The 72089-nt window shown below is 39.2% G+C and overlaps 1 protein-coding gene and 1 long non-coding RNA gene across 2 annotated transcripts; one reads left to right on the top strand and one right to left on the bottom strand.

The window, feature by feature from the left end:
* Positions 1–32388: 32388 nt before the first annotated feature.
* XRCC2 (X-ray repair cross complementing 2) lies at positions 32389–58805 on the bottom strand. Its single transcript, XM_077849568.1, has 3 exons — positions 58648–58805; positions 43275–43356; positions 32389–33650 (listed from the first exon to the last, which is right to left on the bottom strand). Exons 1-3 carry the CDS (start codon positions 58684–58686, stop codon positions 32932–32934), a joined length of 840 nt encoding a protein of 279 aa, XP_077705694.1. The 5' UTR covers positions 58687–58805; the 3' UTR covers positions 32389–32931.
* A 41-nt stretch (positions 58806–58846) lies between these two features.
* On the top strand, positions 58847–71756 carry LOC144284701 (uncharacterized). Its single transcript, XR_013353148.1, has 4 exons — positions 58847–59093; positions 63195–63295; positions 65205–65316; positions 71530–71756. It is a non-coding gene; the product is annotated as an uncharacterized LOC144284701 (long non-coding RNA).
* Positions 71757–72089: the final 333 nt, after the last annotated feature.

Raw genomic sequence — 72089 nt, 5'->3', positions numbered from 1 at the left:
GTTCTCGACACCTGCCCACGGTTCACCATGGCTTGCTTGTTCTGCATTGCAATTCCTCTGCTATTCCTAAATAAACCCACTTTGCTGGTAAAATAACCAGAAGCTTTATTTTCAAGGTCGACAGATCTAAAGCTGAACTCTTTTTTTTTTTTTTTTTTAAAGCTGAACTCTTAAGAGTCTATATGATAAACCACAAACTTAGCCCTGAGTATGGGTACCTCCTTTTACTGATCAATTCTCAGGAAGTTTTCTTTCTTTCTTTTCTTTTCTTTTCTTTTCTTTTCTTTTCTTTTCTTTCTTTCTTTCTTTCTTTCTTTCTTTCTTTCTTTCTTTCTTCCTTCCTTCCTTCCTTCCTTCCTTCCTTCCTTCCTTCCTTCCTTCCTTCCTTCCTTTCTTTCTTTCTTTCTTTCTTTCTTTCTTTCTTTCTTTCTTTTCTCTCAGGAAGTATTAAGAGTTGGCTCGGGCAGGTTCTTCTTTCTTTTCCACAGGTACCTGGCTTAAGCCTGCTTTTACAAGTTGTGTACCTAACGGAAATGCATGATGCTTCTTGCTTCCTTTCCTGGTTATTCTTTTCATCATCCTCCTTGGGCAGATGCATACCATAATCATAACTTGGTTTTCACACAGCTTTTTCTTACCACTTTTTTTCTGAAATAAACACCATCATCATTTTGCTCAGGTAAAAAAAAAAATTGGAGTCATCTCTGACTTTTTCTCCCTCATTCTATATCCAAATGTTGTGGGCATGTGCTCTATATCTGCCGGATGATAATACTTCTCATTTTCTCCCCTGCAACCACCTATCTAAGCCACCGCCACTACTCCCCTTTTCTATTGAATATGCTTCCCAACTGTTCCTATGTCCACTCATGCCTCTGGCAGTCAATTATATACTCAGAAGCTGGACTTGACCTTCTAAAAAGTGAATCAGATCATGTCATTGCCCGGAACAAAACTCTCCCGTGACTTCTGATCATAGTTAACATAAAATCCAACATCTAGGGGCGCCTAGGTGGCTCAGTCAGCTAAGCATCTGCCTTCTGCTCAGGTCATGATCCCGGGGTCCTGGGATGGAGCCCCACATCAGGGTCCCTGCTCGTGGGGAGTCTGCTTCTCCTTCTCTTGCTCTCTTGCTCACTCTCTCTAATAAATAAAATCTTAAAAAAAAAATCCAATGTCCATACGATGGCCTGCAAGACCTTCCATGCCCTAACCTTGACTCCTCCTGCTGTTTTTCACGTGCCAGCTCATGGCCTAATGAAGGGCCTCTGCACTTGCTACTTCCCCTCCTTAGAATGTTCTTTCCTCAGATATTTGCAAGACTCTCCTCCACTGCAGTTTGAACTCTGCAAAAATGTCACCTCCACAGAGATGCCTTCCTCCCTCATTCCTATCTCTTCTCCTTTTTCTTCATAGCACTTTTCACCATCTGACTTCATATTATATATTTATGTATTTGTTATTATCTGTGTACTGCCCCCCTCCCCAACTTGTTCACTGTTGTACATACACTCCTACAATAGCATCTGGCCATATCATATGCTCACTAAGTTCACTATTAGTTGAATGAATGCATTTTTGAAGCTACTTATGCTTTGCACTTTTAAGTCTGCATGAATAGAGACTGTATCAGCAGTGGAGTGACTAGATGATAAGGTAGATGAGAGAGTTTCATTTCAAAAGTGCAGGACCCAAATGTGCAGCATCATGGGCCATGAATGGAAAGAGGCATCAAGCGAGGCTGTGGAGTTCAAGTGCGTGGGCAGAGAGAGAACCAGGAGAAAGTCCATTTGAAGAACTTTAAAGTTAGGAGCTCAGTTTTTAATTCTACATTTAGAAGATGCCGGAGAAGTGAAGTGGATTTAGATTTATATCATTTTGTTATTGCTTTTGTAGTCATCATTTCACTCAAGAGAATTTGTTAAGCATGTATTGGTATATAGTGTTCTTCTGTTTCACTACAAAACACAAGCCAAAGCAGTATTAGTCAGGAGGATAGCAAAATGAAATGGAATTACTGAATTGAGGAAGCAAGAGAATGATGAAGATTAGATCGATACAGCAACGCAGAAGGGAAAAAAGCAAAACTATAAAAAGCAAGATAAATAGAAAACACGAAGATATTAAAAATCAGACCAGCCATATCAAGGATCATTAAAAATTTTAATAGATTAAATTCTATTAAAATACAAAGAATCTCAGATTTCACTTAAAATGTTACAAGCTTTTTATAAGATGTACATCTAAACAGAAAACATGAAGATATTAAAAATCAGACCAGCCATATTAAGGATCATTAAAAATTTAAATAAGCTAAATAAAAAAATTAAATGGACTAAATCCTATTAAGATACAAAGAATCTTAGATTGCATTTAAAAAAGTTATACGCTTTTTACAAGAAGTATATCCGAAACAAAATTCCATAGGAGAGCTGAAAACACAGGGATGGATATAGATGACGAAAAATAAAAAAGCAAGACTTGCAAGCCAAAAAAAAAAAAAAAAAAGCAAGCCAAAAAAGCATTAATGGAATTGAAAGATATTTATATGAATATAAGACAGTCATTAAGAGGATATAATAATGATGATTCTTTGTGAACTGAGCAACATAGATTTAAAATTGTAAAGCAAATATTGTTAGAAATATTAAAATTTGAGGGGCCCCTGGTTGGCTCAGTCAGTAGAGCATGTGACTCTTGATCTCAGGGTTATGAGGTTAAGCCCCATGTTGAGTTTAGAGATTAGTTTAAAATAAAATCTTTTAAAAAAAAGAAGAAATACTAAAATTTGATAATGCAATTGACAAAGACTTTAAATATTTAAAGAAATTAAAAGATCAAGTATATAAGGAAAAGGAATTTACTGCAACTTCATACCAACAAATTTGGAAACATAAGCATGATTGAAAATGTCTTTTTAGAAAATCTGAATAAACTAGTAAGTATAGGGAGAAAAGAAAGAAAGAAAATGTAGTCACAGATTTATCTCTCCCAAATACTCCAAGCCAGTTTCAGGTCATAATAGGTAGATTTTATCAAATCTTCCCAAAAGTTACGGATACTATAATTTTTTTTTTGTTATTCATCTGTTCCAGATAGTATAGGGGGAAAAAAAGAAAGAATTTCAATTCATTCTAGAAGGCTAGAATAACCTTGATCACCAAATTGGGCAAAGACATAGAAAGGAAACTGTAAACATAGATGCAAAAATGCCAAACAATGCATGAACAAATCAAATCCAGCAAGCAATTAAAAAGTTTAGTATACAGGGAGACATAAAATGATGAAATCTATTATGAGTGAAATATATGTAAAATATTTATTTATTCTTAAAGATTTTATTTATTTGAGATACAAAGAAAGCATGAGCATGGGAAAGGTTAAGGGAGAGAGGGAAAAGTAGGCTTCCTAGGCAGGAAGCCTGACACGGGGTTTGATCCCAGGACCCTAAGATAATGACCTGAGCAGAAGGCAGATACTTAGCCTACTGAGCCACCCAGACGCCCTTATATATAATTTCTTTAAAAAGATTTATTTATTTGGGGGAGAGAGAGAGAACATGTGTGCATGGGGAGAGGGTAAAAGGAGGGAGAAAGAATCTCAAGCAGACCCTCTATTAAGCATGGAACCCCACGGGGGCTCCATCCCAGGGCGCTGAGATCATGACTGGAGCCCACATCAAGGGTCAGTCAGCCACTTAACCAACTAAGCCACACTGGTGCCCCTAATATTTTGCTTTTGTTTTTTTAAAGTAGGCTCCCAAAATGGGGTTTGAACTCACAACCTTGAGATCAAGACCTGTGTTGAGATCAAGAGCTGGATGCCTAACCAACTGAGCCGTATACATTTCCTAATAGAAGAATGATGGCAGGGGAAACCTGCCCTCTGAAATATCAACATTTACTATAATAAGAGTACAATAATTAAATATGGCATAGGAAGAAATAAAGAATCAAACAGAATAAATCAGAAACAAGTCGGTTCATAGTGCATTTGATAAAGATTAAATTTCAAATTAGTGGGGAAATGAAGGCAAAATAAAGATTTTTTCTCTGCTCTTTTTTTAGTTGAGGTATAATTGACCTATTAGTATCATGAAGGAAAGGTTTAAACACTAAATAAATTAATTAAACTGCAAAAACACCAGAAGGAAGTCTAAGAGGATATTTTTATAATTTTTATAATTTACTTCTATGAGGAAGGCTTCTCTCTTGCAAGACACCACCCAGAACGCATAAAAGGTTTTTGATTTAGCTATGGACAAAAATGTAAGCTTCTGTTCAATGGGAGATACCATAAATAAAATTTAAAAATGACCATCTAGAAAACACATATAAGAATAAAAATAATAAGAGCTGACATTAATATAGGTGTTATAATCTGTCAGGAATTATGCTAAGCATTTTACATAAATTATTTAATTACAAGTGATAAGTGTTATTATTACTACTATTATTCTGTTTTAGAGATGGGAAAACCGAGGCTTTGAAAGGTCAAATATATACTACCTGGGTTAATATTTGTCGTTGGCATTTGTTGCTTTGCATTGTTCAAGACATCCATTCTCTGGCCCCATCACTCCTTGGACGTGTGAACAAAGTCAGCTAGAATCTTTTTGGCTTTGGTGCTAGAGGAGAATGGACCTTTGGGTCTAGAAAGCTTGAAGGATGTGATTTAAAGTTTCCGGTGGAAAAATAAAATAAAGTTTCCGGTGGCCGTCAATGTTTCTGTCTACATAAAGTAAACTTAACTGATGGAATCATAGAATAGATTAGCAGAGGCGAAAGATAAATGGAGAAAGGTCTTGACCTAATGGTTTGGGTCCCTCAATCCACTTGTGCCTGAATTATGGCAGTCAGTAAATTCCATCTCAAGCTAATGTGGATGGGTTATCCGACCTGTAGAATACAATATCCACAGTATATAAAGACCCCATCTATTACTTAAGGCGAAAAAAAGACAAATCAGTAGTACAATGGACAAAGCATGTCATTAGAAACTCTATGAAGAAGTAATAGTGGGGGTTAATTCTAGGACTCTTGTCTGGGGAGGCCAAGCCTCTCTGGTGGAGGACCACACACAATTTTTATCAGTTCCTCCTGAGGACTCCCCAGTGCTAAGAGCTACATAGTTAAGGACATCCCATCCATAGTTAATGTCCAGCTAGAAGTACAGACAGTTTATTGTGGGATCATTTCTGCCTTATTATATGGACTTGTTTGGCTCTATGAATTTAAGAGGTAATATTCCTTAAATGTGTACTTAGAAAAGATGAGAAATCATTAATGGTTTATTGTTTCTGAAATACTGAAGAACTGAGAAAAGATTCCCCCCCTTTTTGGCTTCTGTGACAATCATGGAGGTGTGGGGCTGTAAGTGTGTTACAGATGGGGCATGGGTCATTAACTGGCTCTTTACTGCAAGGTCTCTGCCTGCCCTCCCAGGTGGCTGACTGCACAGTCTGTAATGAAGCTGACAGCAATTGGAGGCACGATTTTTCTTCCTTAATGCATGGCTTCTTTGGAATACAATCAATTAAAGAGTTTTATTTTATTCCATCTCTACAAATTGGCTGTGGGATGATGCCTCTTTGTTGTTGAAAAAAAAGTCCCTGGATGGATATAGAGCAGCAAAAAGAATGTCACCACTGAGTATGTGACATAAATTGGGCAAGTGTCACATACTGTGACAATTTAGGGTAAGAGTTTACTGAAAACCTCCTCTGTGCTCAGTGTGGAGGGCTCAAAGCGAGTAGAAAACATTCTTTCCCTCAAAAAGCTTTCAATCTAGCTTGAGAGAGAAGGAAGGGTACAGGGAAGGGACAAAGATGGACGAGTATGATCAGGGAAGTGACAGAGCTTGTTCTGGAAGTGGGGATTTCAAAAGCCAATTTTGGATACGTGTTCCTTCAGGACAGGAAGGAAGAAGTTTAAGATAAGTACAGGTGTATATATACCTGCACGATACCGACATCAAGTTCATGAACCAATACAGGTTCATTTTGTCTCTTTAAACATGATGTGTTGACCTCAAAGCCATGATAATCTGTTAGCAAGGTATGCCTGGTTCTACTAAAAGGAACTAGAGCTCCTTGAAAACTCTTATTCCATGGGCATGACGCAGAAAAATTTCAGACTAATGAAGACTAGTCAAAATGGCACAGAACAAGTCTGAAAAAGCACTGCTGATTAAATTTGGGAAAAATTTTCACACCAAAAAAACTAGAACTGCAATGCATTAAAACACAGCAAACATACAAAAATCCACGAATTCATACTGATACTGAAAACATTTTTTTCACAGTCACATTAGAGGTGGCTTTAGGGAATCAATTCATTACTCTAGTAAAGGGAAGGAATCCAGGATTTATCCTGCCTTTCCAAACATGAGAGGAAATTCTCCTCTAAGAATTGTGGCTAATACATGTCGAAAGAATGAAAACATTAGAATACCACCATTTAGGAACCCCTAATGAGAAAATCATCCTAGGCAATGGTTGTTAATGTCTGTTAAAATTGTAAGGTGAGGGATCCCTGGGTGGCGCAGCGGTTTGGCGCCTGCCTTTGGCCCAGGGCGCGATCCTGGAGACCCGGGATCGAGTCCCACGTCGGGCTCCCGGTGCATGGAGCCTGCTTCTCCCTCTGCCTGTGTCTCTGCCTCTCTCTCTCTCTCTGTGACTATCATAAATAAATAAAAAAAAATTATTTCTAAAAAAAAAAAAAAAAATAAAATTGTAAGGTGAAATGACGTCTGAGAGTTGTTGCCCACTAAAAAAAAGAAATGGAGGTATGAGATAGATCAAAAAGGACAGCAGAATGGAGAGAACAAGATGATGGATGTAATGGCAGTTTATGATACTATTCTCCTACCTTTGTGAATTTTTGAGAATTTCCATGATAGAACTTAAAAAAAAAAAAATCCTGCTTCCGTTTTTCCTCTATGAAGTCTTTCCTGCTACAGAGTTAGGCAGAGTTGACCCAAGCCTCTCAGCAGTTTTCCAAAATAAAGACAAACCATCTATCTAGAGGAGGGGGCAGGAATTTTGCTAGGTCAAGTGTCTTTGTGGAGCCGGGGACACCATGGGTTAACAGCCTGTCCCTGGCAGCTGAGCAGGGGGCCCCACAGCTGCCAGCAATTAGGCTAGCTGGCAGTCCCCTTAGGAAACTCCTGCTGCCTGATTAGGACTAATTGCTAGCCGGCATCTAAGTCCCCAATCGATAGAAAAGGAAATCCATTAGGGAAAGGCCGGGCAGGGAGAGGCTGCCTTCTGGTCAGTCTGCCTGTGCATGGATATGCAGACATGTTCACCGCTCCTACCTGAGTGCCCCAGATGCACCCCACCTTGCCAGTGTTACTGGAAAAATTACACCGTGAAACTCTCTTACGGTTTCCTCTTGACCCTGATTTTGGCCTACAACTGAAAGATGCCTGTTTCTGCCAAGAATGGCGTGATGACAATGGTTTCTCTGAGCTATAAACAAGGTTCATGAGAGTGTGGCCAGGACACGTGTGCCTGGGAAGCCCAGGATGGGCTTTGTGTAGGTGTGGGATTTCAGCTGTGCTTCTGACTTTGGGCAGTTTGTTCTGTATTAAGTAGACTCAGTTCAGAGACTCTCTGGCAGCCACTGAAAAAAATGTCAGATCCTTGAAATCAGTTTGAAATTTGTGACTGGACAGCAGACGGGAGGGCAGTTTTCACGGGAGCCATATCAACCAACCATGCTAGGTTCTGAGTGTACAAACATGCGGAGGACCCGGTCCCTACCTCAGGAAGTCCTATGGCCCACTGCAAATTCAAAACCAGAAAGAGAATACAGAAAGACCTCTGGAAGTGCTTACACAGCAGAAGGGGCAGTATTTCTACTCCCATCACCAAATTAACGTTTCTCATTTTGTTGAATTTCTCATTAGACTGAAACACAGACACACACACACACACACACACACACACACAGAGTTTTCACTTTTAACCTATTTTGGAATTCAACGGTCTGATAATCAAGTATAGATTGTATTATTTGAGAGAATACATTGTGAGCTTACTTATTTATTTTTTTTAGATTTTGTTTATACTAATCTCTCCATCCAGTGTGGGTCTTGAACTCACAACGCTGAGATCAAGAGTTGCAAACTCTGCCAACTGAACTGGCCAAGCATCCCTGTGAGCTCTCTTGAGGTAAATTTCACAAGTAAGACATGGGTCACATCAAGTAAAAGTACCTCCATAGATTATACAACGGCTAGATTAAATTCAACCTGTGAACTTGTTTCTCCCAGAAATAACATGCATCTGAAAACAAGAGAAGAACCAAACCATTATCTGTAACTCTGTACAGGGGCATATTCTGGTCCCTCTTGCACTAAAGTGTAAGAAGTTTGAAAGATATCAAAGTAAAACTACTGTAAATAGAAAAATAAAATCCACAATAATGTGTTCCAAACTAGGTATTTTCCTCAAACGTGATCTAGAGCAACTTTTTAAAGTGCTTAAGAGCATTCATTTGCTTTAAAATCAAGTTTCATGACAAATAATCCATTTATTAAAGAAAGTCAGGTATCAGTAGCTCATTAAAGTCACTGCATTTTATGTATGAAAGTAATCATTAAACTGTGTTTCTGTCAAAATATTCTAAGATTCAGTTTTTCCCAAAGTACTACCATAGTGCTGTTTAGACTTAGGATGACTTTGAACTGTGATCACGTTGCAGAGAGATCCTCGCTCTCAGGTGAGAGCTACAGAAGAGACTAGAAGAGACCTTGGTGGGGATGATTGGGATTGTGCTGCACAGCTTCGTCCCCTTGTGACTGGTAAATTCTTACTATTCTTCTTCTTCTTTTTTTTTTAAACATTTAAAAAAAATTTTTTATTTATTTATGATAGTCACACAGAGAGAGACGGAGAGAGAGAGAGAGGCAGAGGGAGAAGCAGACTCCATGCACCGGGAGCTCGACGTGGGATTCGATCCCGGGTCTCCAGGATCGCGCCCTGGGCCAAAGGCAGGTGCCAAACCGCTGCGCCACCCAGGGATCCCTTACTATTCTTCTGTGTTGCTGAACTGGGATGAGGTCACCCTGAAAGTGACAGATGAATTTGAGTGACCTGACTCAAAAAGTCATCATGAGACAAGAACTTGTCACTGGCAAACTCACTTCTTTTAAGGTATTTGTCTTTTTTTTTTTTTTTTTTTCAGGGTGTTTCAGGGTGTAAGAAGCCCAATGATAGAGTCAAGAGACAGGCTTTCCAAACTAAAAGGAAAACAAATCTCATTGTTTTAAGCTCAGAAGTCATACTTTGTCCTTTGTCCCAGAAGAAGGCCAGGGAAGTAGGAACAGGGAAAGAATGTGACCTGTCCGATGTTTGTGATTTACAGAGCAGAGCTGGTCCTGGAACTGGATTCCCCAATTTCTAATCCGATGTTCACCCTCCACCATTCCTTTGATTTTGCTATTTTTTCCCCCAAAGTAGTCTCTTTATTCTTCATTTTCTTTTATTTCCTACTTATTCCTTTTCTTGGTTAGATGCTTTTCGTTTCTTCCCTCTACTTGAGTTCTACCCTTTTCAATTGCATGCTTTTCCTGTTCTCAGGAGTTGCTGGACTGCCTAGAAACTGGGGTGTGAGGAGGCCTTGGAGAAACATTAGAAACTTTACCCCACCTCTACCCCTCCCCAGGCTTATGTACTCCTCTCTCAAATAAGTACATAAATAAATCTTTTTTTAAAAAATGCATACACATTTTATTTATTTCCATTTTAACAGCTTTGTAGAGTGGTCACGGTCCTGATCTTGGAGGAAAAGCTTTCAACTATTCACCACTGAGGAGGCTACCTGTGGGCTTATCCCGTGGCCTTGATTATGTTGACGCACGTTCCCTCTATACCTGCTTTGTCAGAGTGTTTATTATAAATGGATGTTGAATATTGTCAAATGCTTTGCATGTATCTGTTGAGATAACTGCATGATTTTCATCTTTCATTTTGTTAATGGGGCATAGATATCACAGTGATTGATTTGCAGATGGCCACCCTTACATCTCTGGATCAAACCCCACTGGATCATGCTGTGTGATCCTTTTTTTGTGTGTGTGTGTGTGATTCTTTTAACATACAGCAAATTCAGTTTGCTAATATTTTGTTGAAGACTTTTGCATGTATTTCCATCAGGGATACCGACCTATACTTTTTTTTTTTTACGAAGATTTTATTATTTGAAAAAGACAGATACTTTGGCCCAGGGTGTGATCCTAGAGACCTGAGATCAAGTCCCACGTTGGGCTCCCTGCATGGAGCCTGCTTCTCCCTGTGCCTGTGTCTGCCTCTCTCTCTGTGTGTCTCTCATGAATAAATACATAAAAAAAAAAAAAAAAAAAAAGAAAAGCAATTTTCCGGGCAGCCCCAGGGGCCCAGTGGTTTAGCGCTGCCTTCGGCCCGGGGTGTGATCCTGGAGACCTGGGATCGGGTCCCAAGTCGGGCTCCCGGCATGGAGCCTGCTTCTCCCTCTACCTCTCTCTCTGTCATGAATAAATAAAATCTTTAAAAAAAAAAAAAAAGACAGATAGTGACAGAGATGGCAAGAGCGAGCATGAGTGGGGAGGAGAGGGAGAAGCAGACTCCCCATTGAGCAGCAAGCCCAGGGCGGGGCTCCATCCCAGGACCCTGGATCATGGCCTGAGCTGAAAGCAGATGCTTAACTGACTGAGCCACCCAGGCGCCCCATCTAATTTTCTTTTCTTGTGGTTTTCTGGTTTCAACATCCAGGTAATGCTGGACTTCTGAAGTGAGTTTGGAAGTGTTCCATCCTCTTCTGTTATCTGGAAGAAGGACTGGTATGAATTCTTCTTTAGAACCACTTGGTTGGGCAGCCCTGGTGGTGCAGTGGTTTGGCGCCGCCTGCAGCCTAGGGTGTGATCCTGGAGACCCGGGATCAAGTCCCACATCGGGCTCCCTGCATGGAGCCTGCTTCTCCCTCTGTCTGTGTCTCTGCCTCTCTCTCTCTCTCTCTGTCTATGAATAAATAAATAAAATCTTAAAAAAAAAAGAACCACTTGGTTATTTTTTAAAAATCTGGCTACTTTCTTATGATTTCTATTTCCTTATTGATAGTCTCTATTTGATTAGACAGTGTCACTAAAACTTCCTTAATTCTTCAAGCATTTTCTCAGTTCTTTGAATATATTTGTAATTGACTTTTGCCTACTCATCCAACATCTGGCTCCTTTCAGAGGCAGTTTCTGCTGCCTGTTCTTTTTCATGTGTATGGGTCACATTTTCCAGTTTCTTTGCATAACTGGTAAATTTTCTTTGCATAGTGATATTCTCAATAACAGTAACTCTAGTGCTGGCTTCCCCTCCCCCACCCCTCAAGGCCTGTTGTTTCTGCTTATTTTCTTGGTGGTTTGGCTGTATTGTGTTACTAAAATCCATTACCCTCTGCAGCATGCAGACTCTGAAAGTGCTCACCAGAAGGCACAGCCCTAGGCACACAGTCACCTCTCCTGATCTCCACCCTCTTCCTAATAGCTTACCATCAAACTTTCCATTATTTTGGGGAGCACCTTTAAGCCTGAACTTTCTCCTATTCTGCTCCAAATAATGTCGGATCTCTTTGGAGCTCTCTATTCTTATAGCTTGCCTCTCTCCTATTGCTCTGGAGTTTCTCTCAGTGTGGCAGTGCCAGCTTCTCCTGGAGGGACACCCTGTTTTTTAAAGCATGGTGCTGTGTGGGGACAGTAACCTCTGCTTTCCTCTCCTGGCATAAATCCTCTGCACTACAAATGAGCTGGGTTGAGGGCTTTTGAGGCCTGTGTTCTTGGCTGGTTGTGTTTGTTGAATTTCCATCCTGAGTGGGTACTGGGTAGTGATGAAGACCCAGATCTCTCAAGCTTCCTCAATGTCTATTTGGGAGGAAATGAGAAATGCCGGTAGTTTGTTCTTCCTGGAAAGATACTATATCCCACAATGGGAAGCTGGAGAGAGAAAGCCCTATGTTCTTTTCTGGGTCGGCCCCGGGCAGAGCTTCATCATTCTGAGCTGGGCTGAGGAGGAGGGAAAGAAAGCAGCTCATGCCTCAAATGCCACAGACACTCCCTAGTCTCTCAAAGAGATTTAGAAGATTTTCCTGAATCAATGTTTCTTCATTTGCTGTATGCCTTGAACACACTTCCAGACTTTAGACAGTTTTTTTTTTTTTTTTTTTTTTTAAAGCCATGTTTACCAGTTACAGTGAATTCACAAAGGGGAAAATCTGCAGAATTCCCTACACCACTATTCCAGAAGTCACCTCAATGGATTAGATTTTTATTTTTATTTATTTTATTTTATTTATTTATTTTTAGATTAAAAAAATTTCATATTCTATTTAAGACAAATTCTATCTTAAAACTTGGAAGGGACTCTTAATATTACTAAGGTCAACTTCCAATTAACGAAGACATATCTAGGCATCCCTGATTCACAGTCCTTTCTTTTTCTACCTTTTTACCTTTCTTTCTTTCTTTCTTTCTTTCTTTCTTTCTTTCTTTCTTTCTTTCTTTCATTCATTTATTCATGAGAGACACACAGAGAGAGGCAGAGACACAGGCAGAGGGAGAAGCAGGCTCCATGCAGGGTGCCCAACATGGGACTCGATCCCGGATCTCCAGGATCAGGCCCTGGGCTGAAGGCGGTGCTAAACCACTGAGCCACCAGGGCTGCTCAATTCACAGTCCTTTAATCTTTGCTTGGTGACAACCTATTCATGACTTCCTACATAGGCAACTGGTTTGCTGCTGGACCTAAAATATGCCTGTAATTGGTAATATTTTGAAAGCATCTAAATTGTCTAATCCTTCTTGTATTACACAGTTCTTCAAATATTTGAGGCCAAGCATCAAATCTTCCCTAACTTTTTTCTTTTTAAGTAGTTAACCTTCAAGCTTTCTTTAAATGAGGAAGTTTCTGAACTTGTAAACAACTTAGTCACTTTTCTTTCCCCCAATATCTCTCTTAAAACTGGCCTAAATAAAATGCAAACATCTAAATGAGATCTGAGGGATTCAGTGTATGAAACTATTATTTTCAGTACAGATGGGTAGATGTAAATAGATAAATGGATCAGTTGACGTAGATAAATGATTACTTGAATACCTTCCAAAAGACCCGCAAAGCTGAAAGATTTCCTTTTACCAACTAGCATTTTTGGGGCACTTTGTTTAGTATGGCAGTATCATGTCTAGTAGTTCCACAGTAATAGTGGAAACCAAAGAAGTCAGAGGCCAAGTAAGGGGCTTTCTAGGGGAGATTTCCAACCCTTATTCAGATGCATTATTCCTCATGTCAGTACAAGTATACTCTTATTAGCCTTTTATTTGTTCCCTGCATAAAGACAAAGGAAGGATCACAGTGCAAACTACTCACCAAGCTTTCTACATCTTAGGTAACCAGAGCAGCTCATAAGGAGGCATTAAATTCAACCTGTAACTGTGCTAGAGAGTATTTAGCTGAAAACTCCTTTTGTTTTTCTTCACTATGTCACATTAAAGCATATTTGAAATTTGCATTTGGAGCCAGAATTTTAAAGGGCAACAAGGAGGTTTTCCATTTGTATGTTTTTGTAGTATCGTTGGGAATTATTTTTGAAATGAAAATCAGCAGATATATCGTCCTCTGGTTACCATCCTCCAAGGATTCCTTTTTTCCATATGAATTCAACCTTATTATGGGATAGAATTTTGCCTTGGTGTTTCATCTCTCTCTAACTGCTATTAAATTCCACTATGGGTTATAGGTAAATCCTTGCCTCTAATGTAAAAGATCCAACATTTTCTGGTTTGAATAATCTCAAATGCAGTGAATTCATGTCTGAGAACATCTGATACTTCACTTGCTAGTCTTGTCCATTTTTTGCACCACAAATAGCTTATTACTGGGAGGCAAGGGGGCTGAGTCTTATTTTGTGTTGAAGTAGCAGGGATACCTGGTAGAGAAAAGGCCCAATGGCTCAATGGACAGAACATGAAGAAGAAAAGTTTCAGGAATAGGGCAGATTTTAGGGCAGCACAAAATAGTCTGAAAACCCCAAATTCTCTAAGGTAACAATTATCAAAGTGTAATCCCAGACCAACATTGAAAGCACTACCTGGGAACTTGTTAGAAATACAAGCACAAATACACATCTAAGACCTTACCCCAGATTCATAGAATCCAAACATACATTAAAAAAAAAATCTCCTGGGGCGCCTGCGTGGCTCAGTCGGTTGAGCATCCAACTCTTGGTTCAGCTCAGGTGGTGATCTCAGGGTCTTAGGATTGGCCCCATCTGCATTGGGTGCCACACTCCATGGGAAGTCTGCTTGAGATTCTCTCTCCCTCTGACCGACCCACCCGCAAGCTTGTGCTCTTGCTCTTTCTAATAAATATATAAAATCTTTAAAAAAACCCCACACACCTCCTGGTCATTTGTATGCACATAAATGTTTGAGAAGCACTGGGAAACACACAGAGAGTTTTATTCTTCTATGCCACAATAGTCCTGCTTTATTTAGGAGTCTTATATTAGGGTCACCCTAAAGTGTATTTGTACTTAGAAGTACTCGGAATAGGGCTCATGATCACACAGGATAAGGTGGTCATTTATGCTGGTCCTTTTTTAGTTCACAGCTTACCCTAATGATTCAGTCAAGGAATATTTAATAAACTCCTATGAGCAAGGTACCAAGACTTGTATTACGGAAGATATATATATATATATTTTTTTACAAAACCTTAATTTTGTGATTGGGAGATAGGAATAGGAAACAATCCCAATGGCATCCTGTTAGACTCAAATACTCTACAGACTTTTTTAGACTCCAACTAGCTGTCATGAAACATAGGCATATTGCTTTAATAAATGTTTCATTCAACCAAATGTAAAACACATGTGATTATATGGAATTAGATTTGTTCTTTCCTTGTGCACATCTTGCTCTTCATTAGATGAATCAAATTTAAATGCCACATTGAAAATTCAAGAGTAGTTTCAGAAGCTTTCTGCTACATAAATACAACTTCAAATTTTAGGCATAGGGTTGTATGAGGAAAACAATAATGGGTGTAGATAGCTGAAAAAATGCCACACAGAAGCTGTAGTCACTGCTGCAGATCATACAGAGAAGTAAATTCTATCAAGTGCCAATGAGCTTGATCATCTTTAAAAAGAGTCAGGCTGTAGTACCTCTTCTACCTCTATAGGCCAAGAGTAATCTGCTCTCCTGTGAACCAACCAACAGTTACTGATTACTGAATGGCCACTATGTAACCAACACTGAGACATAAAAGTAGAGGCTACGAAATTTTTTCTCTAGGACTTACAATCCAGACCCATAGAAAAAGAGATGCAGGTAAGAGTAATGGCCAAGATAGTGCAGACGTCTCAAACAGGGGCTCACACAAGCATGCAGAAATTAACTCTGGCCGTAAAGGATCAGGGGAGCTTCAGGGCAGGTAAGATTTGAGCTGGGTGTTGAAGCCCAAAATAAGTTTAACAAAATGACAGAAACAATTACTGTGATGAGTAGAAGATTCTCCTTCACCCACAGTTCGCAGGGTGCTTCTCCCAAAAGACACATTTTCTTGGGCCTTTTTCGTATCAGGTATCTGATTCTAAGGTCCAAATCTGTTAGTCTCGCTAGGTTAGCCTTACTCACCATCCAATAAGGAAAATGATCATTTCTGGATGATTACTTGGCTAAGCTACATGGGGCTTTGTCTGTTTATCTGGCAAGATGCTAATGTATTATAGCTTCATTTCGTTATCGTCGCAAATTTTTCCCTCCTGCTTCAGACTAGCAGAATTGCAGCTGCAAACAGTAACATGAAACCATGCAGCAACATCCCCCCTTTTACTGTCTGTTCACTGTGCCCTCCAGAGACACACTCTTAACAAACGGGGCTTTAAAAATGTTGTTGGCAGATGGATTAGCTAACAGAACAATTCTCTCTAGCTCATCTTTTCTAGGTTACAGACAGAGAAAGTACTTGACAGTGAACGAAGAAGGAAGGAAGGAGGGGATTTGAGTACCAGTTGGGTTATTTTTATTAGCAGTAATATACGTTTTTGTTTATCAATCAACCTAACCTACTTGGAGGCCAGAGTAAAAAAGGGGAGGCCTAAAAAAAAAAAAAAAGCAGAGGCCTCTAAAACTATGCCAAAAAATAATTTTCAAAAGGTTAAAAATACAATCTCATACAAATGTGAAAGGAACACATGCCCAAAGATTTTATTCAACTCATTAGTTAACGCGGAAAATGGCAAGACTGGGTTCAAATGAGAATGTGAGGAGCTACGTATTGATAACAATTTAATGCAGGAATGTTAGGATAAGATTACTAGGTTATATTTAAAACTAATTAATGTCCCACAGGGCCATAAGCCACAACCTCGAAGTTATCTTTCCCACTGGACAAAAATTATTTGCATCTTTAAGCAGGACAGGAATCTACAAGTTAACCTCTGACTCTACAGAGTTGTCTGTCCAGTAACCTAGTTAATAGACAGTCAAAGGTGGGAAGCCCAGCAGTGCACTGGTAGACACCTCTTGCGTCTGTTGCACATTCTGAATAATGCTTCTGACACTCAGGAGAGGCTCTCAAAAGGTAATGGCAAAGGTCCAACATCATAATAGAAGAGTACGCAGATCTTTACAATGCAGATGACATTGGACCAATTATAAAAGAACACTGGTAAGAGTAGGTATTCATTCTGCACAGTTTGAGGAAATAAGAGTTAAGTAACAATAAAACTCTGGGAAGTTAGGCACACAAAAAAAGTTCCAGTGAACAGCCATGAGCACAGAGATCATCTACATGGTAGCTTCAATGATCTGGAGCCCAGATGAGTGCCATCTGGGTACAAGTTTAAAGGGTACTTAAGTCTAATATTAAATTAAATTCTAACACACTCTTGCTCATCTGGAAAATGCTGGGTGCCGTCATACATCGGCAGAGACACACCATCAGAGAGGAATACATAATCTATAAGCACATAGGGCCATTCAGTTGTAGAATACAGAACTAGGAACCTCTGAAGGCATTAGTGTCTCATAGCAAAGTCCAATAAATCATATTTATATAAATGTCAATCATGAAAAATCTTAAACTGTTCTTTAATAAACTCTGCTCAAGAAAGTATGCAAATATACTATTCAAAAATACTTCTATGAAAAATATTCCTAAATGTAAAAGCATTGCTATTTAAAGAGAAGAAATCAATTCAACCTCTTGTATTGAATATACACAAAGTGTAGGATATGTTATTTGGCTGAGGTGAGTTAACAGAATAAGATATTGTTCCAGCTTTCAAAAAACTTATAATGGGCAAGGTATCTCTGCAAACATGTGGGAGCACCCAGGAAAGGACCTAAGTCACTGCAAGTCAGGGAGGGGTTCATGGAGAAGGCAACATCTGAGCTGGTCCTTGAGGGATTCAACATTCATTTGATTGGAAAATCCCCTAAAGGAATGACTATGAATAGATGAAAGGTTGCTCTAATGTTTTTTTCTTAAAATTACTCCAAATATGTAGAAAAATACATGTGATACTATAAACAAAGGCAAGTGACAAATTGAAATAAAAAATATTAAGAAAATCAAAACCATGTTGTGAACAATTCACAAAACAAACAAATGGCCAATGAACATCCGAAACTTTATTTTATCCTGTTAATAACAGGAATGCAAAGTAAATGAGATGCCATTTTGTACACAGCAGCATAGCAAAGATTAGAGAGAGGATAATACTCTGCATCAGCAAGTGCATGAAGAACGAGTGCTCTCATATACTGTTACTAGTCAAATGAACATTTCCTTTAGAAATGAATTTCCATTCTGAAGAACCTATCATCTGAAAATAAAAATAGATAGCAGAGAGAGGATTGCATTTATATGAATGTCCTCAACACACTGAAATCATCTTTAAAAGGACAAAGCAAAGGAAGAAACGTCCAACAATTGAAAATTGGTCAAATTACGGACTTATGAAATATCATGTGGCATTAAAAATTATAATCACATAAAACTAGATTGTGTGAGCAAGGGGTGGTGATCAATTATAAATCCTAGTGTCTGTGAGGATTTCTTTAATCAAAGAACCCTAAAGCTCCATGTTTACCCCTCTCTTATTTGTTAAGGGTGGGATATCTCACAAAGTGGGTCAGTGGAGAAAAGACTGTTCTCTTAGGAACCTAACACCTCTGATTATTTGGAAGAATGCATCACTTCTGAAGGAGAGTATCATGTGAGTTAAGAAGTATCAGTTCAAAACACGGAAGGCAGGGCACCCCTGATGGCGCAGCGGTTTAGCGCCGCCTGCAGCCTGGGGTCTGATCCTGGAGACCCAGGATCAAGTCCTGCGTCAGGCTCCCTGCATGGAGCCCGCTTCTCCCTCTGCCTGTGTCTCTGCCTCTCAGTCTCTCTCTCTCTCTCTGAATAAATAAATTAAAAAAAAAAACTTATTAAAAAAAAACAAACACGGAAGGCAGTGGAAGTTTACTTCATTTGGGCAATAAAATGGCACAGATTAGTGAATTTATCTACCTGTCTATCCATCCAATAATTAAAATATTCAAGATTTGTAAATATTTTGGGAAATGCCAATCTGTTACAAAATGCATTTTCTCTGCATTTTCAGATAACGGGGAAAAACATAGTTAATATGGCCACACAATGTGTCTCAGTTGCATTTTGCATGATTTCCAAGGAAGAGGAATGGAAATTTTCATGTTTACTTCTGACCCGATGAACCTTACCACTTCAAATGAAAGAAACTATATTCAAGGTAAGTGACAGTTTTATATTACTGGTATAGTTTCACTCATTTTTAACTTGTTGCGTTTGAAAATCCATACTTATTTTTCAACACGGACAAGTTTCCTTCCTGATATTATTGATCAACTAATTCTGTTCATTTATTCAGTCCCAGTATGTACTTATTTTGACTTTACTAACAGATTTTACTAAGAAATCGTTCTCCAACACATTTTACTTTGGGTTATTTACCAATATTTGAAATACTTAGGTTGTTTTGACCAATCATATTCTAATAACTTTGTAATAATTACTCAATTACTTAATATGTAGAGTTTCAAAGTTACAGGAGAAAATTCTTTCTAACTTAAATTTACACTCATATTTTTGTTGCAGATGCATGTGAGCAGGCCAACAATGTCAGTAAAGGACTTTCAAATATAAAGCAGATGAGATGAGATTAAAATTCAGTAAGGGAAGGGAATGAAAATACAAATTCAGGAAACTATTAACAATGTAAAGATTCTGACTATTCAATAGAAGTTTTACCTTTTAAAATCTATTTTTAATTTTAAGAAATTATGGCAAAATACATATAAGACAACAGTTACATTTGAAGTGTGCAGCTTAGTAGTGTTGTGCATTCACACTACTGTGCAACTAACCTACAAAAATCTTCATCTTCTAAAAGTGAAACTGTACCCACTCAGCAGCTCCCCATCCTTCCCTCCCTCCAGCCCAGGCAATTCCTACTTTCCGTCTTTGCAAATTTGACTATGATACACAGCCCCCCATAAGTGGAATCCTACAGTATTGATATCAACTTTACTTTTGCATTCTAAAATATAGGTAATATCAAATTGCTATGATACAGATTTCACTGGATAGAATTCATGTTTTATTTTAAAATATTAACGTCAAAAATCAAATCTTTTGCCGATATCTAAACTTATGAATTAAAGTTCTGAATGTCAATTCGAAAGGTGCAAGGTGATACAAAAATCCCCAAATTACATGTAGGGAGTACATGAGTAGCAAAGAAGCCCAGTGATCCTAATTTGGTCTTTCTGTTTTATATATAAGAGATTAAATGATTTGCACACAGTCACAGATCTACATGACTGTGGGGCATCAGAAAGATTCTAAGACTCCTGACACCTAAGGGCTACTTCCAATCACAGATTCTACTGTCTAAACACACTATTCACATGTAATCCTAGGTATGAATATTCTTGTATAGTCAGGAATCCTCTCTAAGAAAAAATACCTGTATCTCTGGGATGTTAGATTTTTTTGTTTTTTAAAGATTTATTTATTTATTTATTCGTGATAGACGTAGAGAGAGAGAGATGCAGAGACACAGGAGGAGGAAGAAGCAGGCTCCATGCTGGGAGCCCGACGCAGGACTTGATCCCGGGACTCCAGGATTGTGCCATGGGCCAAAGGCAGGCGCCAAACCGCTGAGCCACCCAGGGATCCCCTGGGATGTTAGATTTTTTATACAATGAACTTGAACAAACTTGTATTTGGTAATGTAGTTAGAATTTTAAGTGAGATGAGTCATATCATCCTATAATTAATTAGTACACTAATATGGACTCACAGAAGTAGGAGAGACCTCAGAGGTCAAGTGGTCAGAAAAAGACAAAAGAATACACTAAATCACAGTGAAAACTGCCCCCAAACAGACTTCAGGAAATTCTGGGCCATATTTGAAATGTAAAGACATGAATTATGTGACTATTCATAAATATTTCTTAATCTTTAAAAAGAGATCCTTTAAGAAACTTCAAAATAAATTAATGGAATCTAATAATTTAAAACTCAAGTGCTGTTATTTCTACAAGATCTTGGATTATACGTTCATTTGTTCATTGGAAGAAAAATCACATTTTCATTTCTTATATTTTATTTATATTAGTGAGCACTTCAATATTAATTCAAATATCTATCCATTAAATGCAAAAATGTTAATGCAATATTAAAAATGAAATTTAAAGGGAAGCAAGGGGCTATCACATTAAGGTTCCCATGGTAACTCTCACTACACTTTCCAGCTTCTGAACTGTACTATGGTCATTTATTACAGGCTCATATCAAATATAATTTTGCAAATATTTAAAGATGTGTAGGTTAATTCATATCAATTCAAGACTTTAGATGCAATGTAATACAATGTATTAGGCTAAGGATACTCTAAATATTAACCCATACTCTTAATTTAGACATATCTATACAAAACAGATGCAAACTTTTTAATTTTGAGTCATTTGTTAGCACTCACAAGAAGCACAGCATTTTGCTATCCTCATCGGAGTTGAGATCTGAACTGCGTTACTTAAATACTAATATAGGTATGGTTGAGTGCCTTCCTCTTTAGCTTAGCAAGAGTTTGAAATGTCATAACAAATCTTGCCATACTAGGCAAAATGTAAATTCATTAGTTCACACAAGTTAGAAGTCCAAGAACTGAATAATGCAAGAAGCCAGATGACACTGTCAAAGCGTCACCTTTATTATTGGCTTTAGTGTTTTCCACAACCTTCAGCAGTACATGTTAATATACTAAGAACTCAAAAAAGTAAACATCCTTTAACCAAGCAGTATCTCTTTATTTATGTGAAGGAAAGAATTGGACCACTACTTTCACAAAACGTGCAGGACAGAGTGCCCACTCCAAATGCATTTTTGAGTACATGTTATGATTACTATAATGTATGATAACGAGCTAAGGCATATTGAAAATGAACCTTAATGAACTTACTAGAACATTGACAAATCTCAATCTGTTTCCTTCCTTTCCTAATTGTAGCATATACTGTTTAGTTGTGCTGGTCTTTGAACCTTATTTTAAAAAGAATGTCCACATTAAAACTTAGGAGTGTTCACAGCAGCATCAATCATAATTTCCCCAAATTGGAAGCAACCCACATGTCTAACTGATAAATGGATTTTTTAAAAGTGGTATATTTGCACAATGGAATATTACACAGTGATACAAAGTAACAAAGATGCTGTAACATGGATGAATCTTGAAAACATGATGCTTAGTGAAAGAAGCCTCACAAAAGACCACGTATTGTGCGATTCTATTTATATGAGATGCTCAGTATAGGGAAAAGCATAGAGACAGTAAGATTAGTGGTTGCTAGGGGCTGAGGAGAGAGGGGTATGGCGGTTTTTTTGGGGGGGGGGTGATGAAAATTGTCTAAAATTAAATAGCTGTGCAACTCTGAATATGCAAAAACCACCAAAGTGTATTCTTTTTTTTTTTTTTTTTTTCAAAGTGTATTCTTTAAATGGGTGAACTTCATGGTACGTGAAGCATATTTCAATAAAGCTATCAAAAATAGGTATTATATTGAATGTGTTCTTTGGCAGTATTTTAAGAAAATTCAACAGTATGTTTAAAGATTTTTATGTAGGGGTGGCTGGGTGGCTCAGTCCACTGAGTGGCCAACTCTTGGTTTCAGCTCAGGTTGTCATCTCATGGTCGAGGGATTGAGCCCTCCATTGGGCTCAATATTCAGCGGGGAGTCTACTTAAAGTCTCTCTCCCCTAGCCCCTCCTCCCACTCACATGTGGGAGAGTGTGTGTGTATGTGTGTGTCTCACCAAAATAAATCTTATGAAAAAAATGAAGGTTTACCCTAATGTTTATGCACTACACTGTAGTGCTTTCAATTTTAACGCTGCTGAGTGCTTCATGGTATGAATATACTATCATGTTTACCCATACTATAGTGAAGGGATATTTTAGTGGATTTCAGCTTTTGCTCTTAAAAACAATGCTAAGATATTTATACACCTTTCCTGATGCATATAAACAAGAACTTCTCAAGTACATATACCAGAGTAAAGACTGTAAGTGTTTAACAGGATAGAATAATGACAAATTAGTTTCTTTGCGTGCTGCACTGTCACGGTTCTACGTTCCCACCAGCACTACCCTCCGTTTACACACCTTCACTGCTGAGTACTGTTGGCCCTTAAGCTTCTGTCCTCCAATTGTGGATGAAATGGCATCTTACTGAGATCTTAATTTGTACTCCAAATGACCAATGAGACTGAACCTCATTTTATGTTTTTTGATCATTCCCATTTCTTCTGTGAAATGCCTTCAGATAGGTTTTGCCCATTTTTCTCTTCATTAATTTTTCCTTATCATTGTGTGTGTATACTGTATGTTAATACAGTATCATATACATATAAAACAAATTAGAAAAGTTAATGGATAGGAATGCCTGGGTGGCTCAGTTGTTGAGTGTCTGCCTTTGGCTCAGAGCGTGATCCCGGGGTCCAGGATCGAGTCCCACATCGGGCTCTCCCGCAGGGAGCCTGCTTCTCCTTCTGCCTGTGTCTCTGCCTCTCTCTCTGTGTCTCTCATGAATAAATAAAATCTTTAAAAAAAAGTTAATAGAAAAAATATATACAGTGCATATGTTTATAGTCATATGATACATATCTAACAATTTATTTTGGATACTATGTTCACATGGATTGCAAATACTTTCAGTTTGTAGCATGTTACTTTATTTTACCCTCTGATGGATAAAAAAAGTGTTCATGTCAAATTTACTTCTTTTCCATTAACAACTCTTTTGTTTGCGTCTGTCTGAACTACTTCCCTAGAGTATTACAAATATATTCTGTCTCCTGTGGTTTTTAATCTTCTGCCTTTACATTTATGTCTTTAACTACTGAAATAGATTTTTAAAAATATTATAAGGATCCAGTTTCTTTTTTTGCCCCCCATATGTATCTTATCTTCTTGTTACAATTTGAATAGCCCATCTTTTCCACAATGATTTGCTCCTTTTGAAGTATATCAAGCTCCATTCATGGGTGGGTTTGTTCTGGAGCTCTTTCTGGTCTACTTATTTACTCCTGTACCAAAAACATAACTTCTATTTCCATATAATAGGGTAAGCCTCCCTACCTCAGTCTACAGAGTAGCCTTCGAAGTGCACTGCTCAGACCTCCCTGAGAAGGGATATGCGACCACTGGAGTTAGTTGACAGCCTCCATCTGAAGCACCTTCTGGATCTGCTGCAGCATCTGAACTGAACTAATGTTCTTCCCAGACAACTAAAGCCTGGCATTTCTGCACGATGTGGGGCTCCTCTACAATCTCTGTGCTGGAGCTCCCTGTTGATCAAGCCAAGATTTTCTCAGAGCTGTGTGGCCAGTCTGAGGTTCCTCCTGCCAATCCTTCTTCCTTCCTCCATCTGCCCATCAGAATCAGACCTGCATCTCAGCCTGAAGGCTTTCCCTGCCTAATCCTGCTCTTTCCTCTTTATCTTTCACATTTTACACTTGTAACCACATTTTGACCACTGTCTCTTGGAAGACCCGAAATGATACAAGGGTGCCTTTTGGTGATTTTTGGTGCCTTGCTCTATTAAATTTAAGAATCAGATTTCTGGTTTCCAAAATGAACACAAAAACAAAAATACTTTGATGTGATTTTATAGGAATCACACTGGATTTATCCACTGCAGAACTGACGTCTTCAAAATAAGGAATCTATCTATGAACATGGTATCTCTCTCCACTTATTTAGGTTTTCTTTAAAACTTCTTTCAAGGGATCCCTGGGTGGTGCAGCGGTTTAGCGCCTGCCTTTGGCCCAGGGCGTGATCCTGGAGACCCAGGATCGAATCCCACATCGGGCTCCCGGTGCATGGAGCCTGCTTCTCCCTCTGCCTGTGTCTCTGCCTCTCTCTCTCTCTGTGTGACTATCATAAATAAAAAAAAAAAAAAAAAAATTAAAAAAAAAAAAAAAACTTCTTTCAACACGGCATTTTAATTTTCCCAGGGTCTTGCTAATTTTTGCGAGATTTCTAGGGATCTCATATTTCTAGTTATGGCTGAAACTATATATTTTAAAACTTTTTCTAATTCTGCTGCTAGAACTCAGGTTGTTTTTTTTTGTTGTTGTTGTTTGTTTGTTTTTGAGAGTGTGCAAGCTCAATGGCAGGGGGTAGGAGGAAAGGGAGAAAAAATCCTGAGCAGGATCCTTGCTCAGTGTTGAGCCCCACATGGGGCTTCATCTCATAACCTTAAGATCATGAGCTGAGCTAAAACTAAGAGTTACTCAACTGACTAAGCCACTCAGGTGCCCTACATTGTATTATCATGAAGATCCTGAGTCCTATCAAATACTTGTTCTACATTGTTTCAGATATTGTTTTTCCCTTTAATCCAGTTTATGTCGTACATTATATTGATTGGTTTTCAAATGCTAAACCAATCTGTGTTCCTGGGATAAATCCAACTTGGTCATGATGTAGTTAATTGTTTGTTGATTGTGTTCAGTATTATTGCATATATGCCCTTCAGAAAGAAGGGCTTATAATTTCCTCATGTCTCTGTCCAGTTTTGGCATCAGTGTTGGGAGCCTGATTAAATGAATTGGAATCTGGGGCGCCTGGGTGGTTCAGTCGGTTAAGTGCCTGCCTTTGGCTCAAGTCATCACCCCAAGGACCTGGGGTCAGGCCCCACATCAGGCTCCCAAGCAGGGAGTCTGCTTCCCCCTCTCCCTGTCACTCCTCCTGCTTGTGCACTCTCTCTCTCTGTCAAATAAATAAAGTCTTCAAAAAACAAATTAATTGGAATCTGACCCTGACCCTCTTTTTCTTTTCTCTGAAAGAGTTCACATAAAATTGATAACATTCTCCCTTCAAATGCTTGATAAAACTCAGTGGAGAAACCACAAAAGCATGGAGTTTCCTTAGGTCTTAAATTTCAGATCCAATTTAATAGTTATAGACTATACAGACTTTTAAAATGTCGTCTGTGCAGACTCTACTAAGCTGTATTTTTCTATTAATTTGCTCATCTTACCACTTATCAAAAATCTTGAACATGAAATAATTACTAATAACTCATCTTTTGAAGGTCAGTAGAATCTGCAGGGGTGTCCCCTTTTTCATTTCTGATATTGGTTATTTGTGCCTAGCCAGGGGGTTATCAATTTTATTAGCCTTTTCAAACAAATAACAATTGGCTTTGTTGATCCTTTATTACATTCCCCCTCCCCATTTTATTAATTCCTGCTTTTATTATTACATTTCTTCTACACAGGGAAGGGGATTTAATTTGTTCATTTCCTTCAAGTAAATGCTTATTTAGCTCACTTTTTTAAAGACTTTCTAATATAAGAGTTTAAGGCTGTAAATTTCCCCCTAAATATTGTCACTGGAGAACTTACTCTGTGATTTCAATCCTGTGAATTCTGTTGACAGATTTATGGCCCAGTATAGAGTCACTAAAAAAATGTTATAAGCATGCTAGAAAATAACGTATTCTGCACTTGGCGAGTTTATTGACTGTGGTGTTCAGGTTTCAGTATGTTTTCTGATTTTGTTTGCTCCTTGCACCACTCAGGCGTTAAAATCTCTATCCATGATTCTGAATGGATTCCTTTACACTTCTATAAACTTCATATTATCCTGGTGAACCAAGAGTTTTATCAATTTTGTTATTAATCTTTACCTTTAGTAAAGACACCTTCCAGCTTAATATTTTTTGTCTGACATCAATATACATAGATCAGTCTTCCTTTGACTTGTGTTTAATAGAGGATCTTTTTTCTATTCCCTTAATATCAAGTTTCCTGAATTCTTATGTCTAGAGGTCTCTTTAAAACAGCAAACATGTATTTTTAAAATCCAGTCTGAAAATGCATGTTAAACCAAACTACTTAGTCCATTTAAATATAATTATTGCTACACATGGATTTAGATGTATTATCTTATGTCTTTTCAATTTGTCCTCCTGTATTGTTCCTTTTCTCTTTAGATTTTAAAAATCATCATTTGTGCTCTATTCATTTTAACACTATTCCCCTTTTTTCTACTGAGTGGTTATTCTAGAAATCATAAGATGCATCCTCTTTATCGCTGCATGTTAACTGATCCCTTTCCTTCTTACAGTCTGACTGAACACCAGCTCAACTGACCCCTACTCCCACACCTCGTGTTGCTCTTCCTAAGCATCTAGGTCTGTATGAGTTATGTATGTGTGCTTGCCTGTCTTGAACAGTGCTCTTGAGAATTCACTTTTAGAAATAATTTGAAGCCCAGGATGATATCCTTCTCCAGAGAGAACTTGTGTTTTGATAGGGACATGGGTGCACCAAAAGTCTGAAACCACCTTACCACCCTTCACCCAGATTTAAGTCATGAACATTGTGCCATTCTTGTTTCTGTTACACCCCCTACTTCAAATTTGTAAAATATATTTCGAAAAATGATTTTTTAAGGCTTGTGATTTTTTTGAGCCATCCAGATGATGAGAGGCCAAGATGTGGTCTGTGCAAGGCTGGTCTACCTCAATTTCACCCTTAATCCTAGGGCTACAGGGTCCTGGTCCTTCCTCTTCTGAATCTTCATCTGATAATTCCTCATTAACTGGTTAGCTCTTTGATACCTTAAATATAAATGTGTATTTTATCCAGTTTTGTTTAGCTTTGACACATTCTGCTATTACTGGAAGTAACACTGACTGGGAGAGTCCAGGTCTTGTAATGATTATAGTATTTGACCTAGAGATTTAGAAATTTGAACATTTTTCCTTCTATTTGGAGACTTCCAGTCATTCTTTTGTTGCTGACTTCTGACAGTTCCATTATAATCAAGAAAAATGATCTCCATGATATGGATTCTTTGAAATTTAATATCTTTTCATAGCACAAGATCACTTTACATAAATTTCTTTTTTGTTTAAAGTACATATGATTTAGTATGCAGAGTTCTACATATGTCCACTATATCAGGTTTGATTTTGTGTCCATATTCTATCTTCAACCAATTTTTTATTTATTTATTTATTTTTTTTATTTATTTATGATAGGCACACAGTGAGAGAGAGAGAGGCAGAGACACAGGCAGAGGGAGAAGCAGGCTCCATGCACCGGGAGCCCGATGTGGGATTCGATCCCGGGTCTCCAGGATCGCGCCCTGGGCCAAAGGCAGGCGCCAAACCGCTGCGCCACCCAGGGATCCCTTCAACCAATTTTTTAAAAAAGATTTTATTTATTTGAGAGCAAGGAGAGAGCACAAGCAGAGGGGTGTGGCAGAGGGAGCCCAAGGTGGGGCTCAATCCCAGGACCCTGAGATCATGATCTGAGCTAAAGGCAGATGCTTAACTGAATGAACCACCTAGGTGCCCCTTCAACTGATTTTTTTAATTGCTTGATCTCCTAGGTATATTAAAACATCTACCATGACGGTGACTTTGACAATTTCTCTTTGCTATATAGTGGAAGTTATCTTACTGAAGACATATAAACTTAAGGGATAAATCAAACCTTCCGTCTTTATGTAGTGATCGTCATTAAAACAAAATGTTACCATAGTTAGAGTCTATTTATACAGCTACAGAGCTTTCTTTTATCTTTCTTTGGTCTTTTTTTTTTTTTTTAATCTTTTGGCTCTCAGCATTTCAGTATCTTTGTTTTAGATGCATTTCTTTTATTTTTTTTAAGATTTTTTATTTATTTACGAGAGAGAGAGAGAGAGAGAGAGGCAGAGACACAGACAGAGGGAGAAGCAGGCTCCGTGCAGGAAGCCTGATGTGGGATTTGATCCCGGGTCTTCAGGATCACGCCCTGGGCCGAAACTGGCACTAAACTGCTGGGCCACCGGAACTGCCCTAGATGCATTTCTTTTAAAAGCACATTGCAGGGATCCCTGGGTGGCGCAGCGGTTTGGCGCCTGCCTTTGGCCCGGGGCGTGATCCTGGAGACCCGGGATCGAATCCCACATCGGGCTCCCGGTGCATGGAGCCTGCTTCTCCCTCTGCCTGTGTCTCTGCCTCTCTGTCTCTCTCCGTGTGACTATCATGAATAAATAAATAAAATCTTTAAAAAAAAAAAAAAAAAAAAAGCACATTGCAGACTGTTAAAAAACTAATGACCAAGATTTCTTGAAGAAGTGCTCATTCCATTTACCATTGGATTTATCCCTACCAATTATTTGGCACTTATTTGTCCTATCCACTTTTCCTCCTGTGTGTATTTTGTTTGCTTCTTGTTTTTCTCACCTTCCTTTGCCTCCTCAACAGATACCAGTGGAGCATGTATTGATTTGTTTCTTCCAGGGGCAGCTCTTCACTTTGTCAAGTTTATACCTAAGTCTAAAGTAGGTCCACATCTTTACTTTCCTTCAAAATAATACAAGAGGGGCAGGCCAGGTGGCTCAGCGGTTTAGCACCACCTTTGGCCCAGGGTGTGATCCTGGAGACCCTGGATAAGTCCCAGATCAGGCACCCTGCATGGGGCCTGCTTCTCCCTCTGCCTGTGTCTCTGCCTCTCTCTCTCTCTCATGGATAAATAAATAAAATCTTAAAAAAAAATAATAATACAAGATATTTAGATTGATAATTTCAATTATCTACTTCATATGCATTAGGCTTAAAAAACAACAGAATACCTAGACTTTTTACTTTATATCGTCTTTTCCTACAAATTTGACATTGTTTACACTATCAATAGTTCTTTAGATTTATTCAAGTACTTATTATTTTCTTTACTCACTGCTACTCCTTACACCCTTCTGTGATAATATTCCTCCTCTTTCAAGTTTATCTTTTAGAAGTTCCTTTAGTGAGGCAATTTTGGTGGTAAATTCTAAGTTTTTGTTCATCTAAAAATGTCTTTCACCCTCATTCTTAGATAATCCATAAAGCAGAGTATCTACATCAAAATTGCTTGGAATGGTATAAATAACACAGTATTTGATAGTTGAAGGCTGAAAACTCTATATAAAGGAAGCAGTAGGTAAGTGCTATCTTAATTTTGTATTGCATTTACCATATGAATATCTGGAATATCCTTCATATGCAATTTTCTTTCACTAGGTTCTCAGGAGGATCGAAAAGCAGCTCACCCCTCCCCACTTCTTTACAGGTAAATGGAACACTCTAGAATGTGTAACCCCTCACTTCATTATTCTTCTGGTTCTAACCAGCACCCCCGTATATGCTTTCCGTATAACCTAAGATGTGCTTGCTACTTTTCTTTCTCTGTAAGCTTCATTCTTTTTTATAAGTATTAAATTTTCTGTAGTGTTCAAGAAATCCCATTGGTATAACTTTTAGTTTAAAATAATTTTTTATTAACCAGGACTCTTAATTCCTTCCAACATGTCAGATAACAAATCTTTTTAAGATAACTAAGTCTTTGGTCTGACACATTAATATATAATTGATAATTTAAGTTAATATAAAAGTTCATTATTTTTTAATCATGTTCCTGAAGAATAAGTTATAAATCTGTGAATAACAGTCCATTAAGTTAATACTTCATTTATATAGAGGAGAAATGGAAACAAGGATAGAATTCTGCTAAGAGTTAGTAAGTTTCTCCTATATGCATGTAACACACAAGCTAGGCAGGGAAGGTGGTGGAATTTTCATTTTTCCAACAGCTGAAAAGAGACATAACCTAGAGTAGACCAAGAGATTTTCAATCTTACTATTTTTAAAAGATTTTATTTATTTGAGAGTAAGTGTGTGGTGCAGGTGCACATGAGCAACAGGGGGTGGGGGGGTGGGGGTGAGTGGTGGGTGGGAGGTGGGAGGCAGGGGAGACGGAGGAGCAGGCCCCCCGCTGAGCAGCACAGGTGGGCGACTCCAGAACCCCAGGATCATGATGCGAGCTGAAGGCTCAACCAACTGATCCACCCAGGTGCCCCAAGAGTCTCAATCTGGTTCATCACACACATATGGGGATATTAGCATATTCCTCCAACATGCAAATATTTATAAATTACTTACATGTAATAAAAAAAAATACAAAGTGAAAATGGATGAACTAGGGATAAAATAGGTCATATTCTTAAATATTTTAAAGTTTATCAGGGCAGCCCTGGTGGCTCAGTTTAGTGCCGCCCTCAGCCCGGGGTGTGATCCTGGAGACCTGGGATCAAGTCCCACATCAGGCTCTCTGCATGGAGCCTGTTTCTCCCTCTGCCTGTGTCTCTGCCTCTCTCTCTCTCTCTGTGTGTCTCTCATGAATAAATAAATAAAATCTTAAAAAAAAAAGTTTATTAGTGAGAAAACAAAATTTATTGAAGGCATATGGGTGGGTGTGGGAATGTGAATGACAGGAATGTGATCCCATGTGACTTGACTTGATTGCTATTTGGGTCACCATTGTTTAAAATTTCACAGTGTGGCTGAAGAACAAACCCTGGGCCTAGAAGGCCTGTCTGACCACCTTTTATTGTCTACTGTCGGTTTGGATCCCCCTGACCCACAATAGAAGTAGCTCCTGGACCAAAACTTAGTTGTTCACTGGGGAGACAACCCCAGGATGCCCCATGAGGCTGCAGTGAGAGGGAAGGATAGACGGATTGCTGCCATAAGCAATGGGAATCAATCCTATTGGGGCCAGTCTGAGAAAACCTCAGTGTCCTCTAAGCTGAGGGGTAAGAAAGCTGCAGCACTTACACACCTTTACTGATTAAGGGCTCCTGGCCTCGCAGCCACAGGACACCTCCAGAAGCCCGTGGGTTTTGGAGAGTGCAGGTATGCTAGAGGAGGCGGGGTACATGAACAGGGCAGACAGCATATGCTATGCTGCATTATGAAGAATATGATCTTCAGGGATGTCCGGGTGGCTCGGCAGTTGAGCTTCTGCCTTTGGCTCGGGTTGTGACCCTGGGGTCCTGGGATCGGGTCGTGCATCGGGATCCCTGCAGGGAGCCTGCTTCTCCCTCTGCCTGTGTCTCTGCCTCTCTCTCTGCATCTCTCATGAATACATAAAATCTTAAAATAAAAAAAAAAAAAAAGAGTATGATCTTTAATCTTAATTTCTTTGCAGAATTCTTTCTAACCCCTTAAAAACAATCTGTTAGGTAGGTCAATTTACAGTGAATGTTAACTAAATTGGTAAGATATAAATGAACATACCTACAAAAATATCACTGTCAATTCTTTCTACTTCCCCATAAGATTCTTTAGGTATGTATGTGACAGAGGACAACCTGACACAGGTCGGTGGGTGCACCAGTCAATCTGAATATCAAACATTGATACAATTTTACCTTTTCTTAGATCAAGATGTATAAAGAGAAGTTCTGAGATTTTTCTTCCTCTCCACAATACATTGCCAGAGGTGCATGCTTCCCATTCTGGTCATCCCTTGACCAAAGTACAGAAGGTTATCTAGCTCTCAGCTGGGAATAATTTGATCATTTCATGGTATGGCTGGACTATTCCAAATGGGTAAGAACACACTAGTAACATAGAATTATAATGCAGTTTCAGCATTTGTCTTTCACTTGAGGAGGAGGAGACGAAAATTTCAAAACTATCTTCACAGAATTCCTTGAATGGGAATATTATCTCCCTGTGTTTAAAAAATTATGAAGAAATCCAACCAGAATGCAACTCCATCTTGGAGTCACTCTAAATCAGATCAAAATGCCCTGACTTTCCAGTCTTTGGTGCGAAAGGCAGATGGGCAGGCTCCTTGTTTTCATTCCCTTTGCAGAAATAACAGCTCTGCAGAAACATTTTCCAAAGTCACAGCTTCCTAAAGGAGTTACATATGAGAAATCAGAAATGCATTGAAACTTTCCTAAACAAGTACTTAACAAAATTCCAGAAATGTGACACAAAGTTATAAAAGTTCATTTTATTTAGGCTGCAACGTGTAGATTATTTATTTAGTTTTAAAACAGGCTTAATATACAGTTTACTTTTTACCAGCACTTTGATTTAGCTTCAACAACTTAAGAACAGAATAGTCTACAGTTTTACTGTACTAGTTTAGAAATCCATTCTGGAAAGAAAAAAAAAATCCATTCTGTGTAGAGACACTTATATTATTTAATTTTCCCAGAGTTTAAAGCCTTATAATTGAAATAAAAATCTTTAAAAAAAAAAGGGGGGGGGGCAGCCCCAGTGGCTCAGTGGTTTAGCGCCGCCTTCAGCCCAGGGTGTGATCCTGGAGACCTGGGATCGAGTCCCACGTCGGGCTCCCCGCATGGAGCCTGCTTCTCCCTCTGCCTGTGTCTCTGCCTCTCTCTCTCTCTCTGTGTCTCTCATGAATAACTAAATAAAAATCTTAAAAAAAAAAAAAGCCTTATAATTGGATCATTTTATTTCAGTAAAGACTTTAAAAATTTTGAATATCCTGAAAAACACTATTTTATGATACATATCAACAAAACTCAATGCCATTTTCTCCAATAACAAAAGTATGCTTTTTTAAACTGTTGCTTTTTAAATGACGTGAAACTAAAGAAAATTGGTTGGTTTTAAAATCCTCTTGTTTGGAGAAAAATATTCTGTGCTTTACTACTTGTTGCCACTCCTTACAGAGATAGGGTCTATAGTCTGCATCTGCCTCCTTCGGATGGTTAAAGGCAGAAGAAGGTCCTTCTGTCCAGTTTGAGGTTTTCTGCATTATACTTTGTGTTGTTGCAAAAAGTACTAAGCGATACTCATTTACAAGTTTCTCTAAGAACTGAGCACATTTCTTCAGAGTAGCCTCCTGTAAATTAACACTTTCTCCTCCATTGACACGGTCTATCCAGTAAAAAGCTGACAGGCTGTCCAAGATCAAAAGGCAGAGGGACGGGTGGCTACAAACCACAGTTTCTAGTGAGTACAGTGTGAGGAGCAGCTGGGTGCTGCTATTGCAGTTCACCAAGAACAACCTTCCGAGGCAGTGTTTTACCATTTCTTCTGAACTTTGGGATAGTCTATGCTCGAGAATTGTAACAAGCCGAAGCATATCAAAGTGATAATCTGTATCAATAAATAAGACTTCTACTTCCAGTCCACCTTCCGATTTTGGAAGTATACATCGTGCTGTTAAATGATAAAGCATTTCTGTTTTTCCTGTTCCCTCTGGACCATGAAATTCGAGAATATCACCTGTGTAAAATTTAAAAATGTCAGTCAAAATGCAGCAGCACGGTAACGGTAGGCTACAGAATGAAAAGTCTGCAACAATGTTTGAAAAGACATTTACTGGAATGCGAAAGAAAATCTAAATCCATTTGCCAAAATGGGTCCATATAAGCAAATTCAAATACATAAGGAAACTGAATCATTAAATTTCACCTCTGGGAAAGGAGCTGGCTACTAATTAGCATCAAGAAAATGTGAAAAACAGAATGACAGGGTTGAAGGGCACCCAAGGAAATCTCCTGGGGAGGGGTCTACATGCACTCACACTTGAAACTGGTGATGTTACTAAAGTGCCAGACCTATGGTCTTTCAAAAATCTACTGATTACTATGGTACACACCATTTCTGGCGCTTGATTACCCAATATACATTCTCTCTTTTTCCTTAAGTATTAAACCTCAATTTGAGGGTACGAGGGAAGGCAATGCGCCCAATTGAAAAACCGTTTTTCTCAGTATCCCTTGCAGAAAAGGGTCAGAGATATCACAGTTGTAGCCAATGAGACACAATTAGATTTCTGTTGGGAGTTTCTAAGTTTTGCTCTCCTGATACAGACCCCACTTCTGCTCTGCCACCCCTGACTCTGTAGGGGAAGCAGCCACGCTGAAGCGGTGAGTATAAAAGGGACACCCTAAATAGGGTGGGCCCTAAGAATGGTGGAACAGGAAGACAAGAGGTGCCCAGGACATTGATGACAATACAGAACCCTACCCCAGCTATGCAGGGCCTGCCTCTATACCACTGTGAGATGAGGAAAATAAGCCTGGTTCAGGTAAGCCACTAGGCTGGACTTCATTACACACTGAAACAATCCCTAACTAGGGTTTCTCAGTGTTACTGGCATTATGTGCAGAACAATTCTTGACTGTGCAGTTTCACACATACAGAGCCATAAGAGTCCACAGCTCTTAGGCCTAAATGCCAATAGCGTCCCTCAGCTGAGAACATCCGTCCACATTTCTAAAATGCTATCAGTTATTCTCTGCTACATGAATTTCTTGAAATTGTGCCCAGCTGGAATGACATCTGCACTGTAAAGTATTTTCCTAGCATTATAAATTTAAGTAAACTACCCTGAACTTCAAAGACTCCAAATCTTTACTATATAGGTTCCAGTAACTCTTCCAATGAAGACAACACAAATTAAACACCTGGGGAAGTTTTCCTGCCTCCAGAGCTCCTCAAAATCCACTCTGAACAGCGGCCTTCCAATTCTTGTTGGTTTGTTTCCATTTAATTTATGGCTGAATCACATAATTGGAAACACTGTGTTAAAAATGCAGATTCTTGGGACCCAAGCAAATTACAGTCTACTGAGAGTCCAGTTACTTTATTTCCTGTTATTACTAATAAACCATTATAGATTGGAACATTCACATTGTGTAAAAAAAAAATCTAGCATGTTACCACTGTACAATATTTAAGGTAGTATCAAACTTCAATCAGTTTCTACCATAACCTCACATGTAATTTGCAATTCAAAATTTAAATAAAGAGGATTCTTCCTCACCCTTCCCCCAAAAGATCCCAGCTCAAGGAGTAAAACTATTTTCACAATAACAATTGTTCACTGATGCTCTTACTGAAAGTTAACGTAGTGATAAAAACTATTTAAGCCAGATATTCAGTTTACTCTCTATAATGACTGAGGAGCTAAGCTGTTATCTTTCCCTTAAGTCTTTCACTGCACTATATGATAGAAAGAGAACTACATGCATTAGATGAAACATTAACATAGAACAGATATTAATGGTAGTGAAGGAAAGCTGAAGTTTAGCAAGATTAATCTTAAAAAGGGTTTGGAGGACACAGTGAACCACAGAGAAACACATGGGGAAGCCAATTAGACTGCACCAAACCTTCTCTTCTTTCCCCAGAAATGGCAGAAGAGGCCAATCAATAGTAACTAACTTTTTCATCGTACTTTACAGATGAAAAGGGACAACTTCATGATACCTCATTTGGTCCTAATAACAATACTTTGAGGTAAAGAAAGCAAACTTTATCACCTTTCATCATCACAGTTATTGTGCTCTATAATTTTTTTTAAAGAGAGATTAATTAAAAATTTAAAATCTCGGGGAAAAAAATCTCTACACCCAACTCACAACCCTAAGATCAAGAGCCGCACACTTCACTGACAGAGCCAGCTGGCATCCCTCATGCTGTGTGATTTTGCCTATTTCATTGTATTTCCTGTATGCTACTTTAAGTTGGAACCTCACTATTCCATCTCCAGCACAAAACACAGTATCTTTTGGATGCACTTCATCAGATTACCTTTTTCTTTGAGAACTTCTTGAGAGACATCTAAAAAATGAAAATATAAGTCCTGATCTGGTAAGGAGTAAAGGTCCACAGTGGACTTTGGAACATGACATTTTGAAAGGAAGCAAGTCGGGTAGGGGACAGAGATAGAGGTGTGGCATTGCTTCCCAGAGTCCAGCAGGTGTGAAACAAGAGACCAGCAGAGGACGCAAGCAAGAATAAGACCTGGCCCTCAAGACGTGCTGACACTAGTTTGTGTCAGGTTTTCAGCCCCCATCACTTATTCAGAAGGTTAAGGGTAAAGCTAACGTACCGATGGAAAGGTTCTTCTCAGAGACAGGGTTGGAAGTACCCATACAAATCAAATACATAAGGAAAGCAGGGATTTTAAAGTCACATAATCACATAAATATCCTAACAAGAATTTAGCTTTCAAAAGGCTATGTTAGCTAGGGTGTCATAGAAGAAAAATGTTTTATAACCACTAGAATTTAAGATTCAAAACAATAATAATGTTTTATTATGTATGATCAATATGTAGCCACAATGATCAGAGAGTAAGCTACACAGAAACCGAAAACAGCTCAATTTCGTGGGTGAGAATGAACAAAAAATTAAGAATAGAGGTCAAAAACTCAATTTTTAGGATACATCTACGTTAGAGGAGTCAGCATGAAGACATACAAAACAGAAATTTAATATAAAAATTAGGAGGAGGGCAGCCCCGGTGGTGCAGCAGTTTAGCACCACCTGCAGCCCAGGGAGTGATCCTGGAGACCCAGGATCGAGTCCCACATCGGGCTCCCTGCATGGAGCCTGCTTCTCCCTCTGCTTGTGTCTCTGCCTCTGCCTCTCTCTCTCTCTGTGTCTCCATGAATTAATAAAATAAAAAATCTTAAAAAAAATTAGGAGGAAACAGACTACAAAACATTTCAAGAAAATGAAACTGTACTAAATAACATTCAATAGCACAAAATTTCTAAAAGTAAAAAAATTGCAGTTTGGGAACAGATCACTGAACTGGTCCTGGATAGTACCTTATAGCAAAAAATGTGTAGTTTGCAAAACCACATTTAATACAAATATTATTTTATGAAACAAACTTCAAAATCAGATATTCAGAAAAGAGATGGAAGGGCACTCCAGGGAGCACTCAGTGTTCTTCCAAGAACCAGGCTGAAGGGAAGGCAGAGGGCACATGAGGAATAAGGGAAAAAATATGATGGCTTACATTCATTTAAAAAGTAAAAATATGGGCAGCACTGGTGGCTCAGCGATTTAGTGCTGCCTTCAGCCCAGAGTGGGATCCTGGAGACAGGGATCGAATCCCATGTCAGGCTCCTTGCATGGAGCCTGCTTCTCCCTCTGCCTGTGTCTCTGCCTCTCTCTCTCTCTCTCTCTCTCTCTGTCTCTTATGCATAAATAAATAAAATCTTAAAAAAAAAAAGTAAAAATATTCAGTAGCAGGTTCATGACGCTGGGGAGTCAAATGAAGTCAAACGAAGGTAAGAGAAAGGCAACATATTCTGAAGTAAAAGAGAAGAGACTCTACAGGAAGACAGAAATACGTGACGCTGGCCAGAGGGTAACTGTGAGAGCTCTCTCTGGATGTTTCTGGAATTCTCAGAATAGGAAAAAAATTAAAACCTTGCCAGATATTTTCTTGGAGAGGAGGTGGTGCTCATTAACATCTTTTGGATAACTCAAAAGAGTTATGCCTTTAAGAACACTTGCTTACACGGTTTAACAAGGTTTGCTAAATCCACACATTACTAAGAAATAGATGATGTAGTATATGAGTTCTGCAGATCCTTGGTTTGGCATGATTGAGATGAGGCAAAGATTAAGGTGAAATCCTTGGTTAGGAAATTATTAAATGGTATATAAAAACACTCTTCTTCTTTTACAGATTAACAGCAAGGCAGTAAAAGGGTCATTTGTAACAAGTGGAGAAATAAAATATGCAACTTGCAAATTACACATAAATATTATCATTAAGGTCCTAGATTCCCTACAAGTATGTTTAATGATGAATTGAAGTCAGTTTTGCTGATTTTAGAAACATTTACTGTCTAATCCTCACAACAAAAATCTTTTTCAAACGTGATGTTCTACAGAGGGGCACCGTCCTTTTAGCTGTATTTGAAGTCACTATCTCAAATGTTTCTGAGAGCTGCTACAACAGAAATTGTACCCTTGTCCATTCAAAAGTATTGAGTATGACAACTTGCAGTAAAAAAAAACCACCCCTACCCCCACCCCCAAACACACACACACACACACACACACACACACACACACACCCAAAAAAACACCTCTACAGTTTGGCACTTGACAAATTAAACTAAATCAGAAAATCTGGATGGTTTGGCCTTGATAGTTGCTCTCACAAATAGAATGCTGTAAGGGATCTGGGTAACAGATTGTCAGAGTGAGTTTATGAATCTGAAGATCCTTCAAAATAAGGATAAAAAAGAGAAGCCAAAAAAATACATCATCTTGGTACCAATCTACTAATTGTATGACAAATATGTTGTATTTGCAGATTACAATCATTATGGTATGGAAGAGGTAATTGGTATATAGTACAGAGTAACTACTACAAAAAGCATATAGAAATGTTTAGAATGGCATTAGTTTCTTATAATCCCTAACTCTCTTATTGCTTCACTTTGACCTTCCTTATATGGTTTCTGATAAACTACTGTTGATAAATAATGCTTATAATACCAGTCTTAAGTCTGCTATTGCTCCAATTAGTATTCATTTAACTAGTTTTACAGCTAAAATGTCTATTTATAAAATATTGAAATTAAGATGGTGTTAATCCAAATTAGATAAACTTTTTTGTTACTGACTGAACATGATGGTGTTTTTAAAGTTTCTACAAATGTAATATTCAAATGTATAAGTGGTGCTGCCAACTCATGCTTTAGTGTCAGTTTCATAAGGTCCAACTTAACATCCTTTCTGATAGAATACAAAGTTCAATCTTTTGTCTAACATGGTTAGTCAAAATTTGTCTTTTACTGATAGTTTAGAATATTGTTTACTAACAGACCTGTTCTATAAAAAATAGTAAAGGGAATCTTCTAGGTTGAATGAAAGGACAGTAGAGAGTTACCTGAATCCAAATGAGTTAATAACGACCACCGGTAAATACAACCTACCTAAGTAAGTATGAAAGACAGTACATATTTTATATTTGTCACCTTTTCCCATTTATCTGACTTAAGAAACAAATGAATTAAGTAATTTTTTTATTTCTGTTATAATACATTTTAATTTCTCTGCTGTACTGGCTTTTTAATTTCTTGCATTAAGGAATAATTTTAAGTAATAATTTTAGAAGTGTTTATGGACATACAACATATAAATATGTAATTTATTAACAACACAAAGGAAGGGGGAGGAAATCGAGCTACCTAGTAGCAAAGTATTTATGAAATATTGAAATTAAGATATGTATCTAAATTAAATTGCTTTAAATTAAGATATTAATTGTAATCCTTGGAGCAACCATTAGGAAAATAACACAAAAAAATAAAGTAAAAGGAATAAAGTAAAAGGACCAGGAATAAAAATGGTACACTAGGGGCACCTGGGTGGCTCAGTTGGTTAAGTGTCTTAACTCCTGCTTCTTGATTTCACCTCAGGTCATGATCTCAGGGTTGTGAGATGGAGCCCATGGTGGGCTCCACACTGAGTATGGAGTTTGCTTAAGACTCTCTCCCCCTGCTCCCCCCAAAAAAGATTCTCTCTCCCTCTTCTTCTGCCTCTCCCCACTAAATAAAATGGTACACTAGAAAATATTTACTTAACATTAAAGAAGACAGTAATGGAGGAAAATACAAACAAAAAAGATATAATACTACCTAAAAGAGCAAAATGGTAATCGTAAACCCTATCTTATCAGTAATTCATTAACTATAAATGGATTAAATAGTCCAAACAAAAGGCAGAGATTGGCAGAATGGAATAAAAACACCTGATGCAATTGTAGGCTATCTACCATAAGAATACTTCACATCACTAAGTCACAATAGATTGATAACAAAAGGATAGAAATAGATATGCCATGCAAACAGTAACCAAAAGAGAGCTGATGTGGCTATACTATTATCAGACAAAATATACTTTAAGACAACTGTTATTAGAGACGAAAAAGAAGTATATTTTTTCCATTTTGCTAAAGACAGCATAATTTACATCTTAACCATTTTTTTAAATTTTTTTATTTATTTATGATAGTCATACGGGGGGGGGGAGGGGCAGAGACAGAGGCAGAGGGAGAAGCAGGCTCCACGCACAGGGAGCCCGATGTGGGATTCGATCCTGGGTCTCCAGGATCGCGCCCTGGGCCAAAGGCAGGCGCCAAACCGCTGCGCCACCCAGGGATCCCCATCTTAACCATTTTTAAGTATAGTTCAGTAGTGTTAAATTACATTCACACTCTTGTAAAACATCTCCAGAGCTTTTCCATCCTGCAAAACTGAAACTCTGAACCCACTGAACAAGTCCCCTTGTCTCCTTTTTCCCCCAACTCCTGGTAACTATCATTTTACTTTCCGTTCCTATGAATCTGACTGCTTTAGATACCTCATATAAGTGAAGTCACAGTATTTTTCATTTTGTGACTAGTTTATTTCCCTTAGCATGTCCTCCCAGTTTATCCACATAGTAGCATGACAGGATTTCCCTTTTAAGGCTGAATAATATTCCCTTGTTTGCATATACCACATTTTGTCTATGCATTCATCTGTCAATGAACATTTGGATTGTTTCCATCTCTTAGCTATTATGAATAGTGCTTCTATGAACGTAAGTATGCAAATTATCTCTTCAATACTCTGCTTTCTATTCTTCTGGAGATACACCCAGACGTGGAGTTGTTGGATCATACGGCACTTCCTTTTTTCTTAAAAGATTTTATTTATTTAAAAAAAAAAAAAGATTTTATTTATTTATTTTGAGAGAGAGGCACACAAGCGGGGGTAGTGGGGGGGTGGGGAGGGACAGAGGGAAAAGGAGAGAAAGAACCTTAAGCAGACTCTGCACCGAACCCAGACGCAACCTGCAGGGCTCCATCTCACAACCCTGAGATCATGACATGAGTGGAAATCAAGAGTCAGACACTTAACTGACTGAGCCACTGAGATGTGTCAATCATATGACAGTTCTTTTTTAAATTTTTTGAGGAACTTCCATACTGTTTTTCACAGTAGTTGCACCATTTTACAGTCACATCAACAGTGCACAAGGGTTCCAATTTCTCTACATCCTCACCCAACACTCGTTATTTTTTACTGTAACTATCATAGTGGGTGTGAGGTGACAAAGGACATTTTATAATGATAAAAGAATCAATCCATCAATAAGGTATAATAATACTCTTGTAAATGCCCAACAGTGCATGAAGCCCCAAAATATATGAAGCAAAACTAAGAACTAAAGGGAGAAATAAACAATTTAACAGTAATTGTTGGTAACTTCAATATTCACTTTCAATACCATATAGAACAATTAGGTAGAAGATCAACACAGAAACAGGAGACTTGAATGCTAGAAACCAACCAGAAATACAAAACATCAAGAAAACACTCAATCCAACAATAGCAGAATACACATTCTTCTCAAGTGTACATGGAACATTCAAGATAGACCATATGTTCAGCAATAAAACTAATCTCAACCAATTAAAAAGAATGAATCACAGAAGTATGTTCTCTGACAGAAAAGAATGAAAATAGAAATCAGTAACAACAAAACCATAAATCTTCCTGACCCTGGATTAGCCAATAGCCTCCTAGCTATACCAAAAGTATGAGCAAAAAGATAAATAAATAAATTGGACTTCATAAAAATGAAAAGCCTTAAAAAAAATTTAATAGCCTTGTGCTTCAATGGACACCACCGAGATCGTGAAAAGACAACAAAAAGAGTGGGAAAGGCTATTTATAAATCATATTTGATAAGGGACTTGTATCTACAATATATAAAGGACTTTTACAACCCAATAATAAAACACAACCTATTTTTTTTAAATGAGAAGATATGACATTTCTCCAAATCACACATACAAATTGCCAATAAGCACATGAAAAGATGCTTAATATCATTAGCCATAAGGGAATGTAAATCAAAACCACAATGAGGTATCATTTCATACTCACCAGGAAGGGATAATAAAAAACAAAGACAATGACATTTGTTTGCAGGATGTGGGAAAATTGGAACCTTTCTATGCTTCATCCCCAGTGACAAGTAAAATGTGCAGCTGCTATGGAAAATAGTCTGGTAGTTCCAAAAAAGGTTAAACATAGTTGCCACAGGAACCTAAAAGTCCCTCTCGTAGGTATTACTCATGAGAAATGAAAATATACATCCAGAGAAAAACTTGTACACAGATAACCACAGCAGCATTATCCATAACAGCAAAAAGAAACCCAAATGTCCATCAACTGATGCATGGATAAACAAAATGTGGTATACCCATACAACAGAGTATTACTTAACAATAAACAGAACTACAGATACATGCCACAATGTGATAAGACTTGAAAAGATTATGCAAAGTAACAGAAGCCAGTCATAGAAGACCACATACTGTGTAATTCAATTATATGAAATATGCAGACAAGGCTAGTCTAGAGAGTCAAGTAGATTAGTGACCACCTAGGGCTGAGGGATGTGGGAGGAAATGGGGAGTGACTGCTAACAGGTACAGCTTTCTTTCTGGAGTGATGAAAATGTCCTAAAATCAACTGTGGTGACAGGTAAAGAAATGTGAATACTACAAACCATGAAGCTGCACACTTAAACGGATAAATTATATCTCTACAGAGTTCTTCTTACACTAAAGAAGAAAACAATGCAAGCACAGTACCTTTCTGTAAGTTTTCCCTAGTGTAGAAGTGTTAGTGGAACAAGCAGGTATGTCTTTTCCCTTCTATAGAAATATTAACAACAGGGTACCTAAGGACTTTCCTGTGATTCTCAAACTTCTAAGGAATTAAAAAATAAATTAAAAAAAAATAAAAAAAAAAAATAAAAAATAAATTATAACAAAACTCCCACAAATAACGTGTCAAGATAACAGAGGTCAGTATTTATTCTGAAATTTACTGCAAATGAGCCAAACTTTCTCTCGACACAGATAAAGTGTCCTGTCATGATCTATTCTCACTTTTTAATTTTACAGGTTAATCCATATAGCCATTTGCTACAAGTATGTACATATAAATGAATATATGTTGGAAAAGAACACGTTTTATAAGACTTAATGTATGACACTGTATTTTGATTTGAAATTGTTTTTACCATGTACAGATGAAACTTCATCAGTGAACAGATATGGTTCTATTTCTTTCAAGGAACTTCTACCTTCAAGTCGGGCAAGGAGCTTGCAAAAGAAAAGAAAAGGAAAAAGAGAAGGAAAAACTCATTACCTAAAAATACAAAATCTTACAAATCTGTATTTACACAATTTTCCTAAAGTCTATTTTAAAAACTCAATAAGTTTTGAGGATTTGGAAGAAATTATGAAATAGGAAATAAAATTTAGGAGAAAAATCTGTTCATTTATTCAGGAAATACGTCATTCTTTTGTTTATGTATCAAATACTGAGGTATAAAATGAGTCCCTGCCCTCAGAAGAGCTGATTATATAGTTTGGGATATAGGACCAAACTACTAACTGCAAAGTATTTATCTTTCTTATGTGTCACAATTTTTCTTTCTCACTTTACTTACCACACTTGTTATACAGATATCAGCTTTTTATCTGTCTGCCCTGTATATTGTAAATTCTTTTTCTAGTAGTGAGAGGGGGCAAAGGAAAAAGGTAGAGAAAAGCCATCCTCAAGGAGCTCCCACCTCCATCTGTTAGGATCCTCAGGTTCCATTAATTTACCAGAGCAGCTCATGGAACTCAGAGAAACATTTTATTACTAGATTACCCATTCATTATAAAAGGATACAACTCAGGAAGAGCTCAAAGGAGTAGATGCACAGGGAAGGCTTGGGGAAAAAGGGAGGAGCTTTCATTCTCTGGAAGCATCACTCTCTCAGCACCTCTATTTATATGTTCACCAACCTGGAATCTCTTCCAACCCTGTCTTTGGGTGGGGGGGTGTGTTATGGAGATTTCACTACATAGACTTGGTTGATGCAATCACTGGCCTTTGGTGGTTGAACTCGGTCTCCAGCTCCTTTGCCCTCCCAGAAGGTTGGTGGTCAGAGAGTGGGACTGAAGATTCCAACCTTCTAATCACATGGCTCCTTCTCCTGATGACCAGTCCCTATCCATAGGTGGGGTCCAAAAGTCACCTCATTAACATAACAAATGACATGTTTGTCAGTCTGAACACATAGGAAATTCCAAGGATTTTTAGGAGCTCTGTGCCAGAAATGGGGATAAAGACCAAATACATATTTCTCATTATAAATCACAACATAAAGGCATACCAGGATTGGCAAGATCTGCTATGCAAAAGGTAATTTTAGGAATAATGATGACGCCACCAAGAACTTCTGAGGTTTGAAGGCTTGCTGTTCCCTACGCCCTGGGTGCAAGCACCTTGCTTGCATTCTTATTTAATCCTCATGATGAAGAAAATGAGGCTCTAGTTGCCTAACTTAGTGACTTCGTAAGGTCACACAGGAAGGGGCAAATCTGAGACTTGAATTCAAATCAAGATCCTTACCTGTTAGGTCAAATACACAGTATTTGAATCAGGGTACAGGCAGATGTGATATCAGCCAGGGTGCAGAGGCTGAAAGGAGCACTCTGCATGTAGGTAAACTTGAACTGCTAGAGCTCGTGGTATGAAATAGGCAGGAGTTAAGTCCTAAAAGAGCGGAAGTCACATCACAGAAGATCTTAGATGCCATATTTAGGAGCTTGTTCTCTGGTTTGTAGACAAGAGAAGGGATTGTAAGGAACAGTGTAAGAAGCAGTCTCTGAGAAGCAGTCTCAAATAGTTTAAAGTAGACAGCTGGGAATTCAGAACTAGATCTGCTAACTCCCTTCTCTGGGCCTCAGGTATCTTATCATTAAAGTGATAAACAGTATCTCCCCTCCCAAAGTTATTGACGATTCAGAGTATTTTAAAAAAGTGCTTTGCATAAAGTAAGCACAATGTAAGTAGAACACAAGCTATCATCGTCTGCATTTTAAATAGATTATCTCGGTGGCTAAAAGGGAACAAGGATGGAGTCTGTCACACTAATCTGGAGAGGAGTGCCCCTCCCCCAAAACAAAAGTAGTTAGGATGACAGCAAACAGAATTGCATGACTGATTTAAATGTCAATGAAGGACATGTAATCAAAGCTATCACAGCTGATTCTCAAGTTTATAAGAAATCAGCACAGATTTGACAACTCTTCCATACAACAAAAGAAAAAAAAGAGCATATCACAAATGGGAACAAAGCAGTCACTTTAGATTTTTTTTAAACTGAAGCAAAAGTTCTGAAAAGATTTCCTGAAGTGATGAAAGGGTTCTATACATTAATTTAGCAAATGTTTATTGAGTTTTTGTTACATACAATGCACCATGGCAGGTAAAATGCAGACTACAAAGATGAAGATGACAACCAACCCTCAAAGAACTTGCTGTGTCCGTCCTCTAAATGACATTTTATTACAAAACAAAGTAAAGACTGCTCAATACACAAGAGATACAGTGCTCTCTACAGTGAGTTAGAGCAGATTCTGAAGGTGTATCTGAAGTTAAGGCTCGTTTCATGGGTACTATGATGAAGACATAATCTGTCTTTCTCCCTAAATTGACGCTTGCACTGATAGTGTAACAGCAGTGGTGGATGAAAATGCTGACAGAAACAAGGCAGTGGCATCAAACTATGTCCCTGCAGACACAGCATTCTTCACCACTTAAAAAAAAACTCAAACAAGCAAAACTAGTTTTTCATAAGAATGCCTTTGATGATGCAGTTAAAAGTATTAGTTGTATTAAATCATGACCCCTGACTACTTTTTAAAGTTATGATAACACAGGCCACATACTAGCAGTAAAGAATTTAACCTTGACTGCAGAGGTCTGGCCTTTGCCCTTGGATCCTAAGAGGTCATCTCCAACTCTCTTGGAATATCCTGCCTGATAAAAGTGTCTTTGTTTACCAGGGGGCCTTCAGCCACACCAGAGAGTCTAACAGAGTGACTTAGGGTTGGGGCTTTGGGTCAACTTGATCTCAGGTATCAGAGGGGCTGTAGAGTGATGTCAGCTGTTTGGGCAGTTGACTGTGTCTCCATGAGTGAGCCCAATGAAGACTCTGGACACCAAAGTCCAGGTGAGCTTCCATGATTGGCAGACAGTCACATACTGCTGCTGAGAGAACCAAGTACCATCCACAACTCCACCAGGAGAGGACAACTGGAAGGTCTACATTTGCAATTCTCCCGGACTTTCATCCTCTTCTAGCTGCTTTCAAACCTGCATCCATTTCCTGTAGTGAACCATAACCACGAATTAACAGTTTCCAATGAGTTCTGTGAGTCCTTCTACTGAATTGCTATACCTAAAGGCAGTCTCAGGGACCCCTCAACTTGCAATTAATATCAGAGCTGAGTGTAGTCTTGGGGATCTGGAACTCTGCATTCTGTCTGGAGTAAAGGCTGCTCCTAGAGCCTTCCCCAACTTCACACACAATTAAGGGTTTCTGCTCCAAAATGAAATACAATCGGGTTTTTTTTTTTCTCTAGGAAAAGCACTTGAGTTGATTATTTCAGTAGAATGCTTTTTTCATAGCCTACCCTTTTATTTAAAAGAACGACTAAAAGACAAACTTTGATTATACAGACTTTGGTATTTGGCAGACATTTTATCGAAAACACAGAAAGTACGCTGGTCATTTCAAGAAAACTGACAGTACTTGTTGCCAATGATAACATTTGAATTTTGGAAAACTCATCCAGTACTGTGACCCTGACAGCTTCCCAATACTTAAGGTCCTTTTGGTGAATCACCAGTGTTTTAATGAATGTGATTTTTAAAAATAATCATCTAACAAAACACATCACTACCTCAAAGATCGTGTAATTCAGTGAACCAATATTTCCAAAGACCAATGCATGATGTTAAAATATTCCTGGGTAAAAGATTCACTCCCAGTGTTCAGACCAATCAATTGGCTTTAATGTATGAAAAATTCACTGCTAAAATTTTATATCTACGTTGCAATTAACTTTTAGGAAACTACTATTTGTCAAGTTTTGGTATAGAACCAAAGAAGAAAATCCACAATTAGCTGACAAGATCTTCAAATCCCCCCCTCTTTTTCCAACTCCCGTATCTATCTGTGAAAGGCTAGATAGTCCTCATGTACTTTAACCAGAACAACGTACAGTAATAGACTGGATGCAGAAGAGATGAGAACCCAGTTAAATTCAGCCAGACATTAAAGAGATTTGAAAATATGTAAAACAGTTTCAGTCCTCACATTTTTTTGTTTAGGGGAATATAGCTATCTTTCATTAAAATATTTATTATAATATTCAAAGGGATTATTATTGTCACTTGTATATGGATGTAAATTTTAAAAATTTTAAGTTTCTCAGTGCAGCTCTCTTTCTAGAGCTTGCCTCTCTAGAGATATCTGGAGTATACTTTTCACTTTAATAAACTTTCTTGTTTCTGCTATTTAATAACTTTAAAAATTAATTTTCCCAATTTCACTGACAGATATAACCCACAAAAACAAAAGCTTTTTTGGTGGGACACCTGGGTAGTTAAGTGGTTGAGCGTCTGCCTTTGGCTCAGGTTGTGATCCTAGAGTCCTGGGATTGAGTCCCACATGGGGCTCCCTGCATGGAGCCTGCCTCTCTGTGTCTCTCATGAATAAATAAATAAAATATTTTTTATAAAATATTGTTTTTTTAAAATTTTTAAAGGTATTTATTTATTTATTTATGATAGTCACAGAGAGAGAGAGGCAAAGACACAGGCAGAGGGAGAAGCAGGCTCCATGCACTGGGAGCCCGACGTGGGATTCGATCCCGGGTCTCCAGGATCGCGCCCTGGGCCAAAGGCAGGCGCCAAACCGCTGCGCCATCCAGGGATCCCTAAAATATTTTTTTAAAAGCTCTTTTGGTGACAGATCACCACTTACTGATCACAGATCATCATACTTACTGTGGTGATCATTTTGCAACATAAACAAATATTAAATCATTATGGTATATACCTGAAACTTATATATCTATTGTACCACCAACCCCCACCAAAAAATGCACAAAATCTCTTTCAAATTCTCAATAATTTTTAATGCACTCCCTAAAGCTAAAAAGTATGAGAACCACTGAGTTAGAAGATGCACAGTCCAGGGATCCCTGGGTGGCGCAGCGGTTTGGCGCCTGCCTTTGGCCCAGGGCGTGATCCCGGAGACCCGGGATCGAATCCCACATCGGGCTTCCGGTGCATGGAGCCTGCTTCTCCCTCTGCCTGTGTCTCTGCCTCCCTCTCTCTCTCTCTGTAACTATCATAAATAAATAAAAAAATTTAAAAAAAAAAAAAAAATAAAAAAAAAAAAAAAGAAGATGCACAGTCCAGCTTGAAGGACAAGACAGAAACTTTCATGGACAAGATGGAACTCAATTAAAGGACTTCAAAATGTTTGAAAAAGCATGTATACACATGGCTAACCTCTTCATCAGAATGATTAACTTAGGAAGTTACTCCAATTGTTTATTCTTATTGTCACTGCTCAAAATATTTTATTTTATTTTTTTAATTTATTTATGATAGTCACATAGAGAGAGAGAGAGAGAGAGAGGCAGAGACATAGGCAGAGGGAGAAACAGGCTCCATGCACCGGGAGCCCGACGTGGGATTCGATCCCGGGTCTCCAGGATCGCGCCCTGGGCCAAAGGCAGGCGCCAAACCGCTGCGCCACCCAGGGATCCCTCAAAATATTTTAGAATTCTCCCCTGTGAGAAGTCCTTGTAAGAAAGTGTTCAAGGAGGTGTTACATTGACATGACACTTGGACAAAAATGTATTACTCCCTTCACTAAATTGGCTGTTAGCCAGTTTGCATCTGAATCGCCACCAATTAAAAAATCAAATTCATTTTCAAAGGGTGAAAACTTCCCACTACTGAGAATATTCAAGGGGCACTTAGGTGGCTCAGCAGTTGAGGATCTACCTTTGCCTCAGGTTGTGATCCCAGGGTCCTGGGATCCAGTCCTGCATCGGGCTCCCTGTGAGGAGCCTGCTTCTCCCTCTGCCTATATGTTTCTGCTTCTCTCTGTGCCTCTCATGAATATATAAAATTTTTAAAAGAAAGAGAATATTCAAAATAATGTTTTGCAATGACAAAGCAGAGTATACAGAGTACAGAGGCAGTAAAATTGCATCCCAGAACCTAGATTTACCCTTACAAATTACGATACAAATAATAGTAACAGTTTATAAAAGCCATTTTATGGGATGAGATATCTTCCAAACCTAAGCAGAAAGCAGAAAGCAGACCCTAGGGGCACTTGGGTGGCTCAGTCAGTTAAGCATCTGACTCTTGGTTTTGGCTCAGGTCATGATCTCAGTGTCATAGGACTGAACCTAAATTGTGCTCCATGCTCAGTGTAGAGTCTGCTTATCCCTCTCCTTCCGCCTACTTGTATTCTGGCTGTATCTCTCTTTCTCTCTCTGTCTCTCTCAAAAAAATAAATAAAATCTTAAAAAAAAAAAAACACCTTAAGGCCTGACACAAACCTATTATAGAAATTAAAATTAATGATGTCTAGATTTAAGGAATTATTGAAAGAAGCCAGGTATAATCAATCGGGAGCTTCTGAAGGGCAAAAAAGAGTTTATTAAGTGTCCAGGATAAAGGAAACCCGAATAAGTTCTGCCAGACAAGACAGTTTAATCCTTTTAGGGAAGATTAACACATTGGGCAATTAGCTTGGTGATGGATTTCTCTTGATTCTCTCAACAATCTTTCTGAGGCCAAATTTCCTATTTAGGAAAGAATGCACAGTGGACACAACAATTTTAGTCTATTTGGCAGTTTCACTAATATTGTTAATTAATAGATTTGACATTTGGTTTGTATTTATTACCATTCTATTTTTCAGATGAGAAAACTAGTAGATACCAGAGTCATGATTTAGGAGATCTATTCTGGCTCCCAAAGGCTGGGGTTCTTCTACTGTGCTACAATGTCTCACAGTCAGTAGTGGCGAGTCTAATAAAATTTGAGTACAGAGATGAAATGGATTTTGGACCTACTAAGATCCAAAATCTGTCTGAGATCCTGTCTACGTAATCACCTGGCCTCTTTCAACCATCTCTGTTAGTACTCCCTCTAACAGCAACAAGGAGCCCTAAATGTCTTCAACGGCAGCACTATTACCGTAACAAGTATATGGTCTGCAATGGGGATAATACTTAATTGTATAGATATCCACTGCTAAACATTTCAGCCAAGTCAACAGTGTCCCAGGAACTGAGGGAGGTGCTAGGGATACACAGATGTAGCAGTTTCCATCTTCAAAGAATTTAATAGGGGACAGTCAGCAGGTTACAAAACTGCAGTAAAGTACTGTAGATGCTACAAGAGAAATAGAGGCAGGTGCTGCAAAGGTGTGTGACCCTGACTAATGCCATCCTGGACAAATCATCCCAAGGACCAGCCAATGACCTGGGACCTCCAGGAGCATGTTGCTCCCTCCCAACATTCTTGGGAATTTCCTTTTGTTTAACCACACCCTTAAGTACACCCTTAAGGCACAACATCCTTGACCTGCCCTGGAGACCTAGGACACACATCCATTAAACAGTCTCCTTTTGGGTGGCCCCTGAAGCACTCCCAACCCCCAGGGCTAGAAATGCCGGTCTTCAGGGAGGTGGGGTTGCTAAGGTTTACTCATCTTGCTAGAGACAGCTCAGTGAGTAAAGTCCTTAACAAGCCATTTCATAACAAGGTGGGCTTGTCGGCTTTTTTCTTCAGTCTTGCGGGCAGTTTTAATTTGTGGAAAGCACCTTCAATTTTGAATGAGAAATTTAGCATATAGTTCTTTTAAACACAAAATGTGCATTGATAGAGAAATGCTTTTTTTCTATGTGGAATCCATTGCCTATTTTCTCATTTAAATTTCTAAGATCAAGACTTTTTCTTAAGATTTTATTTACTCATGAGAGACACAGAGAGAGGCTGAGACACAGGCAGAGGGAGAAGCAGGTTTCCTGCAGGGAGTCTGATGCAGGACTTGATCCCAGGACCCTGAGATCACGACCTGAGCCAATGGCAGATGCTCAACCATTGAGCCACCCAGGTGCCCCTAAGGTCAAGACTTTTGAACAAATGATGATAATACACATCTCTCAAGGCCACCTCTTTCCATGAAGCTGTTACTGTACTTAACACATTACACCAACCTGTCTCCCTCACCTGGATGTAAAAACTCAAAAGGAAAAGAATCTATTTTGGCTTACCATGGAGAAATGCTTTGTTTGGCAGAAACTCAGCTGCCTGTTAAAGGTAAACAGAGCACATGTAGGCAAGCTTGGGAAGGGTGGAGAGCGTAAAGAACCTCAAACTATCTTGATTTTCTTTTTAAATATTTTATTTATTCATGAGAGACAAAGAAAGAGAGAGAGGCAGAGACACAGACAGAGGGAGAAGCAGGCTCCATGCTGGGAGCCTGATGTGGGACTCCTGGGTCTCCAGGATCACACGCTGGGCTGAAGGCAGCGCTTAAACTGCTGGGCCACAGGGGCTGCCCCTATCTTGATTTTTATGTTTGGATAGTCTGCAAACTTCTACCAAACAAAAGTCCTTGAATATTCCGTGTCCATGAGTATATCATCTAAGTTCTTCATACTAACACAAGGCCTTTCTGGTGCAATCCTATACCTTCAACACCTAGTAAGTAGAATACCTACCATATAGGTCTCTTTAAAGAGCATTTGGTTGCAGAAAAGCTTACACAAGAGCAGAAGGAAGAACTTAAAGATCAAACTAACCAGAAACAAATGGCATTAAGGTAAATGTCTATATAAGACTCATTTGGATAAAGGCTCATTTCCCCTGACCTTTCTTTCTTTCTTTTCTTTTTTTTTTTTTTTAAGATTTTATTTATTTATTCATGAGAGAGAGAGAGACAGAGAGAGAGGCAGAGACACAGGCAGAGGGAGAAGCAGGCTCAATGCAGGGAGCCCGACGAGGGACTCCAGGATCACGCCCTGGGCGAAAGGTGGCGCCAAACCGCTGAGCCACCCAGGCGTCCCATCCCCTGACCTTTCTAATTAAATATTTGCAGACAGACCCCACCCAGCAGCAGCCGTTACAAACCAGTGAAGTATAAAAGGCTACCTAAATCCAACATTCTAAACTAAATATTTCCACTCCTGCCCCCTAACAGGCCTAGGTTTTCACCTAGAAAATGAAAACAATTCATATGTAGAGGAAATTCAGGCAAAAATAGCTATAACACAGGGAATGTAAGAAAGGAGCTGAAGTAAGGAAGTGAAGCAAAGCAGCAGCTCAGTATTTAGGTGACTGATGCAAAATCTGGCTCTTATGGTAGTTCCATAAATTAGAGGACCAATTCCTCTTCACATGGGAAATCAGGCTCCTTTGCCGCTTTGAAAACTCAACTGTCCTTCAGGGCAGAGTACTAGGCCTGGCTCTTCAATCAAGCTTTTGTCTAAATTATTTGGAAAAGGGACACTTGGGTGGCTCAGTGGTTGAGCATCTGCCTTCAGCTCAGGTCGTGATCCCGTGGTCCCAAGATCAAGTCCCACATTGGACTCCCTGCATGGAGCCTGCTTCTCCCTCTGCTTTTGCCTGTTTCTCTGCCTCTGCCTGTGTCTCTTGTGAATAGATAAATAAAATTAAAAAAAATAAACTAAAATAAATAAATAAAATTATTTGGAAAAGACAATTGTTGAATAACATACTATATGGTTAAATCCCATCATTTCTAAGTACATTCCATGAAGAGCTAATGCTTTTATAAATAATATTTAAAAGCAATCATCTGGGATCCCTGGGTGGTGCAGTGGTTTAGCGCCTGCCTTTGGCCCAGGGCGCAATCCTGGAGACCCGGGATCGAATCCCACGTCGGGCTCCCGGTGCATGGAGCCTGCTTCTCCCTCTGCCTATGTCTCTGCCTCTCTCTCTCTCTCTGTGTGTGTGACTATCATAAATAAATAAAAATTAAAAAAAATAAAAGCAATCCTCCTATAAGAAGAAAAAACAAATACATATAAAGCAAAAACTACTAAATATACACTTGATAATTTAAGCAACACAAATTTTTTTTTTAAGTTTTTAACTCCAGTTAACTAACATAGTTTCAGGTGTACAATCAGGTGTACAATATAGTAATGCAACACTTCCATACATCATCCTGTGCTCATCAGGACAAGCACACTCCTTAATCCCCATCACCTGTTTCACCCATCCCCTCACTGTCCTCCCCTCTGGTAAGCATCAGTTTGTTCCCTATAATTAGGAGTCTGTGTATTGGTTTGTCTTTTTCCTTTGCTTGCTTCTTTTCTTTTCCAAGATTTTATTTATTTGAAAGAAAGAGCAGGAGCTGGAGGGAGGGAGAAGCAGACTCCCTGCTGAGCAAGGAGCCTGATGCAGGGCTGGATCCCAGGACACCTGGGATCACAATCTGAGCCAAAAGTAGCCACTTAATCAACAGAGCCACCCAGATGCCCATTTATTTCTTCAATTCTTAAATGAATGAAATCACATGGTATTCATCTTTCTCTGACTTATTTCACTTAGCATAATATTCTCTAGCTCCATCCATGTCGCTGCAAATGGTAAGATTTCATTGTTTTGTGGCTGAATTAATATTCTAGTGTATGTATATACCACTTCCTCTTTTTTTTTTTTTTAAGATTTATTTATTCATGAGAGAGACAAAGGCAGAGACACAGGCAGAGGGAGAAGCAAATTCTGGGATCACAACCTGAGTTGAAGGCAGATGCCCAAACGCTGAGCCACCCAGGCATCCCTGTACCACTTCTTTATCTATTCATCAATTGATGGACATCTTGGTTGCTTACATATTTTGGCTACCGTAAATAATGCTGCTATAAACACTGGGGTACAGTATCCCTTTGAATTAGTGTTCTTGTATTCCTTGGGTAAATACTCAGAAGTTCGATTGCTGGATCATCAATAGTTCTTTTTTTAACTTTTGATGACCCTCCATACTGTTCTCCACAGTGGCTGCACCAGTTGCATTCCCAACCACAGTGCACGAGTATTTCTTTTTCTCCACATACTGGCCAACAACCATTGTTTCTTGTGCTGTTGATTTTAGCCATTCTGAAGGTGTGTAAGAAGCATTATAATTTCTAGCAGAATTTGTAAGGATTAAATTTTAAATATATGCTATCCCACAAATTAATAATCCCATTAAATGCATTCTTCAGATTTCATCAAGAATTTATATCAAACTGCTTCAAATTTTCATTTAGATAAAAAAATCAAATATATGCAGTCCCAGAAAAAAACAGTAAAGCACAAAATCAAAATTATAGGAGCTTAATGTTGGCTGAACACTTATTCTCACTTTGCATGTGAGGAACTCTGCTGGAGAAACACTCTTGGCATATTCTCCTATTCTCTCATTCTCTTCCTCAGGGAAGATTTTCTAATGTGTTATTTCAAGAGCAGGTACTAGACATGCATGGATCATCCCTTCCCTCCTTCCCTCCCTCCCTCCTAACGGCTTGCCTACAGGAAGTACACATTCTGTTGCGTTCCTATATTTGAGTCTAAAAGAAATGAGAAATGCTCACTCAGAAATGAGCATCTGGCAACATAAAGTTGGCTGATAACCTTGACAAGAGAATTTTTAGTGGTACAGTGGGAGACAGAATCCTGATCACCATGGGTTAAAGAGTGACTGGGAGATAAAGATGTGCAGACACAAAGTACAAACACTTTGCTGTGCCGAGTAAAAGAATGGGGCTGGATGGGGCATAGACATCTAAGGAGTTATTTTATGTTAGGATACCAATGGAAATGATTGGTGGAAAAGAAGATTAAAAGTACAAAAGACAGAAAAATGACCAGAGGAGTGGGAACACCTGTAGCAGTAAAATCCTTAAGGAGGAATGGAATGGAAGAAATCCGTATTTAAGTGGAGAAGTTGCACTTTCTTTTTTAAAAGATATTATTTCAGACGCCTGGGTGGCTCAGTGGTTGGGCATCTGCCTTCAGCTCAGGGCCTGATCAGGGAGTCCCAGGATCGAGTCCTGCATTGGGCTCCCTGCATGGAGCCTGCTTCTCCCTCTGCCTGTCTCTGCCTCTCTCTCTGTCGCTTGTGAATAAATAAATAAATAAAAGATTTATTTGAGAAGGAGACTGTGTGTGCACTGAGGCACACATGCTGCATGCTATAGGGAGGAGCAGGAGAGGGAAGGGGAAAGAATCTCAAGCAGATTCCCAGTTGTGCATGGAGACTGGTGAGGGTGGGGGGTGTGGGGGCAGTTCATTCTTAGGACCCTGACATTATGACGTGAGCCAAAACCAAGAGTCAGATGCTTAACCAACCGATCCACTCAGGCACCTCAAAGTACTCTGAAGTTGCTTCTAAGAAGACAGATCACATTCTATGCCATAAAACAAACCTCAACAAATTTAAAAGAACTGAAATCATATAAAGTATGTTTTTAACAATGATGGGCACAGACTACAAATCAGTAACAGAAAGACAGGAAAAATTAAGGGAGTTTCTGTGAAATTTTTTGTTTTCTATATGACACATGAAGCAAGGTAGAACAAGGGGAGAGGGAAGAGAAAGATACGAAATTTATCCACTAAATAAACAATTACTGAATGCCTACTATGGGCTAAATATTGTTCTAAACACTGGGAGTAAAGGAGTAAACTCAACAGACAGCGAAAAGTCTGCTCTATGACCCTTAAATCAACATAAAATGTCAGGTGTGCTAAGTGTTAAGAAGAATAAACAGGGTAGGGGATCCCTGGGTGGCTCAGCGGTTTCGCGCCTGCCATTGGCCCAGGGCACGATCCTGGAGTCCCGGGATCGAGTCCCGCGTCAGGCTCCCGACATGGAGCCTGTTTCTCCCTCTGCCTGTGTCTCTGCCCCCCTCTCTCTCTATCATAAATAAATAAATAAATAAATAAATAAATAAATAAATAAATAAACAGGGTAAAAAATAAAGATTAACAGTAGAAAAGGTAAAAAATTGGTTATTTTTTTTTTGGTTATTTTATTATAAATTGTAGTCAAATGCAGATCTTTAAATCAAGGGATTATTAAGTTTTCCACTCGCTACCTGCTCTACCATAATTCCATCTCTAGAATCTGTTAAAATATTTTTTTGCAACTTTAATTTCTTAGAAGACCCTGTATACAATGTCTTTTCCCTAATACTCACAAAATGTGGGAATTATTTACTGTTTTTTAAAGTTGTAATTCTAGTGAATTAAAATTTTAAAGTAGTTTACTTCAGTTTCTTGGGCTAGCTTGTGACTTCAAGTATCTTCCTCAACATGATGCCTCAAAGTAGAACCCATAAGGTACTGCAGTAATGTGCAAAGGAAGATAACTGTGTCCAAACGAATTAAGTGCTAGCCATCAAGTATCCAAGAACTCTTAAAGGAAGAGAGATTCACTTAGCTGGTTTTCTTAACAAAAAGGAAAAAGAATAAAGTAGCACCTATGGCCCAGCGCCTTATCCTCCCCTTCACCCCTCTGTCCTGGTAATATGAGCCAGGCAATCGGCTTAGAGTCTCCATGCAGACCTGGCAGGTCAAGGATGTGTCGCTAAATTCTTTGTTCAATGACTGGGCTGTGCTGGGCTCCCATTTTTAAGATACTAGGCTTGTTTGTTTGTTTTAAAGATTTATTTATTCATGAGAGAGGCAGAGACACAGGCAGAGGGAGCAGCAGGCTCCACGCAGGAAGTCCAATGTGGGACTCAATCCCAGGACTCCAGGATCACGCCCTGGGACGAAGGCAGGCGCCAAACCGCTGAGCCACCCAGGGATCCCTGATACTAGGCTTGTTTTGACTGCAAAAGTCATCTGGGTTTAACCTTGGTTTCAAATAATCATTTAAATAAGTAAAGTTTTAACTGCAGTGGCTCTAAACTATGGCCAGCAGGTCAAATCCAAAAGTTTAAAAGTAAGTTTTATTGAACACAGCCATACTAACTTGTTCACCTCCCTATGGATGCCTTCACATTAGCACTGCAGGACTGAGTAGTTCTGACAGAGACACCTTAGCCTGCAAGGCCTAAATACCCTCTGGCCCTTCACAGGAAGAGTCTGTTCACTCCTCTTAAGAATACTGCTTCTCTCCCCAACCTGGATAAGAGATCCTTCCTAATCCACCTCTACCTATTTCTCAGGTCTCCCTGCCCAACCCCACTCTCCCTCACTAGCTTTGTTCCAACTACAGATCTACCTACAGTTCCCCTAAATAAGTCCTCTGCTCTTGAGGCAGAACCCACATTAAATGCTACTCTCTGCTTTGACTGCCACCCCCTCCTTACCTAACATATTTCACAAGGTTCTTAAGACTTCAGTCATTGCCTCCTCCTAACTAGCTTGTGATACCTGCCCTTCTACTAGACAGCATGCTCTACCACACAGGCTGCATTTCTTTAAAGTCACCCTCCCTTCCTAGTTTGATGGCAGAAATTGTTGCTTTTGCTTCTTACTCCCAAGTTCCTTAACCAGTGGTTGACACATAGTAATAAGCACTTGACACTTCTTGGTTCAATTCCTGAATAAATTCTTGCAGGACGTCAAAGAACTGGCATGGTTTGGGAGGAACTTAAGCTGGAAATGCAAACTGGGCCGGCCAGGTTAAACCCAGATGCCATAAGCAGAGACATAGGAACTAGAGGGCGAAGGGGAGGCAACCTACTCAAGTACCTCCTGTCCTGGATAACGGCTATAAATTCTCCAACTGGCAATCCCCCCCCTTTTCCTCGGTTCTGTTGCGGGTTTACTATTTCTAAAGCAGTTAACATGTGACAGCTCTGGATCGTGCACCTTGCAAGCAGAGATGAGGAATGGCACACCTATCCGTGTGCGCAGCGGGAGATGAGGCATGGTACACCTATCCGTGCGCGCAGTGGGATGGAAGAGGAGGAATGGCACACCTATCCGTTCGCGCAGCAGATCAGGAATAGCACGTCTATTCGTGCGCACAGCGGGAGATCAGGAATGGCACGCCTATCCATGCGCGCAGTGGCATGGGAGACGAGGAACTGCACACCTACCTATCCGTGCGTGCAACGAGAGATCAGGAATGGCACACCTATCCATTCGTGCAGTGGGATGGGATATGAGGAATGGCACACCTATCCGTGTGCGCAGTGGGATGGGAGATGAGGAACTGCACACCTATCCGTGCGCGCAGCGAGAGATCAGGAATGGCACACCTATCCGTGCGCGCAGCTGGAGTGCCCATCTCCGCCTCGGAGCGCGCTCGTCAGCCCTCCCACCTCAGGGGACTTCCGGTCTTGGGAGCCCGCCCCGGGGGGCAAAGGCGGGAGCGGGCGGCCAGAGGGGAGGCTAAGAGTCCCGCCCCGCTCGCCTTCCCTCCGCCGAGGGCGCCGCGCGCTCCCCGCCAGGGCGCCCCGCCCCCCTTCCCCCGCCCTCCCGGGTCCCACGCCCGCCCACCGCCCCGTTCCCATCTCCCTCGCGTCCGTCCCGGCAGCTCTCACCTCCGTCCCAGACTCGGCCCTGTGGAAGTCACTACACATCGCCCCGAAGGCTGGGCGCACCAAGCACTCAACTTTCCCGCCACCAGCGCCATTTACCGTGACAGACCCGCTGACCCGCTGACCCGGAAGGGAGCATGCGCACTGCGCCCTTCCTCAGCCAGGGAGGCAGCGGGCATGCGCAGCAGGGCTGACGGGCGTCCCTCGCTCAGGTGACGTCAGACCCCGTCTCCTAGGAGACCCGGAGACCGCTGGTGATTTTTTTTGTCTTCTCTCATAAACTACAATTCGTTTTTATTAGGCAAGACTAGCATTATGTACCTTTTTTTTTTTTAATTATAAACAAAGCAGTTACTGAGCACGTAGGGTTTTTTGTCCAGTTGTGGGTTAAAAGTCTGTGGCTGGCTGTACATGGGATTCATGGTTAATTCTGAAAACCAGGAATCACAGTAAGTTTGCAAGAATCTATGTAATTAAGAAATAAGTATTATAATAATAGTAATTACAGTTAACACTAAGAGTGGTTAGTATGTGTCCTTAGTGCTTTGCATATAATAATTAACTTAATCCCACAGTCCTATGAAGTAGATACTATTATCCCCATTTTACAGATGAGGAAACCGAGGCACAACTGTGGTGCACGTTACTCTGATGACCATAGTGTAGTGAATCAGCACATTAATGAGAAATAGGAAAGAGCATGAATACAAACAGTTCTTCAAAGAAACATGGTTGTGAGGGAAGGAGATAACTTAGTAACAAGAAAAATCAAGGAAGAGTCTTTTAAGAAGGCAAAGCCTGGGGCATTTTAAATGCTGGCAGGAAAGAACTAGGAAACCTACTGGTTAAAGAAAGAGGAAGACTACTTGATGGAGTCAGGACCTAGAGAAGATGGAGGGTGTAGGTGTAAAAATTAGCTTTAGATGGAGCACCTGGGTGGCTCAGTGGTTGAGCGCCTGCCTTTGGCTCAGGGCGTGATCCTGGAGTCCTAGGATCGAGTCCCGCATCGGGCTCCCTGCATGGAGCCTGCTTCTCCCTCTGCCCGTGTCTCTGCCTCTCTCTCCGTGTGTCTCTCATGAATAAATAAAATAAAATAAAATAAAAAGATCAGGTTATTGGTTGCCTAGTGTTGGAGGGTGTGGGGGAGTGTTGGTGAATAATGGCTAATGAGTACTGGGTTTCTTTTTGAAATAATGAAAATGTTCTAAAATTGATGGTATAATGAAGGCACAACTATTGAATAAGCTAAGAGCCATTCAACTATACACTTTAATAGGTAAACTGTATGCATGTGAGTTTTTCAGGAAAGCTGTTGAAAAAGACTATGAGATAAGACTTTTAGAGAAGTGGATGTTGGGAATGGACTAGGACAACATTATCTTCTTTATTTACAAACTTACTATTTTAAAGATTTTATTTATTTATTTATGAGAGACACACAGAGAGGCAGAGACATAGGCAGAGGGAGAAGCAGGCTCCCAACAGTGAGCCTGATATGGGACTTGATCTCAAGACCCTGGGATCAGGACCCAAGCCAACTCAACCACTGAGCCACCCAGGTCCCCCAATGTTTTATTATTTTTACAGACAATTAATTACACAGACCTCAGTTCATTCCAGAAGAAATTTTTATTTCTCAGAGACTGCTTTTTTACCCATCTGTATATCTCTTTTGGGTCTTAGAGAATAGGATTTCCAATGCCCTCTCTTATTTTCCTTTTCATTTATAGAATGAAATATTATATAGAAATTATAGAATCTATATTTATATAGATATATATTAAAAGCGTTGTTATAATAAAATCTGTTATGTAGGTGAAGATGGAAATAGTAGATAGAATTCTCTCATCTTTTTAGGTAAAAAAAAAAGTCAAAGGAAATTCAAGAAAACTATCCAGACTGAATTAGAATAATCATTTTTGGGCCGCAGCTCTCAGAATTTTGGGGCTCAGGAACACTTTGTACTCTTAAAAATTATTAAGGATCCCAAAAAAACTTCTATTTATATGGGATATATCTAATGGTAATTGCTGTACTATAAGTTGAGAAAATTAAATATATATATTTATTTATTTAACCTGTTACATGTCAATATATTTTATGTAATATATACATTTTTAAGATTTTATTTATTTATTCATGAGAAACACAGAGAGAGGCAGAGTCACAGGCAGAGGGAGAAGCAGGCTCCATGCAGGAAGCCCAATGTGGGACTCAGTCCCAGGACCTGGGATCATGCCCTCAGCCGAAGGCAAATGCTCAACCATTGAGCCACCCAGGTGTCCCCAACACATTTTATTTAAAAAAGTATTTTGTTAAATCAAAAATTAGTGAGAGGCACCCAGCTAGCTCAGTTGGTAGAGCATGCAACCCAGGTCCTGGGACTGGTTGTGAGTTTGAGCCCCATGCTGGGTGTTGAGATTATTTAACAAAAATAAAATCTTTAAAAATTAAATTAAATAAAAAATTGGAGAAAAGAATAGCATCATTTTGCATTTTTTGCAAATCTCTTTAATGGTTAATCAGATGACAGCTAGAATCTCCTATCTGCTTCTGAATTCAGTCTGTTGTGATGTCGGCACAGTGCAAATGCCAACACAAAGAGAAAGGAAGATAACATCTTAGTATTTTTATGAACACAGTGTTGATCTCATGAACCCCTGAAATGTCCGGCGATTGCAGGAGCCTCAGATCATAGCACACTGACCACTGGTTTAGGGCTAAAATTCCTTATAATGGTTGCTTTGACTAGGTTTCCCATTTCATTTTAACAGAATCATTATTTAATAATTACATTTCAAAATATGTGCACAGATGCCTAGGAATATGTACAAAAATTATGTAACAAAGGACGTGCCTCACAACTAAACATTTACTTTTGTTCTATGAAAATATAGAAACCAGGGTCACCTGGATGGTTCAGTTGGTAAAGCATCCAACTCTTGACTTCAGCTCTGGTCATGATCTCAGGGCTGTGGGCTTGAGCTCCATGTCAGGCTCTGAGCTTGTCCCTTTCCCTCTGCTCCTCCTTCTGCTCTCTCTCTCTCTCTTCCCATGCCTCTAAAATAAATAAATAAAATCTTTTTTTAAAAAAAGCCATTTTAATTACAGAAGAGGAGTGGCTAACAGAAAAAGGAAATCCCTCACAATGCCATGATAGTCTTACAGTTGATGACTTTAAATGCAGAGCCCATTGCCCTTCTACTCAACTTTAGGTATATTTTTCGGTAATCACGATTGCTGAAAAGCCCAGAAGGAAGCTAGAATGTGTCACTAATGGTTGTGAAGCTTTGTGTGAGGAAGTGAGAGAAGGCAGGAGGGGAACAGGTTTAAGTCCAGGCCAGAGTCAGTATATGTGCTGCCGAAGCGAGCACTGGGCCAGAGTCAGTAATACAGGAGCAAGAACTGAGGTAGTACTGGTCTCAGTAATTCTGGGGGTGATGATACAACAGGTCTAAACAAACCCATATTGCTGCAACAGTTGGTATGGCCACGTACAGAGCCTGGGTACCAAACAAAATGAACTTTGAATAGATGGATCTGGAAAATGATCTTATAAACACCACTGAAAATCAGGGAAATAAAACTTAGGGTATGAGCCAGGAAATAAGAGGCTACACTCTGTTTTCACATATATTAAAGAACCACATATATTAAAACACAGAGGTGAACTGGCGCTGTCTTCAGAACATGTCCCTCTACTGTGGAGACACACGCACCAGTGGGGAAGATGGCGGGAAGCATTCGGGAAAGTAGGGACGGAGGAAGGGTGCTGGAGGTTGGTCGGAGGGCGAGGAGACCACAAACCACCAGACCACACAGAAAAAATGAGTCATGTTTTCCTAAAATGAAATGCAAAACCAGCACAAGAAAAAGAAAGAGGATTGAACCGTCTGCTCACTGATAGAAGCCTCATTCTGTTGAAAGCAGAGCCTCAGATACATCCTTTCCCTCCTTTGTCGGAGATTAAAGTGTTCAGATTTAAATGTTAGATGACAGGAACCTCTATATAGAACTTAACTCTGACCACATGGAAAGGCAGCAATGGAAAGTGACTGTATTTTAGAGGAAACATGGGTCTAGTCAGATAGGTCCCAGACTTAAGAATAGTAGAATTCCAGTGGAGGGGCGGGGGGAAGCTATAACCTGTGGGTAGACAATGGAAAAGTGAATAGGGCCAAAGGAAGATGGCTCTAAAAATGAGTCAGTCTCTTATAGAGTGGAATTATCATTAATATATATATATATATATATATATATATATTTTTTTTTTTTATTTAAAAGAGAGCACACAAGTGAGGTAGCATGAGTAGGGGGAGGGGCAGAGTGAGAAGCAGCAGGTAGCCCTCCCCCCAGCAGGTAGCCTGATGTGGAGCTTGATCCCAGGACCCTGGGATCATGACCTGAGCCAAAGACAGATGCTTTATTGACTGAGCCACCCAGGCACCCCTGATATATTTTGATTAAATCAAGCATTTAATAGTTTATTAATAACATAGAAAAGTAAAAGCGGACAGATAGAATGTTCACTACTGTGAACATTCTAAAAGGTTTAGAAGAGTACAGCCGATACCCTCGAACCTATCAATTCCCCTCCAAGAAGCCATCCCTTGGAAATATGAGCCCAAGTACATAAAGAAATATGTGCCAGGTAAGTGCTGAAGCTTTGCTTGTAAAATCATACCAATGTCTATAAATAGGTGATTGATTTAATAATTATGGTATTTCACATCAGGGATTATTTCATAGCACTCAGAGAAGAAGGGAGCTGTATATATGGAAACGGAAAAGATTGGGAGCATAATACTGTTGGGGTGAAAAGCAAGAGGCAGAGCTGGGTGTGGTCAGAGGCTGTGAGCACAAGGGGAGAGCCCAGCACCACTGAAGACAGAGAGGCTGGAAGAAAACCAAAGACAAAAGAAACAGGAGACAAGTGTTAATATTGGCTTATCACGTGTAACAAATATACCACAGATGGTAATCATTGCTGAAACAGGGTGTCAGGTACCTGGGTACATGGGTCCAGGTACATTTTGTTCTATCTTATCAATTTTCCTATAAATGTAACAGTATTTGTAAAAACTAAAGCCTAGTTAAAAATGTATGTGTACAAGGATGAGAATTTTATAGATGAAAAGATGCTTTTTGAAGTAGCAATTTAGTATATCTTATCACCTCCATATTAACAAAAATGAGGGGTAAAGTGTGAGAAATAACACAATATATTTATAGTTACATTAGAAAATCCCAGTAAGTCATGGTAAAAGACTGCAACGTTTCATATAAATTACATATTGCTTATAATTTATAAATTGATTTTTAACTCCTGGTAGCAAAGGAAAATTCTTTGCCTTGTTTTAGATAAAGTAAAGCTAAACTGAGAAGCTCATTTTTACCCACTGTAGACTCAAAACTATTTTGTTCCTGCTGCTCTCCCAAAGCCTCCTGTCAAGCTCGAATATATAACTTTTCTTCATTTTTGATCTCAGCATTTGTAAGGGATAAATAATTGATTAGCACAGGAATTCTGGGACTATATTCAGCTTATGCTCAGCACTAAGCTATTTCTAAATGTCCTTAGGCCTCACCCAAAATGTGCATCACAAAGATGTCAGTTGAAGCTGGGAAGTTCAGTGACAGTATGGATTAGAGTCATGAAATGTGAAGTGCAACCAGAGGAATAGTTGACGTCAGTTTCACTGCTCCTTAAGCAGTGTACTTGGCTACATAAAAAAATTCCCCTCGGTGTCTCTCCAGTAAAACTATAACCTCTTTGAGGGTAGAATCTTCCCTTCCAATTTTAACAAAATCTGTTGAAAACAGAAACTTCAAAATGCATTGAAGAAAAAGTATCATATATACATTTTTAAATTTATTATAACACAACATGAGATCTACTCTCGACAAATGTTTACGTGTATGATGTTGTACAGCAGAGCTCAGGAATCTATCCATCTTGCATAACTGACACTTTAGGCCCTTGATTAAAAGCTGCCCATTTCCCAATCCCTGTAGCCGCTAGAAACCAATGTTCTACTCTCTGACTCTGAGTTTTTTATTGTATTGTATTGTATTGTATTGTATTGTATTTATTTAATTTAATTTTATTTATCTTATCTTATTTTATAGAAGGAGTAAGGGGAGGCACAGAGGAAGAGGGAAAGAGAATCTCAAGCAGACTCCCCACTGAGTGCTAAACTGAAGTAGAGCTTGATTTCTTGACTCTGAAATCATGACCTGAGCTGAAACCAAGAGTCAGATGCTTAACTGAGCCACCCAGGTGCCCCTAAAAATAAAATCTTTTTTTTTTTCTTAAATAAAATCTTTAAAAAATTCCATTGTATGTACATGCCATGTTTTCTTTACTCATCTACCAACAGGCATTGAGATTATTTCTACATCTTGACTACTGTGAATAATACTACTGTGAGCATTGGAGGGCTAATAACTCTTTGAAATCCTGATTTAAATTCTTTGTATAAATACCTGGGAGTGGGATTGCTAGATTAGATGGTAGTTCCATTTTTCATTTTTTGAGGACTCTCCATACTGTTTTCCAGAGTGGCAGCACTATTTTGCATTCCCACCAGCAGAGTAGAAGAGTTCCCTTTCTCCACATCCCTGCCAACATTTATCATCCTTTGGAGTTTTTGATAACAGCCATTCTGACAGGTATGAGGTGGTATCTCATTGTGATGTTGATATGCATTTCCCTGATGATGAATGATGTTGAACATCTTTTCATGAATCTATTGGCCTTTTGTATATCTTCTTTGAAGAAATGTCTATTCAAGTATTTAGCCCATTTTTTAAAAGCTTTATTACATTGGTCTTGGCAGTGATTTCTTGGATATGACACCAAAAACACAGGCAACAAAAACAAAAATAGACAAGTAGGATTATATCAAACTAAAAATTTTCCACCCCACAAAGAAAACAAGCAATGAAATGGAAGGTTAACCTAAAGATGGAAGAAAATATCTATACCATCAAGTAGTAGGTAAATTGGTAAATTTCCAAAAAATTCATAAAACTTGGGCAGCCCCGGTGGCATAGCGGTTTAGTGCTGCCTGCAGCCCGAGGTGTAATCCTGGAGACCCAGGATCAAGGCCTATGTCAGGCTCCCTGCATGGAGCCTGCTTCTCCCTCTGCCTGTGTCTCTGCCTCTCTCTCTCTCTCTCTATGAAAAAATAAATAAAAAATCCTTAAAAAAATAAATAAAATAAAACTCATAAAACTCAAGAGCAAAAAAGTTAATAACCCAATTTAAAAAGGATGATTTTTTAAAACTTGATTTACTTTACATATATAAAAGGGTAACCTCTGTCTGCAAATGTTTCATACATAAAATTGTTTCTTTTTATTTAGTGTCAAAGATCTCAGGCCCAGCTCAGGGTGTAACTGAGGAACACCGTGAATACCATAAACCCAGGATGAGCCTCAGTTTTCACATGCTCAGAAAATAGCTTAACCTCTTTTATCCCTTCCTTCTACACCCCAAGGCATTTCTGGGATCCATTCGATTTGTGGCATATCCTGAGAAATGGGTCCCAGGGGCAGCCCCAGTGGCGCAGCGGTTTAGCACTGCCTGTGGCCCGAGGCATGATCCTGGAGACCCGGGATTGAGTCCTATGTTGGGCTCCCTGCATGGAGCCCGCTTCTCCCTCTGCCTGTGTCTCTGCCTCTCTCTCTCTCTCTCTCTCTCTGTGTGTGTCTCTATGAATAAATAAATAAAGTCTTAAAAAAAAAAGAAAAGAAATGGGTCCCAGTTAGGTTCTTCTGTGCAGTTTTCTTGTTGAGGATCTTATCCTGGCTTGCTACTGGTGCCCTGGTTGAACAATGATTTGACTGGACCCAGCTGTCCTCTGCAGGTGTTTACACTGAACCCTCAGAGGGCAAATGTACAAACTATGGTGGATAGACTTCCCACCAGTCTTGTGTTGTAGTCTCTCAGCTGGAACTCAGAGCCATGCAGCTGTCATCCAGACTTCTACCAGCCAGAGCCTTTTGGAAATATGTTTCTTCCACGTTGAGACCTTGCCCCTCAGTCAACAGCAACTGGGAACATAGGCCTAGCCATCTTCTCTCTTTATCTCATTTCACCCATTCTGTCCAGGCATCCATGCACGCCATACCATATCCCCCTCCTAGCTTTACAGACCAAGACCGCTGTTCATATCATCTCATGCCTATAGGGCGTCTGGAAGAATCTTGCACATGACCATCCATTATAAATTCTAGTTACCAAGGATCTGTTACATACTTCTAAAGCAAAGTCTTACTTTCTAGATATGCTGGAAGAAGGGAAGCTTGACTAGCTCACATCACTGAGCTGCATTCATCAATTATTAAGAATATACTTAGCTTACCATATGTAGTATTTAATTGAAGGCATAGAAAAGAATATGAAAAGGGCTATATTATTTATTTTTATCCAATTATGTTTCTTTTTAAAAATATTTTATTTATTTATTCATGAGAGACATAGAGAAAGGCAGAGGCACAGGCAGAGGGAGAAGCAGCCCGATGTGGGACTCGATCCGGGGACTCCAGGATCACACCCTGGGCTGAAGGCAGATGCTCAATCACTGAGCCACCCGAGCGTCCCTCCAATCATGTTTGTATCACTGGCCTCACCTCTCCCCCCAAACTAATTGTATCATAAGTGAGTGTCTGTCATAATCGGGAGTTTTAGAATTGGCATCTGTAAAACTGTCAGCAGTCCCTGTATACGGCTGGACCACAGACCATAAATTCAGGAGTTAGGGGGTGGCCACAGTTGGCCTTTTTACTGGAAAAGAGAAGTCCAGGCTTCAGAAGGATAGCCAAATGAATGCAGAAAGTAGAGAAGAAAGAGGAGAGATGGTACTTTGCCCATTTCTACTAATTTTCTTCATTTCATTTGGATCCTTTCCTGTGGCCCTGTTGTCCTTAAGTTTCTTGGTATATGCCTGTGTCTTTAGAAAAATCCCACCTTTTTTGCTTATTCGACATAAAGTTGAATTCTGGCACTTTTAATCAAATAGCCAATATTTACTAACAGTTACTTAAAATTCCAAGGGCTGTATGGTACTAAATGTTTTGCATATGCTCACTTAATCTTTATAAGAACATAGCGAAACAGAGAAAGATCATGCTCGTACCATTCTGTTTCACAAAGAATATTGAATAATAAACCCTGTGTTGTAATTAGTGATTTCTCTTGGCTGTCTCTCCCATTGACCTGTAAGCATCTTGAAGTCAGGAAATAGGATTTATTTATCATTGTACTCATAGCACAATGTTAAATGATTGGGTTAGGTCACTGATCATGGCTTTACTTTATTACAGTGCAAATATTTACACCTTCTCTCTCAATACATCTAACGTCCTGCAGGGGAGTAAGGGAGAGTATTATATCATTTGGGAGATGCTTTTAAAATGACACACACCTTCAAGTTCTGATGTGTACCCTTGAATCCCCACCTTCTTCAAGTTGCTCTGTGAGGACCCCCCCCCCCATTAATGCTGGAAATATGTTATGTAGCTCAAGTGTGGAAAGCTGTTGAGCAAAGGGTTGAGTACCATTATTGAGCTTCTTGAATTAAGCAATGTGCCTTTTAATTGCTATACGCCCATTGTCTAACAGAGTCCCTGGCACACAATGGATGCACGATATGTACTGATTGAATGAATTAGTAAGGTTGCTTTTTATCAAGTAGTTTCTAAATCTTTTTTTTTTTTTTAACCACTTCAAAGATATTTCTTATCTTCTGGATTCTGTTGTTTCTATTGAGAATTCTGCCACCAGTCTTAGTGTTATTCTTTTGAAAGCTTCTTTTCCTCTGGCTGCACTTGTGTATTTTCCTCTTTGTTTTTGGTTTCCAAGAAGTTCTACTGTGATATATCTACATGGAAATTTTTCTTTGTATTTATCTTGCTTGCGGCTCATTGGGATGATGGTATCTGTAGCTTCATATCTTTCATCAATTTTGGAACATTCTTTAGCATTATCTCTTCAAATATTGCTTCATCCCCATTCTCTTTTCTCTCTTGGTACTCTATTTACACATATTTTAATCCCTTCTGCCTCTTCCTCTTACTTCCTCTTCTTTTTTTTTTAATTTTTATTTATTTATGATAGTCACACAGAGAGAGAGAGAGAGAGAGAGAGAGAGAGAGAGAGGCAGAGACATAGGCAGAGGGAGAAGCAGGCTCCATGCACCGGGAGCCCAACGAGGGATTCGATCCCGGGTCTCCAGGATCACGCCCTGGGCCAAAGGCAGGCGCTAAACCGCTGCGCCACCCAGGGATCCCTCTTACTTCCTCTTCTATGGTTTCTTACCTTTTGTCTCTCAAGGCTCATGCTAGATATTTTTTTCCTGACCTCTTCCTAATTTATTCCCTTGTTAGCTGTGTCTAATATGAGGTTAAATGCATATACTGAATTCTTATAATAATAACCAAAGTTATTACTTTTTTAATTCTATAACTTTCATTTAGTTCTGCCTTATAGTTTCCAATGCTCTTTTGAGTTGTTTTTCGTCTCTTGGAACATAATCAGCATAGTTATTTTAACACCTCTGAGTAAGAAGAACTCCACTATTTTGATCCTTATGGGTATATTCTATTGTTTTTTGTTTCTCTAGGTTTCAGCTGACTTGACTCCTCATAAACCTATTTCTTTTTTGTTGTGTACAAGAACATTGTATATCAATTATTACAGAAATAATTTAAATCTGATATAATGTTATCTTTTGCTAGAGAAGATTTGTATTTGCTTTTGGCAGGTGGCTAGGGATACCAGGAATTCCAGATCAGATTAATTCAATAGAGGCCTTAAGATAATTGGAAGCTGAGCTTCAGTTCATCCTGATTTCTGGGATCTGCTCCTTGAATTTCCCAACCCACAGTGGTGTGTGTGTGTGTGTGTGTGTGTGTGTTTCTCTAGCACTCCCCCTCAGAGATCTCCCTCACAAAGCTATTAAAATATCTGCTGAGCTTTTCAATCTTTCAGTTACTTTTTTTAGTAAGACAGGTGCCTTGGGGGAATAGTAGACCTAATGCTGGATGTCACTCCTTGGGTTTAATTCTTCTCTAGATGCCAACCCTGTAATTTTTTTACTGTGTTGTTAATTCCCCTAATGCCTTCAAACAAATTATTTCTATATTTTGAGCAGCTTTTCTAATTGTTCTCAGTGGAGGAGTTATTCCTCATTATCCAGTCTACCATTTGCAGAAGGTATCGAATTCAATCCTTATTAAAATTTTATCCTTACCAGATAAGTTAATAGTAAAAACAAAACAAAAGCTTTTATTTTTTTTAAAATGTCATTTACCGTTTCTTTACTCATTAGTGAAGATGCTATTAAGCACTTTCTAAATAACTGAGAGGCAAGACAGGTGACTAAACAAGATAAAGGAAAAGATCTAAAAAAAAAAAAAAAAAAAAAGGAAAAGATCTGGTTGGTTCCCAAATTGTATAGTTAGCCTGAACAATGGAGATAAGAGAAACATTCCCCAAATTAGGTTGAGCAGACATTCTCCCTTTAAAAAGGCAATCCCATTCTCAGCTTTCATGTGTTATGTGTTACCTGAAGCAAACTTCTCTTTATGCAAAGCATAAAGCAATCAGGTATTTCATCAAAGAGGACCGAACTTATTTTTCCTTCCTCAATGACCTGGGGTTGTGCACACCATATGTCATACCAGGGGTGTAGGGGACACTGGGTTAAAGGTGCAAGCGAGGAGGTGACCTCTTAAGAAAGGTTATAGCTAAGTCAGTGATCAATACTAAATATGTCAAAGCCTGGGCCAGGTTGGGCCAGAGTGAACACGAGCAGAGGAAGCAAGATGGTGTTGGCAGTCAACCGGCCACAGTGCCCGAGGGAGGTCAGCAGAACTGGCTAGGGCAGTGGCAGCTGGAAGGATCCAGTGAGACATTGTAACTGGGACAATCTGCTTTCATTTCCTTCTTGTCCAGAGCCAGCCTTATTCTCAGTGGAGCCCAGAGGAATGCAAGGGAAGAGAATTTCACTCTGGTTTCTGTGGCAGAGGGAAGTGGAATTTTATACCTCTCCTGAAAGAGGCAATTACAGCCTCTAGGAGCAAAGCCCAGGTGGTATTTCCCCAGAGTTGATCCTGTTTCTCTCCCAGGTTGATAACTACCTCAGGGCAGAGATAATAGTTGTTGATACTATCTGCCACTGTGCTGATGTGAAGCTAAGAGATTAAATATACAAGCAGAAAAGTATAAGGAGAAAAATCAAGACTATGTTGCAAGCATCCCTCTGCTTCTGGTAACCATCACTGATTCTGCATTGGTGCACACCTGGAAAGCTAACACCCCTTCTTTCATGGAAACTGGAAAGAAATGTAGTGCATGAAGTCCTCCCCACTGTCTCTGGCTCACCTGCCTCATCTACCTCCACCACTCTAACCTGTTCATAGATCTCTAAATTGGAATGGAACTTGGAATTTTGTCATGAACAGGTCCTCACCCAGAGCAAGAATTCTTTTCAAAGCAATCCTATCAACTGGTCGACAAGATTGTGCCCAACCACCATCAGAATTAGAAAAATTACTGAGGCATTCTTTTTATTCTCATTTTATTACACATGAAAACACATGCAGAACAAAAGAGTATGCTGAGAGGATAATTCTCCGTCTGTTCAGTGCCCCTCACTGTGGCAACCATTGTACCTGGAGGGTTTTGTACACATATTTATATGATTGTTGTACCCTTCCTTCAGACAGCACCACACATATACTTTTTATGTAATCTGAATAAGAACATAATTTAATGTTAAGTTCCATTTTGAGCACTCTAATGGACAGAAAGTTGTGCCTAAATTGAACTGGAACTTATATCATTTCAAATTGTTTAGTCCTTGTCTTGGTTTCTAGAACTTCACGGAATGAGTGGAACTCTTCGATGCAGTGATGGTTCTGCAAGGGCTTCAAGACAGTGCTCGTCTCTCTCCCAGCACCCGCCAAAGTATTTTGAGTATCTTTATTTCTCCTATGGCATCGTAGAATTAAAAATAATTTTACTTATTCCTTGCCAGTAAAAACATCCAGAATAGTAAGCTTGCTTTGGGTTAAATAAAACCAGTTAATCACTTCTGGTGAAAGGATGATTGGTTTGTTCCTGTTCTTATAGCATTATTATGCCATTATATGGCATCATTATTGCTGTTATAGCATTTGGTTATATGTGGTTATGTCCCGAAGACTTTATGCATCTCAATTATCTTAATTTTACTTGCCTAAATAAGACATTTTATGACTTGGGTTTTTTTGCACCTACAAAAGTAGACTTTAAAAATCAGGATAACTTTTTTTTTAAAGATCCTATTTATTCATGAGAGACACACAGAGAGAGGCAGAGACCTAGGCAGAGGGAGAAGCAGACTCCCTGTGGGGGTCCGATGCAGGACTCAATCCCAAGATCTGGGATCATGCCT

Source organism: Canis aureus, chromosome 15, assembly GCF_053574225.1.
Source record: "Canis aureus isolate CA01 chromosome 15, VMU_Caureus_v.1.0, whole genome shotgun sequence".
Classification (NCBI taxonomy): Eukaryota; Metazoa; Chordata; class Mammalia; order Carnivora; family Canidae; genus Canis; species Canis aureus.
This window is presented reverse-complemented; position numbering and strand designations above follow the sequence as displayed.

What these genes read in the sequence shown, in the direction of transcription:
- XRCC2 (XM_077849568.1), bottom strand. Translation starts at nt 58,686, where the DNA reads ATGTGTAGTGACTTCCACAGGGCCGAGTCTGGGACGGAG. An exon ending in GGGCCGAGTCTGGGACGGAG is followed by an intron (nt 43,357 to 58,647) that starts GTGAGAGCTGCC and finishes TTCTTTTGCAAG; the next exon opens with CTCCTTGCCCGACTTGAAGG. An exon ending in TGAAGTTTCATCTGTACATG is followed by an intron (nt 33,651 to 43,274) that starts GTAAAAACAATT and finishes AATTTTACACAG; the next exon opens with GTGATATTCTCGAATTTCAT.